The sequence below is a fragment of the Triplophysa dalaica genome, chromosome 8 (genome assembly GCF_015846415.1).
Source record: "Triplophysa dalaica isolate WHDGS20190420 chromosome 8, ASM1584641v1, whole genome shotgun sequence".
Classification (NCBI taxonomy): domain Eukaryota; kingdom Metazoa; phylum Chordata; class Actinopteri; order Cypriniformes; family Nemacheilidae; genus Triplophysa; species Triplophysa dalaica.
The window spans coordinates 1,047,632-1,119,720 of record NC_079549.1 but is presented as its reverse complement, the minus strand read 5'-3'; the positions used below and the strand labels follow the sequence as shown (position 1 = coordinate 1,119,720).

General features: G+C 36.5%; 3 protein-coding genes and 2 long non-coding RNA genes across 6 annotated transcripts in view; 1 reads left to right on the top strand and 4 right to left on the bottom strand.

Annotated features, from left to right (window-relative positions):
• Positions 1 to 744, top strand: part of insig2 (insulin induced gene 2) — a 3,554-nt gene extending 2,810 nt beyond the window's left edge. For both annotated transcript variants that reach the window (XM_056754447.1, XM_056754448.1), the window contains exon 6: positions 1 to 744. This exon is cut by the window's left edge and continues 597 nt beyond it. The gene's annotated coding sequence lies outside the window, so the exon portion shown is untranslated.
• A 15,213-nt stretch (positions 745 to 15,957) lies between these two features.
• On the bottom strand, positions 15,958 to 18,578 carry en1a (engrailed homeobox 1a). The gene is made up of 2 exons (XM_056755464.1): positions 17,991 to 18,578; positions 15,958 to 16,521 (listed from the first exon to the last, which is right to left on the bottom strand). The coding sequence occupies exons 1-2, from the start codon at positions 18,388 to 18,390 to the stop codon at positions 16,199 to 16,201; spliced, it is 723 nt and encodes a 240-aa protein (XP_056611442.1). The 5' UTR covers positions 18,391 to 18,578; the 3' UTR covers positions 15,958 to 16,198.
• Positions 18,579 to 20,251: 1,673 nt separating this feature from the next.
• LOC130427922 (uncharacterized) lies at positions 20,252 to 21,954 on the bottom strand. Its single transcript, XR_008907374.1, has 3 exons — positions 21,811 to 21,954; positions 21,260 to 21,420; positions 20,252 to 21,048 (listed from the first exon to the last, which is right to left on the bottom strand). It is a non-coding gene; the product is annotated as an uncharacterized LOC130427922 (long non-coding RNA).
• A 9,915-nt stretch (positions 21,955 to 31,869) lies between these two features.
• marco (macrophage receptor with collagenous structure) lies at positions 31,870 to 40,031 on the bottom strand. Its single transcript, XM_056755706.1, has 15 exons — positions 39,863 to 40,031; positions 39,645 to 39,746; positions 38,402 to 38,508; positions 37,777 to 37,864; positions 37,617 to 37,661; positions 37,094 to 37,138; positions 36,896 to 36,994; positions 36,761 to 36,805; positions 36,592 to 36,663; positions 35,773 to 35,835; positions 34,782 to 34,877; positions 34,660 to 34,704; positions 33,345 to 33,389; positions 32,325 to 32,489; positions 31,870 to 32,234 (listed from the first exon to the last, which is right to left on the bottom strand). The coding sequence occupies exons 1-15, from the start codon at positions 39,978 to 39,980 to the stop codon at positions 32,104 to 32,106; spliced, it is 1,266 nt and encodes a 421-aa protein (XP_056611684.1). The 5' UTR covers positions 39,981 to 40,031; the 3' UTR covers positions 31,870 to 32,103.
• A 3,791-nt stretch (positions 40,032 to 43,822) lies between these two features.
• On the bottom strand, positions 43,823 to 46,513 carry LOC130427945 (uncharacterized). The gene is made up of 3 exons (XR_008907378.1): positions 46,351 to 46,513; positions 45,488 to 45,534; positions 43,823 to 44,037 (listed from the first exon to the last, which is right to left on the bottom strand). It is a non-coding gene; the product is annotated as an uncharacterized LOC130427945 (long non-coding RNA).
• Positions 46,514 to 72,089: the final 25,576 nt, after the last annotated feature.

The following is a 72,089-nucleotide window of genomic DNA, read 5'->3' as shown; positions in this document are numbered from 1 at the left end:
GGATTGATGCATGCAACAGATACTCAGCCTGCTGCTGTGATCAGAAGAAAAAATGAAACAAGTATTTATTTATGCTTTTATGAATACTTGAATCCTTAATAACAGGATTATAGGGATAGTTCACCCAAAACTCTGTTTCTTCCTTATTCAGAACACAACAGTAGATATTTTGAAGAATGTCAATAATCAAACAACATTGAACCCCATTGACTTCCTTTGTATAAACACAAAATCACTGAGACATTTCTCTAAATATCTTCTGGTGTGTGTTTCACATGCAGAGCAGATTAACAACCACATGACGGAGAATAAATGACAGAATAATTTATATTTTTGTGTGAACTGTCCCTTTAAGATTATTTTTACCTATAGCTATAACATCTTGCTTCTATTAGAATCACCTTTGATAAAAACATTTGCATTTCAGAGTTAAAATTAAATGGATTTGGACTCACATTCCATTGAGTTTTACTGAAGCCTTAATGAAACTGAAAGCTCAGAGAGACACGGTCTGTTCAATGACCTCACATACATTAAGGGAAATTATTTCTGTCTTATCTTGCTTGTTTTATTTCATGTTTTTTTTTTATATTGAGAAAAGTTTTATTAAGTGTTACAATGAGTTATTCTACAGAAACTGAATGTGAATCTCTTCATTGTGGTTTACATTTCAGCACATTTACTGCTTTTGAAGGTTGATGTTACATTTGCATTATTAAAAGATTGATTACATTACTATTATAACCATTAGACTCTTTCTCTGAAAGTATACGGTAGTACTGTATGTCTTGAAGTACTGTTTATAATATCATATAGTTTATATTATAGTTTTAATATAGTGTTATTACTTAGAGTTTATAGTATATTTTATATATTTTCTTTGAATGCATGTAAATTGGTTCACAGGGGTGTGTGTGCGTGTGTGAGATTTACAGGCTGATGTTCTGCCTTCCATCACTTCTGTGTGTGTGTGGTCCTGTGTCAGCATCATCACTCTCTCCCGAAATATATCTCACATTCATGTTAAACACACACTACAGAGGTTAATGTTGATCTGCTCCAGTTAATCCATTATATCCACCAGCAGAGAGTGTGAAGAATGTGTCAAGCGCTGGATTTATTCTCAAACACCTGTGAGACGTCCTCTCTCTCATCCTGATCCTGGATTCACATTTTCACATTCTGTTTTAGTTTGCCAACATGGTAAGTGTATTGGATTGTTTCTTGGAATAAATAAATACAGTTTTGTCATAAAATCAGGCATTAAATGACACACCAGAATAGGATGAATATTCTGTTAAACTGATGGTTTTGTTTAAAAATCACTCTGTATTAATAAAGAGTTTTATTTTTAAACTATTTGGAAAAGCTTTTCATAAAACAACCTTCTACTGTTTTGATGCTGGTTTGACCAGCTGTGGACAAGCACAAACCAGCATCAAAACATACCAAACCAGCATACTCTGTTTTTTTTAACAGGGAGAAGACATTTATTGACATTGAGGTACATATACCATATATTGATTTGATAAGAACATATAGTTTGCATAGCGTGAAAGCTTCTTTCTCAAATACAGTTGTGTTCAAAATTATTCAACCCCCACTGAAATTGATTGTTTTGGTCAGTTTGACATTGATTATGATCATTCAGTCATCCTGCTTACAATTAAATCAAAGAGGCACGTGTAGGTCAGACAAATATAACATAACATTTATAATGAAATAACCACAAATGTCTTTTCTGAGCTCACATCATTATCAGTTTTATTCAACCCCCAAGTGACATTCAATCTTAGTACTTAGTACAACATCCTTTTACAGTTATAACAGCTTTTAAACGTGAAGTATAGCTTGACACAAGTGTCTTGCAGCGATCTACGGGTATCTTCGCCCATTCATCATGGGCAAAAACCTCCAGTTCAGTCACATTCTTAGGCTTGCGCACTGCAACTGCTTTCTTTAAGTCCCACCAGAGGTTCTCAATCGGATTTAAGTCTGGTGACTGCGATGGCCACTTCAAAATGTTCCAGCCTTTAATCTGCAACCATCCTCTAGTGGACTTGGAGGTATGCTTGGGATCATTGTCCTCTTGAAAGGTCAAACGTCTTCCAAGCCTCAGGTTTGTGACGGACTGCATCACATTGTCATCCAATATCTCCTGGTACTGAAGAGAATTCATGGTACCTTGCACACGCTGAAGCTTCCCAGTACCTGCAGAAGCAAAACAGCCCCAAAGCATGATTGACCCCCCGCCATGCTTCACAGTAGGCAAGGTGTTCTTTTCTTCATAGGCCTTGTTCTTCCTCCTCCAAACATAGCGTTGATCCATGGGCCCCAACAGTTCTAATTTTGTTTCATCAGTCCACAGAACACTATCCCAAAACTTCTGTGGTTTGTCCACATGACTTTTGGCATACTGCAGTCGACTCTTCTTATTCTTTGGGGACAGCAAGGGGGTGCGCCTGGGAGTTCTGGCATGGAGGACTTCATTACGCAGGGTGCGCCGTATTGTCTGAGCAGAAACTTCAGTACCCACATCTGACAAATCTTTTCTCAGTTCCTCAGCAGTCACACGGGGACTTTTCTCCACTCTACGCTTCAGGTAGCGCACAGCAGTCGAAGTCAGCATCTTCTTTCTGCCACGACCAGGTAGCGTTTCAACAGTGCCCTTTGCCTTGAATTTGCGAATGATGCTTCCTATGGTGTCTCTTGGTATGTTTAACATCTTTGCAATCTTCTTATAGCCATTGCCCTTCCTGTGAAGAGTAATCACCTGTTCTCTTGTCTTCCTGGACCATTCTCTTGACCTCACCATGTTTGTAACCACACCAGTAAATGTCTAGAAGGAGCTGAGTATCACAGTCATTTTAAAGCTGCCTAATTGGTGCTTATTAGGCTTTATTGCTGCTCCCTGATATCCACAGGTGTTTTCAATACCTGATTGAAAAAAATTCATTGAACCTCTGTTCTTCAGAGTGGTAGTCTTTAAGGGGTTGAATAATTATGTCAATGAAGAATTCACAAAAGAAAAATTTACTACTGTATTACAAAACTAATTGATGTCATTTTAGTTGCATATGGTTCTTTAAGAAGTCCTTGTAGGATTTCATTCTGAATACAATTACAAATGTACACTAAATTCCCTAAAACCATTTACAGCATTGGGGGTTGAATAATTTTGAACACAACTGTACATCTTCTGGATTGAATGGATTTGTGTCGAGCTGCTGTGTGCGTCCTTCACTGTAAATCTGACCCATTAAATCTCCTGCAGCTCTTTGTCCTTCTGCCTACTGACATCACTCAACATTTCTCATTCACCCGTCTCTGTGTCAAGACATGAACACTGATATTGTGTATTTCAAGGGTTACACACGTGTGATGTGGTGTCTCTTCACGGCTCACTTCACATGCGTTAGGCCAGTTTGTTTTCTCATGGATGAGCATATGACGCTTGATTCTCATATGAACACAGAGAGCAGGAGATACTGTAGATTCACAGAGAGTCTTTGTGTGCCTCAAACGCCTCTCGTGACAATGAGCAGCCATAACAACAGACAAATACTGTATATGATAATCATCATTCAGTAGTTAAGTGATGTGGTTCAGCATCAGATACCGAATATATCCTGAAGAATTAGAATAGGTTAAACGGCACAAAATGTTTGATAATAAAAGGGGTGTTTATCTTGACACAATCCAGTTCTGTCATCACATATGAAGATAGTGAAACGTTTTATGGTAACAGCATAAGATATATGAATATGCAAATGATTCAGTAATCATCAAGTATATTACATGAAGAGTTTGGTTCTAAAATGATATAACTCTGTTTTTTTTTCAAAATCATGTTTTTATTGTGCATTCCAATTAATATCAATCAAATAATAATTCACAACCTAACAAACAGAATGAAACACAATAATATCATGATAACATAATAAAAAACATGTTTTTAAAAAAATAATTAAACTAAGTTCTCATTATATTACAACATGTAAGGAGGGACAAAATAATATAGGCGATTGAATCTACTGTATATGTGAAATGACACATTTCCTTTATTCTATAACCCTTTATTTGTTTGTTTATTTGTTATTTAGTCATGTTGTTTAAAGGTCAAACACATGATCTCTTTTGCTTTAGTAATGTTGGTGTCAGTTTGCAGGAAACATTAGATTTCCTAAAATCAGTGCGTGCGACCTCATGGCCAGAGCTGAAGGCTTTCATGTGAGAAACACAAACACTATACAACCTTAAGACACAGCTCAGTAGTATTACAATGAAGGAATATTCTTCTAAATGTAAACCTGTGTTTTTACTGAGGACAAATTTGACTTCAGTACTGAGGTGTCATAATGATTCTTCTTACTAATTCATATAATTATTTTACCTTATTTGTAGGCTACATTAAAAACATCACCTAGACCTATTTCCTACTTGTACTTACTGAATATTTGAGTAAAATACTAGAGTAAATATTAGAAGGTACTAGATATTTATGTACCTAAATATTAAAGAAAAAGAAAAACAACACGCATTTATGAAATGTAGTGCAGTAAGAAGTATGAAATATGCTTTATAATGCATAGAGTCAAATTTTCTCTGATTAAAACAACAAAATAGCACTGTCCACCTTTGGACCAGAGAGAAATTTCATCTATTATAAAGTGTATAAAATACAATAAAAAACAATATGGCACTACCTCACGCTCACTCTTTCCATCAAAATATATCTTTGATATACTTTGTTTTAATAATTTACTAATAGGTTTAACTGTATAATTCTTAAAAAAAAAAAAAATTAATTGCAATTGAATATGTATATTAGTTATGAAAAACATGCTCTAAATAATGGAGAAAATAATGCTTTGATCGTTCTGACTTCTTTAAGGGAGTGATGTATAAATATTTTAAACATGATGCAATATTATGTTATGGAAAGGGATTGGAACATTATTTGCACAGCAAATGTTTTAACACCTTTTATGTTTTTAATCATAAACAAATTGTTTAGAAGCTGATCTAATCTTAATGTAATGTCAGTCTTAAAATACTTCACACAGGCTTCAAACACTGAATCAATAAATCTTTCCAAATGTCTTGCATTTAACAGCCATAGTGTTTTAAGACTGATGTGAAAAACAGGACTTTCTACAATATTCGTTCAAAATAATCCTGATACTTTCTATTTCTAAGAACAATCGTGTTTTTGTGCCACATGAAATAGTCTCTCTTTTTTCTCTAGCTTCATTTCAGTTTTTCTCGATTGCTTACACACAATTCATGAAACAATTCACCTTTTTCACACTACTTCAAACACATTCTCAGAACACTACACCAACGTCTACAAAACCCTCACAAAAACGTCCTCATTTTGCAAAGGTTTAACCATTTTCTCATTCAGAAAACACAAACACACAATATCATGAACTAAAGTGTCTAGATGTAAACTCAAATAGCACACATTTATCCATCAGTAAACATTCAGTGTCAAAACTGATGACACACACATCAGAATCTCAGGATCATTTCAATAAGAGCTCACGTAACTGTGCATCCTAGAATCATCTACTGGGCTTTATACTACTTACACATACAGTATAATTACACTAAACACGTTATATGAGACATCTCATATAAATCGCATAACATGTACAACCTCAAATTTGTGATTGTCAAGTTTACAAATGTGCATTTTGTAGCCTTTTTTACCCGTTCCGTATCTTTGCAAACAATAGAATACTTTTATGAAATTGGGCCAAAGGTGAAGACGATGCAATATTTTTTACATTCCCTCCTATTGACCGTTGGCTTTGCTGTTCTGTTTCCTTTATCTTCTCTGTAAGTGGCTTCGGATAAAAGCATCTGCTAAATACCTGAATGTAAATGTTGTTTGTGCAGTTGTGTACTGTATTGTGTTGCATGACCAGTTCATAATGTTCTTTGGTTATTGAACTTTTCTTGTCTTGTAAGATCATATTCACTTACTTTACAGGATTGAAATGTTTTATTTTTAATCTTTTCAAAAGCTCATTCTTGCATTTTGCTCTATCTGAACTGTTTATGTTGTATATTTTAATAAAAACTATACGATGTCAAATTGTTCTTGAATCCCAATAAGAGTTTTTAGGAACAGTGTTTTGAGTTCATCTCACCAGTGTCTAAGACTGTGTTGTAGTGTGAGTCTTTCTGAAGACTAGTGTGACATGTTTGGGGGAAAAGTTTGCTTTTTCAGCAAGGTTGAATGGTTTTGAGAAGAGAGCTTCATTCTGACCTGACAAGAGGATGTTTGGGGAATTTGTTGAGATGTTATGGATTTGTGCTCACTGCTTTGAGAAAACAAGGCACGACTTCAAGAACTGTGTTTAAACCATCAAAAAAAAAACTTTAAAATGTAAAGCTTTGTGTTCTATGTGCTCATTGTTGGATGCTGAAAGCGTTCAATGTTATTTTGGATAAAAGCATTTGCTAAGTGAATAAATGTAAGTTATAGTTTTTACACTTAAACGCTGTTGTATCAGAAAATGACAAAGAACATACATGGCAAAATCTCTCAGATGGTTTGAATGGTTTCAGTGAGTGTTGTGTGTGCTGTAGGTGTTAGAGTCTGTGGTGAATGTGTCATCACCGTTACGCTGCTGGTTCATCTCTGAAATTGTCTGTGTATAACACACATTCTGCTCATGCTTTGAACTTCATGTAATCTTTGTAAGTAGGCCTTCTTTCTTTACTCGCAGTGATGATTTCACGTCTCTATCAGATGTGAAGTCTATACATCGCAAATGATCTTGAAATTGTGCGCAGCTGAACAGTTTCAGCTCTCTGCCTGGTCGATGACTTATAAATGTCATTGATATATGAAAGAGCACATGTTAAAGTCCAATAGAATGTCTTATAGCACTCGGACAAGCAAAAGTGTCGTTCCACGTAAAAGACCATTTTTATAAATATGTCATTCCCATGGATTTTTGCGTACACACACTCTTTGATCAAATCTGTGCGCATGTATGCTTTATAAATGAGGCCCCTGGTGTCTGTTGGGTGTGAGGGAGGTCAAATAACTGCTTTTAAACTGCACTGGAGCCACCTGTCCTGAGGTCAAAGGTCAGGGGGAGTCGGGCCACCAGTCAGAACTGATCAACCAGAGAATGTGAGAAACACAAGCGACACAGAACCTAAATACAGTCACACGCTCCCGTCAGGATCAACTTGAACTGTGTTTGTTATTTACGTGAGGAATGTGTCCTGTTTCAAATGGGATCTGTGGGTGTTAAAATCATTTGCTATTTGGGTGTTCCTTCACATGTGAAAATGGGTACGCCTGTAGGCGAATTCAAAATCTGCTTCGTAGTCATTCTATAATTATCATTTGAAAATATAATGAATTCTGCTCTTTGAATGGGAATGCGGTTACGTAACACACCTGATTTCTACAGGTTTGACATCATATTTATGTGAAGTAAATCAAACATGTGAATGATACATATCTAAATTCAGCTAAATTCAAAAGTCAGCACATCTGGACATCTTCAGTCATCCTGCACATATGAGAAATACGTACTTACACACATGCAAACACACGCACACACGTGTTCACACAGGAGGTGTTTTCATGTGCTGAGAGCAAATACCTGACTGAATGTGAGTAATGAACACTGTGTCTGTGTGTCGCCTGCAGGTCTGGGATCAGTGCTGGAGGATGATCATTACAATAATGCCTGTAAAGGTCAGCATTTGCTAAAAAATATTTGATATAATTACAATTTTAAGATATAATATTTTCAGGTAGAGCCGTAGACATAAAGACGCCAGTAAATAACAGATCAGTGGTCAACACCCTAATGAAAATAAACTCTGGTTTGATTATAGTCAAACTGTAGGATCATGTTTTTTAGGCAAATCCATTGTTTTTTTCAAATCCAACCACAGTTTTACGACAGATAGCATCATTAAGCTACAGTTAGTGTGGTTGGTTTGTTTTATTTGTAGATAATGTTAAAAATTCAAAGTACCATATGTTCTATGTCCATTATTTCATTTCATAAGAGCAATAAATGAAACTGGAATGGTCTTATAGGGAAAGCATTTGCTTTCCTTTTTTTTTTCTACCTTTCTGATCTTAGCTGCATGAAAGCGACTTACATTGCTTTATCCTATACATTTATACTTAGGTATGTGCAATCCACTAGGATCAAACCCACAACCTTCCGTTGTTAATGCAATGCTAATACCACGGAGCTACAGGAAACTGCAGCATCAACTTGAAAAGCTTTCTTTTTACAAGCAAATCAGCTCAAGCACATGTTGAAATATGTTTTATCGGTAGGGGCTTTCCATTCACTTGGTTTCTTTCTTTTTATTGAACTGAATTTTTTTGTACTAAGCCAAAAAGATTTCTACCCCTTAAACATGCCCTTAAAACATCACGCAAACCATCCATTTCTTAATGAACACAATTTTTCTCAAAACACTTTGCGTTTGGTGAATGTCAGCTTGTCCTCACTGCATAGGGTAAGTCCTTATACTTTATTATTGTTAGAGGGTGACAATGGAACTCTAGACGCAACTATGATTTTCTTCCATAATAAACCTTGCTCTTTTTATTTGATCATCCCTTCTTCTTCTCCCTGCTGTCCATTCCTTTCATCTCTGATAGGAGACATCTATCTGCAGGATAATTAGATCTGTCAGTTTTGACTTATGAACAAAAAACATAATTTTGGATCAATCACATAAAATAATCTATCACACTTTACTATAATTACCCAGTAAAGTACCTCGCTGAGATTAAAATCTCCTTTGTAGGAATGTCCTGGCCAAGATAGTTGGGCCAAGTATACAAAAACATATAACAAACAAAAGCACAACATACAAAATATAACACAAGTTCTAGAATTTGATAACAACATAAATTTAGTTTTCTCATTTTTAAAGTGATAGTTAACCCACAAATTAATATTCTGTTATCTTTTACTCACCCTCTTGTCATTTGTTTTAGGGTTACATTTTTTGTTTATGTGAATTATCGCTTTAAAGCATTAAACCTTGCTTGGATAAAAAACAATTATGAACCACTATTGTCGGGTTTCATAGACAAGGGATAAGGCTAGTCCCAGACTAAAATTAAAGTTTGAGTTATTTTTGCTGAAAATAACGTGCACTGACATACCTTAAAATATTGTTTTAATAATATACATTGCTTTGTATCAGGATGCACACCAGTAATGTTTTTACAGATTTTTTATAAAAGCGATTGAAATATCCTAATTCCACTAAGGAATAGTTCTGTCTTAAGATTAGCCTTGTCTGTGAAACTGGACCAATAAATGCTTGATTTTTAAGAGCAGAAGATAACAGGTTAATCCGTGTAAAAGTGAAATCATGCATTTTCAAGGTTTTCATTCAAATGTAATAAAATGATAATGGCCTCATTACAGATACTTGGGGCACTCCCTTTGAGCAACTCTGTAGAACGTTTGTCCAAGGCTCCCCCAGGTGGCTGATAAGTGCAATTGTTTGTTACCAGTGTTGTAAATAATGTAGCAGTGTTATAAACATGAATTTATTCACAAAGCTGATGGAACCTGTGATGCAGAACATCGTTTGGAAATCATGTGGCACTCTTCTGCAGGCAGGGGATGGGCGGGGCTGTGTGTACCAATTTACAGACTGTGGTTTTAGTTGCTATGAGGATGCTCGGGTGGCAACGGCAGTAGAATTCATCCAGTTAAGAGTTTTTCTACAACTGAAATAATTTTAGAGACCTTATTTTAAGGTTGAAACAAAGTGTTGATTTTACAACATCCAATGAGTCTGATTGTCTCACGTGCATGTGTAAGCTGTGTATCAATAATGATGATATCATTTCAAATGATTAACACCATTAACAAAGTAAATGACTGTCAGAAAATGTGTTTCATATTTCAGAGACATGTTGTAATTTATTTAAACAAGAAAACACAATCCAATTAAACAATTCACAGATGATACATCTGTGTGTGTGCTCTGTTTTTGTTAAGCATGAGTGATCAGAGTTCACAATGTATTTGGCACACATGGCAAGACCTCTGCATGTTTAGGAAGTGAAGAAGCTTCTTCATTTCTTTACGCTCTGCAGGAGGCAGACATAAAGAGAAAGAGAGAGGGATACGGAGCGAAACGTCTAGACTAACAATCTGAACACTGGGGCTCCTTCATTCAGCCCCTGACAATCTATATGTATTGAACCTCTGTTTCCATACATTTGTGTCTGTTAAGTGACAAACCCGACAGATAAAAAAATCTGAAAAAAATGTTTTACCCTAATGATCTATTTATAAATAAATAAAGACAACGCTTTACAATCAAGTTGTATTTGAACAACAATCAACAATCCCACAGCTGTTATTATTTGTAGTCAATTTCAATATTAGCATTTACTCATTTGGACCCTATCCCCTCTCAATGTTTCGGATGGAAGATAACAACAAATCATCGCTGTTATTATATTTCTATCTTTGTGTGTGTGTGTGTGTGTGTGGGTCAGGTGTTTCTCACGAGCAGGTGGGGGGTGGGGAGGACTTATGAAGTCTATTTAAAACACTTACTAACCTCATTCCTGATAAATCATTCACCTTTGACCCTGGATAGGTCATAGAGCTCATAGCAACTGTGCCGTCTTTGCCACCCACAGTCACTTGTGCTAACACACTACATGTGTCCATTTTTCCATTAGACTCGAAAACAAGAAACCGTACCTGATTTCAAATTGGTTCCAGAGAGAAATTCACGGAACACGTAAATCCTTTAATGCAAAGAAAGATTTTACACCCTTTATTCACTTGAATATAGATCATTTATTCACAAAATGGTTCATAGTTTTGTTCATTGTTTCTGTAGTGAATTGTTTTGATATTCAGTAATAGCCTAATGTAAGTATAGATGTTTTTAGCTTTAGGACACAGAAAGAAGATTGTCAGATGTGAAGTGTGTGAAGTGTCTGCATTGGTATCATTTTTGTTGAGTTAGGTGTCATCTGCTGCATGCGGAGAATCATGTGATGAATCACTGAGGAAAAATGTTTTGAGGAAAAATGAAATTGGTTTTGACAGTTTCAAAGAAGTTGTGAGGAAAGATTCAGATCATTTAATTCTTTGCTTGAGAATATAATCAGCTCATTATCATATAAAAGCAGACAGACGTAGTGTGTCTCTTTGTGTTTGCCTGTGTGTGTAGCAGATGGACTCATGTCATGTCTTGTTGACCTTTGACCCTGTGGTTGTAATGAGGGTTAAGAGTCGGGTGATTTGATGTAGAGGTTAATGAATTTATTTCACCTCATCAGGTCATTACCCTCTCAAACCGTACACTGAATCAAATTTCCATTACATGAATCAATTACCCAATGAATCATGAGATGAATCTGAACATGACTGATTCAATACTCCAAAATCTCTTTAATAATAAACTTTTGTAAAATAAACAATAATAACGTGCGTACATTCACAGATAAACAGCTGTGTTTAAAAGTGAGATCCAACTTTGGTCACTTGATGTCTTTCATTCAAATAGTTTTATTCTAGTATTAAAATGTGCCATGTGTGTTGTGTAGTTGTGTTTGGAGTGTAAACAGACACATAAGCAGAGCAAAGTGAGTTCAGGTCAAGGAAAATTGTTTGCAAAAAAATGTCCAAAAACACTGTCAAAGTTTAGTGTTTTTGGACATCACTTTTCACCATAAACACCAGGAAAAACATTCTGTGTGTAAACAATAACAAAACATAGTGTACACAAAAGTGTAAACAAAAGTTTAATTTCTATTATATTGTATAATAGAAAAGCAGTTTAGTTAAAACATGCACATAATAAATAATGGAATCAAGGTTAGTTACATGTGAATATGTACGGCTGTATTTGAAAGCGTTGTTTTAATGAATTGGTAATATCTGAAAAAAAACGTATTTAGTTTTTTTACAGTTTTTTTACATTTTCAAAAGTCGAAATAAACATTATTTTGACAGTATCCATTTAAATGTGTGTGTGTGATGGCCTGAGGCTCATCTCTGTTCAGTATCACTCTTATCTGATTGAATCTCGTTCTCTCTCTCAGTGTTTCCTACATATTTACAGAAAGAATCCATCTCAGACTGTGTGCCAGTAAATGTTATAAAGTGTGTGTGTGTATTATGGATGACACAGGTTGACCACAGTTTGGCTGATAGCATCTAAACCGACACTGCTGAGATTTATTACTGAGGTGGATCTTGTCTCCACTCGGCCATCTCATCCCTGTCTCTCTCACTGGGTGTGTGTGATTTGAGGATGGGCTGTATGTCCTCTCTCTCTCTCTCTCTCTCTCTCTCTCTCTCTCTCTCTCGCTGTCTGGACGGAGAAACAGTAATAACAGGTAGACTACCTGCTGACAACATCAGGACATCCTGCAGACGTGCACACGGTGCAATTTAAAGGCCGTCTGCTCTGCATCAACGCTGGAAGTCAAAGAAAGAATCTGTAGTTTCATGTGTGCAGATGTGATGTATGGAAGAAAGGGGTGGAGATCAGTGATTGGCAGATGGTAAAAATTGCAATTATCTGTTTTCCTGTTCCTTGACAAGATATAAGGTCATTTCTCACGCGGCAGGATGCTTGTGCTAAAACCGCTTCCCTTTTACAAGACTATTCAAATAACATGACTGTACAGAGCATTTTATGACACATGGTATGTTTGTTGAACCCTTTAACATATAGTGCCGTTTACACAAATCTACCGAAATGTTATCTTGCCGTTCAGTAGTGCCATGTTTACAGACAGTGTTTAAAATACATTTGCTTGTTACTAAATTGATTATCTTTTTTTATTATTAAATTATTACAACAAGAGCTGTTCAAAGTTTGGATTAAAATATTAAACTGATCCCCTGACGCACAGACTGTGATAGGAGAAGTGTCCATCATGAACGTTTACAAAATGATATTATTTTGTCTCCCTTTCCGTTCTCATGTGTTTAATCTTGGGGGATTTTCACCTCTGGCTGTTGAACGACATAATTATTCAATTTTCTTTAAATTTTTTCTTGATTTTATATCTATTCCGTGTAAAGTTAAAATAATGTTACACTGTAAAATCAATCAATCAGCAATTTCAGCTTCATTAAATATTTAAGTTATATCAAATTCGCTTTATGAATCAATTGAATTGAATTATATTGAATTGACATAACACAAGATTTTTTAAAGTCAGTTCAATATCTTTTAAGTTTAATTGACTCATAATGCGCTGAAATTGTCCGTAGGGTGTGAGTGCGTGAGTGAATGAGTGAGTTTTTCTACAGTGTATGTATGAGGATAGAAGAGATGCATAATTAAATAAATAATAATCTACATGGTTGGCAAAATAAGATATATTTTGTAGTATAGTTCTACTTTATGCAAGAGGAGGAACCCTGAAAACTAACATCCTGATAATAGATGTAACATTAATTTCAGTCCAATCTTTGATTAATTGCAAATTTACAAAAACAGAGTAATGTAAATCAGAAAAAATGAAAAATGAAAAATAGAAAAGTATAATCACCATAAAGACTTTAAAAGCTGTTTTAAAACAAAAAATGTTTTAAAAGTGCGTTTTTCAATATTTCAAACATTGATATTTTGTCAACAAGACAACAATTTTAATAACTCTAGAATGAATGTGTCATTTATCCTTTTATCCATTATCCTTTAATACTACTATTAATTGTTGACATCCGTTTTGCTAAATAATCTGCTCAAAACAACAACAAAAAATGTCGTGTATCTTTCACACTTATACATATTTCATCCTGCGTTTTATTCACATCATGGAAGTTGTGCTGGTGGACAGATGCTCGGCGGACCACACAGAAAGTTGTGACGGGGTTTTAAACATGTTATCCACGCTCCGGGAGAAACTCCATTCCCAAAATACTGCCCGTGGAAACCCAAGCCCCTGCAGACACACATGAGATGTGTACTGCTCACCAGCGCTGCGCACGGGAATGCCGAAATCATGCGTGTGTGAATGCAGTGTTTACCGTTCAATAATTCTTCTGAAAAAAGTAATTTTCCGCAACAAATGAAATTCATGGAAAAAAACGTGTGAACCCGCAAACAAAAGCATATTCAAAAGCATATGTCAAAATAACATGTATTCAACCAGAAACTGAAATAGGGCTGAATTATGCCAAATTGGGGAAAGCACATACACTTTGAGAATTAAAGCTTCGAACTGTGTGTGTGTGTGTGTGTGTGTGTCTGCTTGTTTATTCAAGGTTCTCTTCAAGTTCAACAGCATTTATTCAAACGGTTTTATGCTCCTACTCAAAGGTCAATATACATGTTATAGCCTACACAACCTACACACACATATGTATACGGAAAACTACGTTTTTGACTTAAAAATCATGTTTTTTATTATTTTGTCATGTTCTTATTGTGTTTTATTGTGTTAGATAACTGAATTTTTTTTGTTATTAAGGCATAAATCAAAACCAACTGCAGTTTGATTGATTTCATTTTTTTTAAAACGGAGTTGGAAGCAATCTCTTCATATATAAGACACACTCGCACACACTCGCACACACACACACACACACACACACACACACAAAGGTACTCAGATAGCATTTAAAAAATGTATATTTTGTTATTTCATGCACAGACAGATTTGTGTCGATATTGCTGTTTCCATAATTTCTACTTGTTTTTGATAAAAAATATTTTTTTCTTTCTAGACTGTTTTTCTCACTACAGTAAACCTTCAGGCCTAATCTTACATAGGCCTGCTTGAAATGTACAAAAATATAGATGTGTATTTAAGAAAGAGTGGCGCACACAAAAGCTTCAAAGAGGTCCCTTCTTTAGATCATAGTAAAACATTCTAGTTCCTTAAATATAACTTTCAGGTCTTTAAAAAGAAAACTCATAAGTTAAATTCCTGTCAGGAATCATGCATTAGTCACAAGGTTATTTTTTTGTGGTTTTCAGATGTTATAGAAGAAGATCGATCTGCAGGCCATATCTATATCAGGTGTAACTGGCTTTTGATGTTGACAGTTAGTAATTCCTGCAGTCTGTCGAGCCTGCCCGGGCGCGTCATGCGCATACGAGACCATCGACAACGATTTCAACCACGGACATGTAGCATGACATGCAAACGGCATATGACGCAGTGAAATGATGCCGCGGGCCCAGAGCTTCTAAAACACAACAAACAATGTTTGCCATCTGGATGAAGTGTTCAAGATTCTCTGTCATCTTTGCTTTGATTAATCGTTTTTAAGAGCCAAGGGCATGCCCACCACACACCACAGAAGCCCGCTATACTGCTCCCACAGCCATGTGCCTGCACACCTATTATAGTGTCACGTTTTATTCAATACACTAAAACTATTGGCGTAACAGAGAGGTTCTGTGGATATTAAATGAACCTTTCAGTAGGCTTTAATTTGAATGTGCAATAATACAAGTATTATACAGTAGCTAATAAAGGTGTTATATAAAATCGCTCTTCTGACTTTGACTTTAATTTAAAGAAAATTTATTGAACAAACAATTAAATCGATACGTACAGAAGAGCTTATTATTATATTTGTACTATTATTACTATTATTTTCACTTTAACAAGGCCTATTTTTTTTTATAATTATTTTCCGTTGACAATACACATTTGTGCTTATACGTTTGCCTGTTTAAACAAAAAAAATCTTCAGTCTTGTTCAAACAGGCATTAAATAAATATGATGTGTGAAGTGTTTCTGCTTAATTTTGTTTAAATAAATTGTTTAGAAATTATGGGTTTTATTTGTATAGATACATACGTGAGAAAATATATTGCCGCTTTTCAGGTATAAAAAGTTTATTTGGATACAACACATTATTAAATATAATGTGGATACAACATATTAAATATAGTAAATAATAAAACATTACATTTGAACATTTCCCCTTTTCCCAACACGAAAAAAGCAAAGGAGATTATCATAAAATGTAACTGTAAACATTGATCGAAAATCTTTGGCACGAAGAAGCTGTTTTATCGGCAAACTAGAATCCAGCCAAATAAAAACCTGAGAGTGGAACTAAAAATCGTCTTCATCTGGATTTATGGACCATCCTTAAAATCCAAATCGAAATGCAGTTTTGTTTTCACTCGCCGGTCTGAACACTCTCGCCCAGGTGTCGAAGTTTGTGTGGATGTCTATTGTTGATCCTCGTTCTCGTGAAGGGTTCTCGTGCTGCTGGAATGGTTATACAGTCCCTGTGCCATCAGCTGGAGCGCCAGGCCGTTCTTATATCCGCTGGATTTCTTGATTTTCGCGCGTTTATTCTGGAACCAAATTTTAATTTGTGACTCGTTCAGTTTGAGCTCGTGCGCGAGGACCTGTCGCCGTTGCTCGGTGATGTATCGGCTGTTCTGAAACTCAGTCTTCAGTCTCTGAAGCTGCTCGGCTGTGAACGCCGTTCTGGGTCGCTTGTCCTCACTCGAGTTTTTCTTCTTTTTCAATTTCCGGGTCCTCGGGCCTTGTGTGAAGACAACAATGAGACGAAACCATGAATAATATCTCATTACAAGATCACTGAACTGTCCAGATGATTTCGATAACAAATAACCATAAAATATTATTTGCAATATAATTAACAATGAAAACGTTTCTGTCAAATCATAAAAACAAACATTTCTGCGTCTACAATGCGCAAATATCGGCATTACTTTTGATTTGTTGTTCTTTTGATTAGACTGGTGTGCATCCTAAAAATATATGGCTACTGATTATGCATATATCAGGCAATAATATATATTATATTATGGATTGTATACTGGCTTTGATGGCCAAATTTTCAAAATTCAGACAAGCGACTTAAGACAAAAACTTCGCTGATCTCAAACGATGGAGGCGATATATCCTGTTGGTAAAAGTAAATAACAATGACACCACAGGTGTGCTTTCTTAACCGTTATTATGTACCCCAGTACATAGTTAAACAATAACTGTAGTACAATTGTATGTTGAACTATAAGCATATCATTTCTTCCTTGCAAGGAGGAACAGCGAACACACAAAACATGCTTCAAATGTTTTTTTACAGCTATGACTAGAAGAACTAGCCTACTTTTGGTTCCCCAAAATAACCGTTAACTCAACGATTATAACAAAAGGCTAACAAATTTATTTTGTGTAATCTAAAGGACTTTTTTCTACTAAGAAACTTTTGTGTAACGAAAGGTTCTTCGGATGTTAAAAGTTATGCAACCATTTAGACAACAAGGCTTTTTTTACTGCTTCGTGAAGCACATTTTTAAGATTTTAGACATGTTATGTTTTTTTTACAAATAAAGATAATTATACTCTTGAAATAACTTTAAATTTAACTGTTGAAATGAATGAACGGCGTTAAATTTAATTGCAAGGCAAGCACTACAATTGTAAAACTACGTAGACGTATAATATACTGCAATAACTGCTTTTTTATTATCCTTTTTAATATTTTATTGGAGTACATATATATTTTTGTACAGTTCCTAGGATTGAATTGATCCCTTCAAATATATCTGCGCCTCAGTTAGTTAGCCTGAATAAAATACATTTTATTTTCTTGAAAACGATATAAAGAGCAACGATTAATCCAAACAACTGAAAAGATTTGAACGATTTTTTTCGATATCTAAAAATTTTAAATATGATGTTATTCGTGCATTATTGTTATTTATCGTGTTGTGTTGCTATATACTGCAATCATTTAAATATTAAAAAAACTGTTTTCGTATGCAACATCTATTGAAAATGATCTTTACCTTACAAAAGTCGTTTTACGTACAGGCCTACCTAAGTGTGTCAAGTATACACTCGTTATTGCTTTGCTTATGAAAAAAACGATTACAATTAAAAATAATGTCAGAATGCTTGCTTTGAGTTTATTATTATTTTTGGAGTGGGATACAAAAGCTGTGAACTGCAACACCATATTCTTTCCTTAAATTACAGTCTTACCAGAAGACGGCCGGTCAGAATATCTCGTGCAATAAACCCAGGCGGGCCACAGAACCTGCCGGGCGGAGGTTTCACCACTATCCGAAGCAACGGATGATTTTGGTGATTGAACTCGATTGGCATCGTTTTCTTCAGAATGTCTCTTACTGGACGTGCACGAAACGGTGGAGGAGGCTGAAGATGAAGCGCTGTCAGTGCTGCAGTTGGAATCGGGGAGAGTCTGTGAAGCGCGCGAGACCGGACCCTGCGCCCTCCTGCAGCCGAAATCTGCACTCAGGATGTCTTCAATGAAAAAGTTGGTGGTCCTGTGCGCGTGGCCTCCAGCCTGTAACGGATGAAGAGCTGGTGAAGGCAGGTTCGATCTGCTCTCATCTTCACTATGATCTCGCTGTTGATCCATTGTACCACCTGAGCTTTGATATTCGCCCCAGTGCTTGGATTCTATCCGAGTCGCCTCCAAATATAACCACAAATAAATGTTATCTATGTATCCATGACAGCGCGCAAATTACCAGCGAGACTGAACACATTTTAGAAGTCAACTTGTCCACATATAGAGAGAGGAGAGAGCGCTTCACTGAACGCGCGTCTGAGTTTTCAGCGGGTTGACAGAAAGCAGCCCCGTTACCCCGTTACTCCAGTTTTGACACCTCTCTTTCTGGAACAACAACCACTCACAGTCGCCCGCTTACCGGAAACACAACACATCAGATGTGTGAGGAGCCTATCCACGACAGAAGATCTCAATGCCACGTGGGTGAGCGTCAAATACCTTTTCTTTCACTTACCACACTGTCCAGAGATTCACTTAAACCCTCTCAGACCATCAAATCATTTCTGAAAACATTTCCCTTTCTATTAGAATGTATTTAGAATAAACAAACACATTTCTTATAAATATATTGGGTAAAGTGTATACAATTAAAAGTGTAAAATAAATATTGAAGCTCAGAACAATTCAACAATCCCTCATTCTTAAAGCAACGCGTTTAAGAGATAAAAGCATAATTCTTAATATGCTTTTTATTACAATGCGTTATGAAAATAAGCCTTACTTATTAAACGACGACGTGATTAAATAACAACAAAAATACACGTCATATGGATTTATACCTATATCAGACATAACAATACAAAACTAGTTTTTAATATCTTAATATAAATGAAATGTATTCATGTAACTTGCTATTGTAATGTGGACAGTATTGTTGGCTCTTAAATTCAGGCGATGATGACAATACAAGTTCCGTTCCAACAAAGGTTTGTCTGCACAAATAACTGCATTTACAGCTAACTGTCATATCATTAACTCTACACTGCTCTTTTTGTGTCACTATGATAAATGCAATGTTGTTGATGATTTTTTGTTAAACAAAATTAACCATTAATCATCTAATAATCCAATCATTCAAATCCAATAACTGTTGCGATAAATGTATTTTAAAGAGGAAAATAATATAGTTAATTTATTAAAATTTTAATGATCCTTATAAGAGATTTAGATTCCTAATTAAACAAATGTGTGAATGTACAAAAGCATATAATTATAAAGAAACATGCAAATCATGAAATTGTTGAAGTGCAGATTTGTTAAGTGGTATCTGCAAAATAATGACTAATTTTTGATCAACGTTGAATGCCGAATGTATCAGTATCAAGGTCTGTGACCTGTTTAACAACACATAGTGCAGTTCAAGCTTCACATCAGATCTTCGGATCAGATATCTGCTGGTCACTAGTGGATCAGTCATGCATTATATTCTGTTGTGTTTAATCCTTCGTCTTACAGAACATCTCACCAGCAAATAATTAGATCAACAAAATGCTGTACATTCATTCAAATCTTACTGACGCGCGATGTAGTTTTTCGCATCAGGAGAATCGTCTTCGGTTAAGTTTGTTTGAAGATATCCTGCGCAGGACAGACAGAAGTCTGAAGAGCGAACAAGTGCGTCCTCTAATGGTCAGTTAAGGTACAGTCACACTATACACATGACATGACCCTACTGACCTGACAAAACATGTTTCTGTGCAGACCAGGCAGAGTAAGAAAGAAAACCCGCTCAAAGCCAAGGACATCTTGAAATAAAGCTACAAATAAGCATCTCTATCACATCACAAAGATCTGTGATGGGTTACATCATTTCAACAATCACATTCATTTCTTTTCTCATTGCTCTGGTTCTTGAGTTCTTATGAGTACAGTTATTACATAATAGCAATTGTGTTGTTTTCCTATGAATTGTAAAGGGGCATTTCAAGTCACCTTTATTGAAAAACATTCAATGTTTTAACTTGTTTCATTTCAGAATATTACTGCAGTAAATACTGACGGATGGCCTTTCTCTAGACATGAATTTTACTTGAAAGTATATTTGCAGTTTGAGGACAGAATTACACACTTGTGGATATTAGCCCACTGTAGTCATAATATACCTTCACAACAATCAGCCTTCAGCATGTCTTGTGGTAAGTTCATATGTAATATTAATGTTTGTTTACAACTTAAATTTCTTAGATTTATTCACAAAAAATTGTACATATCATTTTTATTTCACTTGTATTAATGTATATTGAAACACCGTTTACTGAGGAACCTACCATTGTTAATAAAGCTCGAATGCCACCTACAGGTCTATTATGACTTTATAATTGAACCATTTATTTGACCAAAAACAACAAAACTGTGCAATGTTATTCCATTGTAAAATAATGTTTTCGATTTTAATACGTCTACATCTCATTTATGTCTGTGATGCTAAGCTGAATTTTTAGCATCATTACTGTAGTATTATCATGCATGTATTGTCATTATATTTAAAGTTTGTGGTCAAATGGAAATGTTTTTCAGTTTTGTAAAGAGTTCAGGTGATGTAGGCTACTGGTGTGCTCACAATACAGATGTCAAGCGCTTCCCAACGCAGTGTAAAAAATGAGGTGAACTGTGTAGGTTTTTGCTCCCAGAGTTGTTTTTTCAAACACATTGATATATTGAATATTGAACTTGTGCAGATGTCCAGAAAGGGATCAAAAAGCAGCAGTTATCTGTAAAATGCGGCTGCAAAAAAAACATAAATGTGTACATTTTTCATTTGTTATAGTTGTTTTAATAAACTTTTAATAAAAGTTGTTACTGACATTATGTTTCTATTACAAGACTACAGCTAGATGAACATGATTTGCGATGTTTCAATAATCAAAGATTTTAAAGAGGAGCTGTTGCATGTTTTTTTTTGTGGTCTATTGTGTCATTTTTTAAGATATTTGACCTTTCTTCTTCACCGCGGTCTCTCTTCTCATGAACTCTCAGAGGATTTCCTGTTTCTATCAAATCCCTCCTTCTGATACGCTCCGATTGGTCAAGCTGACCCAGTCTGTTGTAATTGGCTCAGCGCTGTGTCGACTGTCCCGCCCAGGCGTGTGAAAACACCTGAAATGTGAAGCCAAAGCAAATCAATCGCCCTCTTCACGTAAACGAGTGGGAATCACTACAAACGAGCTCCAGTTACACTTTAAATATACTTTTGACCAATTTGTTTTTTTTTGTCATTTTAGCCATTTTGTCCCTTGCACAGCTTTTATAAATAGTTACGGTTAGATGATGTTCGTACCTCTTGCTGACACATTTTCGCTAACGACAAGATTAAAGCTAGTTAGATAAAGGATTCAAATTCTTTGTTGAACAGTACAAGTTTGATTATGAAGGTTAGTGTTTTCGCCTTACGTAGCTGCTAGGATAAGTATTTGAAAAAGTGTTCTGTCAGTTAATAACGTTACCAAATATTATCATGCCTGATTTTAAACACCGTTATAATCTTACCGATGTCTTAACCACTCATATTTTCAGTCACTGTTGTTAAATTCTAGTGCCACGGCAAAACGGAAGTTCTTCTTCTGATTCTTTTAGTTGTTTGTTGCCAAACACAGTTATGATACTGTCGCTACCCGATCCGTCCCGGAAACACGATTTGTTCCGCGCATGCGCGAAAGTGCGTCTACTTCCGGCCGAAATAATTTACGGCAAACACGATTTGTTCCGCGCATGCGTGAGACTCCGTCTACTTCTGTTCGAAACAATTTACGGCAGTTTTAATAAAAAAGTTGTTTGTCCATACCGGAAATATTTTTTTATATAAACTCTGTATAAAAAAAGAGCAATTAACATCAAAAGACATCAAAAATATTACAAATGATAATGGTTTGGTGAAACGTACGGAGGGATACACAAGGAATCCTGTAAAGAGTGAAAAGTAGTTTTTCTCTAATAATCTTTATGTTTCTTTTTATTATATTTTTTGATTCCAAGAAAATACAATATGAAAAAATATTATATGTCAGGAGTGAGAAACTGATTTTTATATAGAAAAACTATAAAACTTAAAATGAATATGTTTATTAGTGATTCTCTTAAAACCATTTTTTGGCAAAATATGTCAAGGTTAATATGTGGCACAAATTGATAACCTAATTAGATTATTGAAATCCTTACATGGTTGCCCTTGACAAGCAGGATTTTCAGAATTCATCCAATTTATTTTTACATTTGTTCCTTATTTTCTTTAGTCATTCACTAAATCTCAACCTCCCACCCAGCCTCTGTCAGTCACACAATCAAACATCTATTCATTTACTTAAATTGCTGATTAAGGAACAGGGCATTGACCTTACTTTTCTAATATTTTAACAAATGTCTGCATTTGAAAAAGTTATTTATGTATTTATTACATTTATTTACACATTTGGTTATTCCAAACAACCACCCAAACCCCACCCACCCACTCAGTCAACCTAACGACGCTCTGAAGGACAGTCAGGAATCTCTCCTTTTAAGAGAAATTTCTGAAGTCGTTCATAAAACACAAACGAATCCATAGCGCTGTCAACCATTTTTGTACTCTCCAACATCGCCACTAACAGACTGTCGTAAAACATCTAAGATAACAGGAAGTGGCGCCAATTAGAACGCATCGAGTCGACTGTCGTGAAAATGGGAATTACCGGAAGTAGACGCACTTTCGCGCATGCGCGGAACAAATCGTGTTTCCGGGACGGATCGGGTAGCGACAGATACAATGCTTTGCGAAAAGGCTGAAGTTGAATGACGTCATTGTGAAAAGGGCCTATTGTGTCTTAAATTTCGCGACCCATTCAACAAATTGTTTCGACACAATTCTGGTCTGTGTTTGTTTATCGGTCTTGCTAGTGGCTGACAATATAATAAATTATATTTTTTTATTTTTTATGGAATGGATCGTTTGTAGCATTTAAAGGGATAGCTCACCGAAAAAAATGTAAATTCTGTCAGGATTACTAAATTGTTCCTAACATGTTTAAACTTCTTTGTTTAGTGGAACACGGAGAAAAATATTTGGAAAAATGCTTGTAACCAAACAGTTATTGGACCCCATTAACACCCAGAGTAGGAAAAAACGACAACGGTAGTCAAAAGTGCCCCAGAATAGTTTCAAAATATCTTCATAATTCATAATTATTATAAAAATAACTGTCCTACTTTGGTTGTCAATGGAGTCCAAGAACTGTCTGGTTATAATCATTCTTCCAAATATCTTTCTGTGTAGATTTACAACAACTCGAATGTGAGCAAATGATGGAAGAACATTTTTGGGTGAACTGTCCCTTTAAAGTTTATCCAAGTACTGATTATACTGCTGGTAACCCAATATAATAATGGCTATATAGGCCTATAAACTTAACTTGCTAGCTAATGCCATTTGTTATTTATTTTGTAAATTATCATAAATAATCTACAGGGACTCTTTTTTTATTCATAAAGTTTAGGGTAAGGATTCTATTCACTAATATCCATTGAAAACATTAATAAAGTTACTGTTTTTTGCAGTGCCGGCCCGAGCCTCTTGGGGGCCCTAAGCAGAATTTGATTTGGGGGCCCTTTCCCAGCACGCGGAGTCACCTGTGCTTGAAGATTATTGACACAAATGTCACGCTATAATTTTACATTATAAATGAATAAAAATACTAAATACAATACTTAATTAAAAGACTTTACTCTTCAACTTCTAAATACAAACTGTCACAAAACAAGAAATAAATAATTTTAAATTAAATGTGCAATCTTTTAAATACATTTACATTTAGGCATTAGGCAGACGCTTTTATCCACAGCAACTTATATTGCTTTATCCTATACATTTTACATAGTTGCAATCCCCTGGGATCGAACCCACGACCTTTCGTTATTAACGCAATGCTCTTACCACTGAGCTACAGGAAAGCTGGGGCATCTATTTAACTTAGAAGATTAAGTTCCCCTTCGGCTGTTTTCTCCAACTTAAACTGATGTCTATTATAATTACGTGAAATAAACCTAGATAAATGTATATTAATAATGCGTGACATTTCACTGTTGATGGCGGGGATTTAACGTTAGCTCTGGTGAGGGCTTATGTAAGATCACGAGTCGTGGCTAGCAGCTACCTCAAGTGACGTGAGCACAATTTTCACTAATCATGCAAACATACCTTTATCTTGCTCTTTTTTCTCCTCCTCTGTCCTTTTCTTCTTTCTCTTTTCGGCACCAGAGGATACATCCTTTTTTGTGACATGGCTTGTCATTTATTAATTACAGTGACACGCACTTGCGCGCCGGCGTGAATTGTCAATGCACGCGAAATGTGTCTAAGCGCAATTGCGCATGACTCAACCGCTGGCAGTCACAGCAGCAGTTGTCGGCAAATCAGAATTTTCTTATCTTGAATTATTCATTTCATTTATTCATTCATATTCATTAATTTATTTATTCATTGATTCATTTATATAACTTGTTTTAAGTTATTTAATTGTAAAAAAAACGATTGGGGGGCCCCCAGGCCAAGCAGCCGCTTAGTTCGCTTATGCCTCGGGCCGGCCCTGTTTTTTTGTTTTAATAGCGTTACTGTTACAATGACAACGCAAGTGTCTTGTGACATCACGGCGTTAGTGACGGTTAGTGTCACGAGCGGTCTTGTCCAAATATGGAACGCGAACGGGGACAAATTCTTTTAACACGAAACTCGTGAAATTTGGACGCGTCAACACGATCAATTTGTACGCGTAAATACGAATGTTGACTGAGTCCGGGTGTTCGCGTCAGACCGTACACCAGCCAATAGCGTTCCTCTGTTTAAGATTATATTTGCATTTGTGATGCGATGGCACGTTATATACGTATATGAACATCAGACGACAATTTTTTGCATGAGAGATGATCCGATGTTAGCTAATCAAATACCTATGCAAACGTCACACGTAACATTTGTTCGCGTATGAGATCGTAATTGTACGTTGGCATGTACTTAAGCAAACGTAGAAGTTCTGAGTGATACGTTGTGATGTCAGTCCTATGTCATGGGTTGTCATCTCATCTTTCGTCCCAGAATCCCCGTTTTAACTTTTAAACTGTCAAAGAACCTTTACGGACTGCATTGGATTGGCTTCCTCGTATCACACAGGGTGATTTTAATATTATCAAGCCTTACGTTTACTTTTGTATGTAAACTTTCGACCACTGTGTATGATATCATAAAAGAAATGATGACAATGAAAACCACACAATCTTTTATTTATTCCTATTTTTTAATATCAGAATCAGAAAGAGCTTTATTGCCGAGTATGTATGTTTGCACATACAAGGAATTTGTTTTGGTGACAGGAGCATCCAGCACACAGAAACAGCAACAACAGTACACAGAGACCATAACACAATAGAATACAGTACACAGATGATTTATATAAGGTCCTATGGGTATATAAAATAAGAAATACAATATAATAAACAAAAGATATAGACATAGAGAGTAAAGCTATGTGTGTATGTAAATGTGTACAAGTAAAAACTAAGAATCGACTATTGTTATACAAGGTATGTGCTATGTACAGCAGAATTCAATATAATTTACATAAAAAGTTGTATTAAAATAGAAAGTGTATTATCTGCATGATATAATTAATATTGCACTTAAGTATTATTGCACAGAGTTATTAATTGCACGGGGGTATAAAACATTAAACTGTTCAAGAGGTAGATGGCGTGAGGGAAGAAGCAGTTTTAGTGTCTGGTTGTTTTGGTGCTCAGTGCTCTGTAGTGCCGACCAGATGGCAGCATTGTGAAGAGATGATGGCTGGGATGTGAGAGGTCCAGGGTGATTTTCTGAGCCCTTTCCTCACTCAGGATGTATACAGTTCTTGGAGGGTGGGCAGGGGAGCACCAATGATCTTCTCACCAGTCAGAACCGTCCTCTGTAGTCTTCTGATGTCTGACTTTGTGGCTGAGCCAAACCAGACAGTGATGGATGTGCAGAGAACAGACTCTATGACTGCTGAGTAAAACTGTTTTAACAGAGTTTGTGGTAGGTTGAACTTCTTCAGCTGATGTAAGAAGTACATCCCCTGCTGGGCTTTTTTAGCAATGGAGCCAATGTGATTGTCCCACTTCAGGACCTGAGAGATGATGGTGCCCAGGAACCTGAATGACTCCACTGCTGCCACAGTGCTGTTCATGATTGAAGAAGCTGGACGTTTTTAAGATAATGCCTGGAAAGGTTGTCCTTTTAGGGCTGTTTATCTCTGCTTGAGTCAGTACAAAGGTCTCTTTAATGTCCTTTGGTATTCTAACCATGCCTTTAATTGCTCCCTTATCAAAATATGTGCATTTTGGACATAATGGTTACATTGAAGCATGAAAAACATAGTTTAAACCCTTTTCAATAAATACATTTTATTTGATAAATATCTTCTTTAAAATTCTGTTTTAAAATGTATATAAGACATAAGTGATGTTATAGGCTGTAATATGTGTGTGCAGTGACCTTTAAGTTGTATATAAAAACGTAAACATATGTAAGTTATACACCATACAACACAGGATAGAATATAAATGTATGGCACAAAAGAAGCAATTAAATAACAGCGATATATAATTAGTGATTTGAATTTATTTATTGACCTCAAATTGTCAGCAGTTCAACTAAAACAGAAAGATTAGTATGTCACGTTTCTAAATAAGAGTCATAATATTACACGCTAAAAATGACCTGTTGACACGACAAAAACGTTCATTTAAACAAAACACGGCACAAAAAGATCGCGTTATGGCGATACAGACGATCGTGTCTTCAAATAACACGCCCAAAAACTTCGTGTTAAGACGAAAGAAACGTTCACGTTCACACGGAACAAAAAGTCACGTTCAAAATTGTCACATTGATGCGTCCAAATTTCAACCTTCTGGTCATGAGTCCGACTCTCCATATAAAATTATGCCACGACTGCCCTGTGCGCCTGGTAAGAGAGGAAAATAAGTTTGTTTTATTCGAATACAATGTTAATAAAACGTTTAATGAAGTAGTTGTTCAATTCAAATTTATAAGTTCTTGTATTTATATATTTTATTTACAACCAAAATGAACTATTGTTTACTATAGTATTAGCTTTATGTTTTTTTTGCGGAGAATATTTGAATTAAACTTACCACAAATCTTACAGTGGCTGAACGTTATATAGTGAGGCTGTAAGCAGCAGGCTGATGTAATAATGAACGCTGGATGGCGCTGTTCACCTCTCAGTAACTCATTCAGAAAAACTGCAGACTTTCACATTTGCTTTTGCTGATTTTAGGGGTTACAGTTTTTCTCAAATGCTAAAACACAAAAGGCAATCCTCTAAACCAAATGACCAGTTGTCTAAACACATTTACTAAATCTAGCCATCATTTACCAATATCATAAACACATTTCACATGAAGACACAATTCACAAAACACAATCCTCAGTTCTCATAAATCTTAACACATTTTCCCTTGCTAAAACACAAGTTGCAAAAGAACTCTAGTCATATTCTCAAATGAAGGCTCATGTGATGCTAAATGCTTGCCACAGTCAGCAATATTTGAACACAATGAACACACCTGGCGTCATTCATTACACACAACGCCTCAAAATTGAAGACACTTGTTGCTAATGCTGTGACCACATGTATAAAAGCAAGTTCAGAGTGCACAGTTTGCTGAAGATTCCAAACAAAAACAATGGATGGAGTCAGGGCAAGAGGAATTCGAGTTAGAGGTGGGAGAAGAGCTGGCCATGGAAGAAGAGGAGCAGGCCAACATGGGAGAGGAGGAGGTCCAGGAGGGAGAGCAATACAACCTCGCACCATCATTACGGACGAGATGCGAGCAACAGTCATTGACCATGTCATTGTCCATGGCATGACAATGGCTGAAGGAGGACTAAGAGTCCGTCCAAACCTGAGTAGGTTCACCGTGGCCACCATTATCACGGCATAAAACACAACAGGTATTGTAGTCTATTGCTTTCTTTGTCACAACACAATTTTACAAGCCTGTGAAAGTAGTCTATTGGTTTCAAATCAGTTGTTACTGTATTGTAAAACATGTCAATTGACAGCACATGTTTATTTCTTTAGAGTTGAAAGAATGCCATATAGAGGTGGGAGGGTTGCCATATTTACAGCGGAACAAGAAACCCTCATTGTGGATATGGTTCGTGAGAACAACCTCATCAGACTCCTGGAGATCAGAGACAGTCATTGCCGAAAATGTCAACTTTGAGAGCATTGATGATGTCAGCTTGGCCAAAATAGACAGAGTTCTCCGTCACCAAAAGATGCGGATAAAACAGGTCTACAGGATTCCCTTTGAGCGCAACTCTACTCAACACAAAGACCTACGTTACGAGTATGTGCAAGTAAGTTTACATCCATGTTCACAGTACAGTTAGTGGACATACTGTGTTGCTCAGTGGCCTACATTACTTCTGGACAATACTGTGATACGTGATTGACTGTTGAGTACCTCTTCCTGGATGAGGCTGGCTTCAACCTGCAGAAACGAAGGCAAAGAGGCCATAACATCATTGGCCAAAGAGCCATCACTGAGGTTCCTGGCCAACGGGGGGGGGGGGCGGTAATATAACTCTTTGTGCAGCCATGGGTTTGGAGGTGCTTGGGGCAACAGTGATAGTGGTGTGTGTGTGTGGTGTGAATAAAGTAAATAAAAAAACTTCACACCCTGATCATGTTTTCAAGAGTACTGTTGTGCGCAATAGATTCTGTTTTTGCATTGAGTTGTGTTACAGTAGTGTACATGCAGAATTTACTATAGATTTATACTCTTCATATGAAACTCACAAATCTAAATGCCTAATCCTCTGCAGAGATCTTAGAAGATCCATTACTGTAAAGTTTCAAAAAATATGCATTGGCAGTTATGAAACAAAGAACCTTCTCACAAATTGAGCATTGTGTTTTCAATTGTTTTGCTGTAGTGTGTAATGATGTGTATAATGTTTACATTTTTGAAAGCTTCGAGCTGCTCTTTTGGTGTGAAAGTTTGAGTTTTGAAGTGATGTGGTTGTGTTTATGTAGCTTTAGAAAATGGTGTTATGTTTAGACATTGGGGAACATGGAGGAAACGTTTTTGAAATGTGTTTTAGCATTTGAGAAAAACTGTAAATCTGATTCCAACATGTTCGAGATGTCAGTGCTTACAAATTATTTTACACTTAATAATAAAAAGTAAAAAAGTCAGTATATTTAAAACCACAAACAGCTAAAGGGTCATTCTTCATGTGGCATGAACTCTACTATGTCATTATTCATGGTGTAGCACTGGTTTAATTCAGGATCAACTTACTGTTGAACACTGATGTACCAAAGTGATTTAGATTTAGACTTTAATACATTTAGTAAATCATTTCTTGGGTCTATATGTGTGATGTCATTCCTAACAAAAGCTTGTGTACTCTTACACACAGTGGAATCTTTCTTGAGAAAACTTTCCCTACATGAATAATGAGAATAACGCATAGATGCCTGCAGAAGTATTTATGCGTGTATAATTAATATATATATAGATTTATTGCTGCAACTTCTACAAAAGCATGTTGAGGCTAAAGTTGTTTGAACCCATCTCAGCACAAATCTGTCATGTTGAAGACATTTATTTAAAGAAAACCTTAATACTTTATTTAACCCAATATGTTCTTATTCCACTCGTGTTTATGTAGAAACATACTTTGAGTGAAACCAATGCTGCAACATTTGTCCTGTAAAGGATCTATAGATAGAAGGATACAGGAAATACACTGACTCTAGCTTTCTGAATTTGGAAATTCTGGACTGACGTACGGATCAGCACATTTTACCCCAAAATGCATCATCATATAAACCACTTTCAAAGACATCCGAAACTATTGTTGAAACCTCAGCACTTGTACTTCCTTCTTCTCTGATCTCTAGAAAATATTGCAAAACTAATAAAATGACTTCTGATTCCAGTTACAAAAGTTTTAAGGGTAAATAAAAATGTGTTTTCTTTGTTTGTGTTTTATTTGCAGAATTGACTGTATATACATTCAGTTGAAATGTTTCAGTGTGACCAAAATGTAGTATTAGCACGTATCCTTTGTTCCGATGTTTGTACATTAAAACTCTATATCAACATAGGATCTAAAATACAAACCCTCTCATGTATCTGTTAGAGCATTTATTTAACCCTGACAAAGGTTTTGATATCTCCAGGTGATTCATGGTTATAATAATACTGAATGTAAACTACATATTTGTTAAGTTAAATAGTTTACTTGTGTCAGTTTGTTAATGATGCATTAGTATACAGCAGCGGCACAAACATGAATATAAACTCATACAAACTAAATAAACATTATCTACTACAGATTCATTGCTCTTACATTCTAAACTTGTCCTGCTCATTTCAGCTCATTTAACATCATGTGCAGCTTGATTTATTCAAACAAATTGATGACCGAAATAAATGCATGATGGACTTTTATGGGCAGTGGTGAAATACAAATGCTCGTCATGTGAGTAGGATACGATACAATACAATACATCTTTATTATCAACCCAGCTTGAAATTTGTCTCTCACCAGACCAGTAACACATTTGCATACACAACATATCGACATTACACAAATATATAAAAAAAACAACATTATGTATTTTAAAGCTCTCTCTGTCGGCCACACATTGATGATGTTTCCTGCAGATGGATGACAGGCGTCTCTTTTATGTGTCATGTCATGTGCTGGTAATGATGCTTCAATGACATTAAATCAAGGAAGACATTCAGGCCCGGTTTCACAGACAAGGCTCAGGTTAAGACAGGACTATGGCTTAGTTAAATTAGGATAATAAAAGATGTCCGATTTCCAAATTACATTTGTTTAGACAAAATCGGCGAGTACCAAAACAACCTTGTAGCCAATCAGCAGTAAGGTGCACAGTGCACAGGGTGGACATTAGTCGAGCCGAGCGATGAGGAAAGCGAAAGATGGGGGTAGGGCTGTGTCTGTTTTGGTGCTTTAACATCAACAACGGCTATGAGAAATTTTACATCCCTCCTCTAAATCACTTTTCAAAAATGTTTTAAAATAAATCATTACTGGTGTGCATCTTGAGACAAAACAATGGCACTGACATATTAAATGATATTTCAGGGCAAGTTATATTCAGTTATGACAGCTCAAATATTCATTTTAGTCTGAGACTAGCCTTAACGTTGTCTGTAAAGAAGTTAATATTGAGGAGATGTAATGAGAGAATCTTTAGGAATGCTGCTCTCTCATTATTATGTCTGTCACCAACTGCATCATTTATTTATTAATGTGACCTACCGCCTGATCCACCTTTCCTTTACTTATGGGGTCTCCAGCTAATGAGGGGCCAGACAGACAGCAAGACAGACAGAGACAGAGAGAGAGAGACGGGGTCCCTGGAGATGAGAACGGGAGAAGTGTAGCCCTCTGAATGACAATTATCCATTACATTCTGAAGAAAGAAGAATCACGAGCGACACAGACATATGTGATGGAGACATTTGCAATCAGATCGAAAAGTCTTTATTATAAATGTATTGTTTATGTGAACAGTACAGAATAGAAAGTTGGATCTACAGTGAACATTCTATACACCTTAACCAAACGAATGCCATCAGATGAATAATATTTCTTAAAAAAAATGCAAAAGATATTGATCTGTTAGTCAGAACACATATTGGTTGCCAGATGTCTAACACCCAATGTCTTTTTTTCAGTCACAGAAGCGTTATTTTCTTGACTCAAGCACAACTTATACCCACATCCTCGTTGTGATTACAGTTATTGACTCCTATTCCGGTGTGTGGACAGTCAAAGATGCTCTTCTCCTGACCGATACATTTCAACTCATCCAGCCAGATCCTTCCACTTCCTGCAGCAGACACACAGCAGATACGTCTAAGAGATATTGAAGGTTTGGTGAAGTGTGATGTAATGTATTGTGTGTGGACAGATACAGCACCTCCGCTGGCTGTGAACACCTGATTTGACCTCTGGAAGCCCAGCATCTTACACGCCACCGTCGCATCCACGCTGTCAAAGTGATCATCACACACCGTTCCCCAGACACCCTGATGCGACACCTCCAGTCTTCCACGAGTGGGTGATCCAATTAAACGCACCACAGCTATATAACACACGCACAAACACGTGATGACAATTCACACACATGCAGTTTAAGCAACTTATATATACGGAAAATAATTACTTATAGAATTTACTAAATAAAATCTGCATAGCAATTTGCACGAAATTTTTAGGTCCAATTAGCTGCTATATTTCATGTACAACTTACCAACCAGAATGAGGTAAATTTTACATATTAAACAGATTCATTTTTTTCATAAAATCTTAAAGTCAATGTTACTTTAGTAAACAAAAAAATTACGCCAAACCAAAACATCCGTCAAACTCAAAATTCACAGATCACTTACTTTCATATTAAAATATATATATTTTTTACAACATAGATGGTCAAGTGAGAAGAGACTGGTGGTCTCTGTACTGGCTGGCATTAGCACAGTTACTGCTCAATAAGTGAAATAACACACTTCATGACTCCCTCAGCCGAGGCCCAAGCACCGGTCTTCTGAACAACGCTAACAACTTAAAAAGATTTTAACAAGTTAAAAAAAACACCAAACTCACCTAAATCTCAAAGATAAATCACCACAAAACATGAACAAGTCTTTCTTTTATTGAGCAACACTTCGAGACATTGACAGCTAATCTTGATAATTAATCTCCTAAACAAAGCACGCTGGGAACTACAGATCAACTGGCGAGGTCTCAACACAAATAAATAAGTTACTTTAATTTGTTCAATTAACAAAGTAATTAAAATCTTAACAACCAAAACTTGTGGATTTTTCTCTTAAGATTTTTTTTGTTTTCTGTTAAAAACAGGAACTTGATAATGTTAATTATATATATATATATATATATTATGCATAAGAGGATGGAAGAGGTTTTATTGATTTACCTGCTCTGTTGTCAGCAACTGCATCACCCTTCTGACCCTTCTGACCTGTCCAAAACACAACAGTCAACAACTTACTAAACGAAAACATAAACTCTTTAGACACGGATCTACGGATCCATGTGTGCATCAATTTATTTTTCAAATAAATAAAAGGAAAAAAAGAAGTTTTAATAGTTTTTAATGATGCCAAAAAAATGTATGATTATTTAAAAACAATAATGACGCCCAACCCCCAAACTGAACTGTCACCTGGGATGAAATCAGAAAGCCTTGTGAACAGGGATGGGGAGGAATGAAATACATGTATCTTGGTCATGTATTGAAAATACAATATTTTAGTAACTGTATTTCCTTACAATGGGTGGTAATCACATGACAGTTACATTCTAAAAGTATTTTAGATGACCAAAGTGATTACTTTGAATGTTATTGTCATTTATTTCATTTAAACATTAATATAATCCGTAACAAGCAATTATTGTAACCAACAATCTGTGATTCTCTAACTCTAGCGATCTGCAAAAGCATCCTAAACTACGGTTCTGCCCATACGATTCACATCCCTAGCTGAAAATGCTAAATTTGAATAATTTTAACAAAATATGAGGGATCTGGGTGAATTCATAGAAAATGCATGGTAATTTAATTTAGTATACTGTCCTGAATAAGTGTGATAGTTGTTTTTGAGTTTCTTAAGTCATGTTTAGTTTATTGACTTTTTCTCACGATTGTGAGTTTATAACTCATAATTTTTACTTCTTTTCTTAAAATTGTGGTATATGTCTAATGAGGGAAAACTTTAAAATGGATGTTGTTTAAAATAACAAACAGGAAAGTTCAGTCTGCTGTATGATGATCCCTTTGTGTTATGTACCTTACAGGCATTCGATTAAATTTCAAAATTTGTGTAATCTAACAAAAAATTTGATTACAGATTACTTTTAAAACCTGTATTTTGTAAACTGTAGTGAAAAACATTTGAAAAGGAACCTTCGCAGCCCTGCTTATGAATGATATTGAAATAGTGAGATTTTTGTGAGATTGTGTTACTCTGCATTAGCACCTGTGTCAACTAAAGAAAAATGTCCCGTAATGGCAAACATAAAGCACATCAGTTATTATCAGATGTCAAATTTTTGTATTCAGTAACACATTCAGACACTTTTAATGTGTAAAATTCGGAACTCTCCCGGATCTCCTTTGTTGCCATTGAGTCCAGGAACAGCAGCAACCCCCTCAACAAACTCACATGTGTGGACTGAACCAAATCAACTGTGCATTATTTGCATTTGCTTATTTGCATATGTTTATTTACCTGGAAAGCCTGCATCTCCCTTCGGGCCCGGAAGTCCTTGAATACCTGAAAAAAGCAGCAAGGTAATCATGTAGAATATGGCATTTATCACATCAATTTCCATGTGTCTTTAGCACTCTCACCCGGTCTGCCAGTGCCGGTGTCTCCCTTTGGTCCAGGAGAACCTTTTTGTCCTGGTAGTCCTTGAAATCCTTTTGCTCCCATTTCCCCCGGAGGCCCTAAAAGACCCACAAACCCAAACGCTAAGAAAATGACCTGAAAACAATGGCTCAAGAAAACAAGATGCAAATCCACTCAGCCTTAATTCAGATATCGACTGAAAATTAAACAATTCATAACTTTCAAATAGGGGTGCGTTTCCCAAAAGAATCGTTAGCCATCTATGGACGCAAGTTCAGTCATTCCAGAATAATTCAACGATTTAATGGTTCCCAAAACCATCGTTCCAACGATCAATTGTAAGCAGCATCGCTAAGTTGCGTGGTTGGAACTACAGGTCTAGAGCTGCAGTTAGAAGCACATTTCCTTGATATTAGGACATGTACACTTACAGACATCAAGCTTTTCAGCAAAGTAAGCAACTCTATATTCATCATTATTAAGATAAACACATTTCATTTTACATATTTTAGTTTGTCTGGAAAATAGAAGGGCTATTATCTTAAAAGTGCGCATGGATTTGACCTGCGTGCTCTAGAAAAGTAGTCGTGCAATGTATGTTATTCACAGCAAGAATTTGACATTTATGTGTTCTGAAGGTATTTATTAGTAAACGTCATGACTCCACCAGCTGTGTGGCGTCATCAACTAGACTGCTGAACCAACTTGGTTCAAACAATTGATCTCCTACAGAGGTACAACGGATTCGGGAAACAGTCATGACTATGTTGTTCATTTCCCCAATGATGCATCATACTATGGTAGTTAACCAGTTCTGTTCAGTAATTTGCATATTCTGTGACAAATTATTCAACATTTTTATTTAAGTGGCATACGTTATAGGCCTTTGTTTTTAAGAACAAACTGTTATTATTTACCAGGTCAAATGGAATTGAACAACTTGGAATGATAAGGTTCTGAGATATTGAGCTTCAAAGGCACCAGCATTTTTACCTCTAGCTCCAGGAGGTCCCTTTTCCCCAAGCTCACCCCGAGACCCGACATCTCCTTTAGGACCTGAAAGAAATGGAGATTGAAAGTGGAAAAATGTTATTGATTCTCAAAATAAATGTAAAGGTCTTTCTGGATTCTTATTGGTCGGTGATTTCCACTTAACAGCCCTTAAAACTGTTAAGGCCTGATTCCCATTTGGTGTCGTAAACCGTGCGGAAAACATGAACAGCACCTCTTTCTCTCTTCAAATGACCCGATGTACGCGTGATGCGGCAACGCTGCGTCTAGAAATATGTACACGCTGCACATCATGCGTGTCGCCCCCAATTTGCACGCGCCTACATTTAAAATAACATATATGCTGGTGAAAAAGACGGAAAATGGGCCTAACGCAGTCACCTTGACCTTAAAAATTATTTACCTACAAATAAATCTGCTTTACAGTTTACAATACGTGAGGTCATATTAATAAACAAAATGTGCTGTTTTGGGGTTTTGTTTTCTGCACTCTCAAAAAGCATGTGTTAAAAATGATTTGTAATTATTACAGTATTTGTGTTATTTTTTCATATTTTGTGTTGATTTTGTGTGAAATTAACTAAAGTCAAGTTAAGTAAAGTTGAGTAAAAAGTAACCCAAAATGTGTCGACCAGTACCATAAAGATCAATATTTTCAATGTATGTTAATAATTCAGACAGTGTATGTCAAGTTTTCAGTTTATATATTGTACAAAAGTCCACAATTGTTCACACTATGTTATCATAATCTCAGGACAAATCTGTTCTAACGCTTCAGTTTATTGTTCAATCTGAATATACCAGGGTGTCCAGGAATCCCTTGAAGTCCCGGGAACCCGTTCCTTCCATCAGAACCCGGACGACCGTCAGCACCTTGAATACATGGAGACAGAAGCAAACAAAAATCCATCAGAGCAGAAATAAACATAAACACACGCTTCTTCGTTTTTCAACGTGATGAATGATGTACCTGGTGCTCCTGGCTCTCCTTGACTTCCGTTGTAACCTGGAGGACCTGTCGGGAGAAAGTGTCACATGTGTAGTGATGTACTGTAACACTCTGGTGCATTCATGAGTTACGGACGTATAGTCAAGGGCCATTTACCAGGAATACCCGGGATGCCAACTGCCACACTTTGACCCACCGCACCCGCCTCGCCTTGCTCTCCTTTCTCACCTGGAGTTCCAGGCTCACCTGTGTGCCCTGAGAGACACAGAGAGACACACACATGTGTAGAGATTTCTGATGCATCCTGAGCAGGATTCTCATTTCACCAGCTGAAACATCAACACACACACTGACCTGGTGAGCCAATGTCTCCCTTTGGTCCTGGTATCCCTTGCAAACCTGATAAACAACAGAAACAGCGGATAAATGCTGACTGCTCAAACAAAAATACATATTTACTCTCAGTTCATGTGAGATAAAAGTGTGACTCGTCTGAACCCTGAGTAAAACCCATAAAAATAAAGCAGTTTGTAGCTATTCGAGGACATTGTTCAGTGATGTTCATTCACTCATGATGCAGCAGCAGCACCTTCTAATCTTCATCACACGGCCCACAACATTGTGTGATTCACACCACCTTTCAAACAAGTGTTTTGATACATTCACTTCTCTCTCTTGGATTTCAGGTGTTAACATTTTTAATTATGTTTACAAATGAGCATTGCATTATTGATGTGTTCCATGTTTTGTGTCATCACCAGGATCAAACATTTGACACTGTAAACAAGTTTGATTGCACTTAATGTTAAAAGAATGAAAGAAACACGAGCAGGTGAGTTCATGTAAAAGAAAGAATTTGAAAGTGCAGTAACCTCACCGGGTTGTCCAGGAATACCACGTACACCAGGAGGACAAATTATGGCTGTGAAATACAGAGAAATACACACAACACAATTATAAATCCGTTCTAATCCTTTAGCCACAATACACATCACATTAATTCAGAATGTGTTATTGTTGTGTTTGTGTGTGTTTACGTCTTTGTGCAGTGAGATTGAAGTGATCGAGTTGATTCTGTAATTTGTGTAGAGTCCCGTCCTCTCCACACAGATCAGACAGACACTGCTGTAAAACACACACAATAATGATATGGTTAAACTCTCGCAAAGTAACAAAGAGAGAAGAACAGGCACACAACACTCCTTACAGTAAACACAACGAGGACACCGAATGCAGGAGGGGAATACTGAGCTTAGATTATAGTGTGAGATATCCTAAATAACACACATTAACAACTTATTCCATATGAGTTTGTAGGAGTCATCTTTTCTGACACCAAATAATGGGATTTGTGCTCGTCAGTTAACTGGTATTTGTGACATTATTTACAGTAATGCCCAAAAAAGCATGTGCCAAACTTTGTGCTGATTTGTACTTTATGGAAAAATGTGTGTCAGGGTCCTCTCCTTCCTGTCGTTCGTTTAGCTCCACCCCCTTGTTTCTCCATCAGCGTCCCATTTCTGTTTCATCTCCCACAACTGTACATTCTTTTTTACATGCATTCTGTAAATGCATTTCAAACTTGCATTGGCAAACATGCACGTTTGTGCTTGTATACCAGTGTGTGTGTGTGTGTGTGTGTGTGTGTGTGTGTGTGTGTACCTTATCAGAATTGGACGTGCTCAGTCCTTCATCAAAGATTCTTCTCTCAGTGTTCATGTGATCAGCTGATGTACAGTGAGTATGAACCCAAGACTCCAGAGTGAAAACTACACGCATCACAACAAAATATCAAGAATAAAATAAATGGCATTAAACTCAATGACTGTAAAATCTTTGGATAATCTCAAAATTACAAAAGATCTTTTAAATCATGTACGGATAATCTAAATCAATCCAAAGTGATTTTAGTAGACATCTGATTGTAGTTTCTTTCAGGTTCACTGAAAAAAAAAGAAAGGCCTGTGACATTTACTTCAAATAGATAAAATCATTGTTTTTGTTTTTGAAATGGCTTGTTCAGGTTTGACTAAAGACAATTAACTCTCCCCTTGACAAGAAAAGACATAATGTAGTTCAAGCTGTTTTGATCGTTCACAGAGTTACCACATAACATAACATTTAGTTGCTAAAGTGAGTGACAGCAACTCATCATTAGACAAAAATGAAAATAAAGATATAATATAACAGTTTTTATATATCATAGGTCTATAAACGTACATTATATATGAAGAGTTTAGTTTCAAAACGAGATTGTTTTGAAATAGTTTCAAAAATCATGTAAAAATCAAGCTTTTATCATGTTTTTATTGTGCTAGTTAGTTGTATTTTTTGAGTTATTATGGCTTATTTTAAAACAAACCAACTTCAGATTGACTGATATTAATTGGAATGCACAATTCATGATTTTACAAAAGTTATCTTGTTTTGGACCCAAACTCCTCATATTATTGATGCTAAATTGTCTAAATTTAGTAACAATGTGTGTCAGTTAACTCTACACTGTAAGGTCTGAGTCAAAGCTTGTAATAAAAAACATATAAAATTAGCCCTTACACATTATTAGTATTTTTTTGCACAAAAATATCATTTTTATTCAGTATTCCCCAGAACGTGTTTTTTTGTTCAGTTTGATCAGTCTGTCTATTGTTATTTCGAACCAAAAATTTGTGCTTGTGTTTCCTTTAAAATATATTAATTTAAGCTGTAACCAGCAGAACATGGCACTATTAATGCCAAGAGCAAGGGTTTAAATGTCATAACGTGTAAGAAAACTGTATGAAAAAATGCACAGGGACTTAAGTAAAAAATCATGAATGTAACATAAATGCCAGATGCTTTGCTATGTTGTTCTTCTGATGCATGTTGAAGTGACAGTGTGTGCAGTATTTGTGTTGTGTCTCACCTTTATAAGCCAGCACACAGTTGAATGCTAAGAGGAGCAGTAAGACGAGAATGACCACAGGAACACATCGCTGTCGACCGGCTGATTTGTCACATCTCACCTCTATAACACACACTCACATCACTAAACTCTCAAGAATTCAGTCATTTCTGCAGTCATGTACGTCAATGAAGAATATACAGTAGAATGATGTGACATTGTATTGTTTGAATCCTCACCACTGTGCTGGAAGTGGTAACGGTCAGGCTGATAAAGCTTCATGTTGCTATCATACACTGGGTTTTCCTGACTGAACACAGTGTCCTTTCCTTCAAGTTCATCCACTTTTGTCTCCATCTGTTCCTCAGCTCATACTGATCCGCACACACACAGCCGGACACTTAAAGACTAAAGAGAAGAAGGATAAACATGTGCTGACGCATCAGAACATCACAGTCATCTGATTCAATGAACGAGTATCGGTTAGTAAGAAAAAGGAAGCTGGCATTAAACTGTAAACAACACAAGCACCCTAAAAACTAAACTAAAAAATCCACCAATATTACAATATCAGAAGAAATCATTGACAATTTAATTATCTGCACTTTCACTTATAATGTATATGTATCCTTCTGGAACTGAAAGATGATTGGATGATTGATTGATGGATTAATCAAACACAGCAAAGCTGACCAAAGTGCTGCAATGATTAAGCACAAGTTAAATAAAAACTGAACAAAAGCAAAGAAACAAGGGAATAAAATAAACATAAAGTTAACATCAAATGCCGGAACGTACAAGGCAGGTGTCCAGTGACAGTTGAAGTGACCCTTGGTTTTAAAGCAGGAATGAGACAGAGATGCTCTTCTGGATGAAAGAGGAGGATGGCTCAGGATCATTAAGGGCTTTTAAAACAATCAAGAACATGTCGAACTGGATGATAAAATGGGGAAATGTGACCGGTCATATGTCTTTGACCTGGTGGTCCTGCAGCTGTGTGAGTGTAAGAGATGATTGAGGAAATACAAGAGTTTGCAACAATTCAAAAGGGAAGTGATTGAAGCACAAATAACCTTCTCGCAATCTCCAAAAGACAAACATGTTTAGAAATTATCTGTAATTGATTGATCTTAACAACACAAATACAGTTGTGTTCAAAATTATTCAACCCCCAATGCTGTAAATGGTTTTAGGGAATTTAGTGTACATTTGTAATTGTATTCAGAATGAAATCCTACAAGGACTTCTTAAAGAACCATATGCAACTAAAATGACATCAATTAGTTTTGTAATACAGTAGTAAATGTTTCTTTTGTGAATTCTTCATTGACATAATTATTCAACCCCTTAAAGACTACCACTCTGAAGAACAGAGGTTCAATGAAGTGTTTTCAATCAGGTATTGAAAACACCTGTGGATATCAGGGAGGAGCAATAAAGCCTAATAAGCACCAATTAGGCAGCTTTAAATCGACTGTGATACTCAGCTCCTTCTAGACATTTACTGGTGTGGTTACAAACATGGTGAGGTCAAGAGAATGGTCCAGGAAGACAAGAGAACAGGTGATTACTCTTCACAGGAAGGGCAATGGCTATAAGAAGATTGCAAAGATGTTAAACATACCAAGAGACACCATAGGAAGCATCATTCGCAAATTCAAGGCAAGGGGCACTGTTGAAACGCTACCTGGTCGTGGCAGAAAGAAGATGCTGACTTCGACTGCTGTGCGCTACCTGAAGCGTAGAGTGGAGAAAAGTCCCCGTGTGACTGCTGAGGAACTGAGAAAAGATTTGTCAGATGTGGGTACTGAAGTTTCTGCTCAGACAATACGGCGCACCCTGCGTAATGAAGGCCTCCATGCCAGAACTCCCAGGCGCACCCCCTTGCTGTCCCCAAAGAATAAGAAGAGTCGACTGCAGTATGCCAAAAGTCATGTGGACAAACCACAGAAGTTTTGGGATAGTGTTCTGTGGACTGATGAAACACAATTAGAACTGTTTGGGCCCATGGATCAACGCTATGTTTGGAGGAGGAAGAACAAGGCCTATGAAGAAAAGAACACCTTGCCTACTGTGAAGCATGGCGGGGGGTCAATCATGCTTTGGGGCTGTTTTGCTTCTGCAGGTACTGGGAAGCTTCAGCGTGTGAAAGGTACCATGAATTCTCTTCAGTACCAGGAGATATTGGATGACAATGTGATGCAGTCTTTCACAAACCTGAGGCTTGGAAGACGTTGGACCTTTCAACAGGACAATGATCCCAAGCATACCTCCAAGTCCACTCGAGGATGGTTGCAGATTAAAGGCTGGAACATTTTGAAGTGGCCATCGCAGTCACCAGACTTAAATCCGATTGAGATACTCTGGTGGGACTTAAAGAAAGCAGTTGCAGTGCGCAAGCCTAAGAATGTGACTGAACTGGAGGTTTTTGCCCATGATGAATGGGCGAAGATACCCGTAGATCGCTGCAAGACACTTGTGTCAAGCTACCCAGCTGACAATTTTACGTTATAAAAACGTTCCTGTAACGTTTCAATTAAGTTTTAAAAACGTTTATGTTCTAACGTTCTTAGAACGTTCAAAACGTCCAGTTTTTTAGACGTTGTATTAACGTTATTGTTTGGTTATAAGAACGTTATTCAAAACGTTTTTAGAACGGTTCCATTTGTTGTTATATTAATGTTCGAAGAACGTTTTTAAAAACGTTATAAAAACATTCCATTTGCCATTATAACAATGTTCTAAGAACGTTTTTAAAACGTTCCATTTGCCATTATATGAATGTTCTAAGAACGTTTTCCTAACGTTCACATTAAGTTTTAAAAACGTTTATGTTTTAACGTTCTAAGAACGTTCAAAACGTCCAGTTTTTTAGACGTTGTATTAACGTTATTGTTTGGTTATAAGAACGTTATTCAAAACGTTTTTAGAACGGTTCCATTTGTTGTTATATTAATGTTCTAAGAACGTTATTCAAAACGTTTTTAGAACGGTTCCATTTGTTGTTATATTAATGTTCTAAGAACGTTATTCAAAACGTTTTTAGAACGGTTCCATTTGCCATTATAACAATGTTCTAAGAACGTTTTTAAAACGTTCCATTTGCCATTCTATGAATGTTCTAAGAACGTTTTCCTAACGTTCACATTAAGTTTTAAAAACGTTTATGTTTTAACGTTCTAAGAACGTTCAAAACGTCCAGTTTTTTAGACGTTGTATTAACGTTATTGTTTGGTTATAAGAACGTTATTTAAAACGTTTTTAGAACGGTTCCATTTGTTGTTTTATTAATGTTCTAAGAACGTTTTTAAAAACGTTATAAAAACATTCCATTTGCCATTATAACAATGTTCTAAGAATGTTTTTAAAACGTTCCATTTGCCATTATATGAATGTTCTAAGAACGTTTTCCTAACGTTCACATTAAGTTTTAAAAACGTTTATGTTTTAACGTTCTAAGAACGTTCAAAACGTCCAGTTTTTTAGACGTTGTATTAACGTTATTGTTTGGTTATAAGAACGTTATTCTAAACGTTTTTAGAACGGTTCCATTTGTTGTTATATTAATGTTCTAAGAACGTTTTTAAACACGTTATAAAAACATTCCATTTGCCATTATAAAAATGTTCTAAGAACGTTTTTAAAACGTTCCATTTTCCATTATAGTAATGTTCCAAGAACGTTTTTTAAAATGTTATTAAAACGTTCCATTTGCCATTATATTAATATTCTAAGAACGTTTTCCATAAAGTTTTAAAAACGTTTATGTTTGAACATTCAAAACTACCAGTTTTAAAACATTGTATTAACGTTATTGTTTGGTTATAAGAAAGTTATTAAAATCTTTTAAGAACGTTCCAGTCTCTTGTTATAAAAATGTTCTAAGAACGTTATATAAAACATTAGGAAACTAAAAATACTATTCCGGTTCTTTGTAGCAACAGCAAACAATACATTGTATGGGTCAAATGTATAGATAGTATGGATACAAAATCAATGACATGTACAAAGAATCAATTAAATGTATACTTTATATTTTAGTTATATTCAGTTTATAATATAATTAACTTGCAGATCAAACAGTATTTCCAGTTCACATCAATATAAAACATGAAAAACAATCGAAACAAAACAAAATTAAGAACTTTAAGATTTTTAAATGGATTGAAATTATTCAAAATATTTAGAACATTCATAAAAAAAGGTAGACATGGCAAAAACAGCTTAAACACTTAAATCTAAAACATAGACAAAAATTAAAAAAACAAATATTTAAAGATGCAGAGAAATATTTTAAGATGCAGGGATGTATTATACATGACAACAGTTTTTAAGGATGTCACTGTGACTCCATGTCAGCTTCAATCAACGGGACATCTTAGTGGACCTAAGCTTCAGAGCATGTCGGGAGATACTGGAACGACAAAAAGACAACAGTATTGTAAGTGGAAGTTCAACCACAAATCAATTTTGTGTGATTTTTTTTACTCACCCAGATGACGTTAAACAGGTTTAGAGAACTTCCGGCTTCTTTGGAGCACAAATGAAGATATTTAGGTGACATCAGAGAGACTTCCAGGCCTCCTCATAGACATCATGGTGTCAGTTTTGGCCAAAGTCCAGCAAAGTACTAAATACATTGTTAAATTGGTCCACCCGTGCATAGTGGCTCAGTTGAATTTTTTTGAAGCGACAGGAATGCTTTATGTTTGAAAAACAAACCAAACTGTGTCAGTGTCTGACGAATGTCAGTGTATGCCATGCGTTCACAAGAGCACTTCTTCTGCATGAAGAAACACAGAGTTGCGTTTCCGTGTTATGAGTAAGAATGCACAATAGGGGCAATCCCCATGCGTTGTTCGGCACACAAACCTAATACGCATGCGTCAATGTGCTCTCATCCAAGAAGAAGAAGATGAAGAAGTGCTCTTGTGAATACACTGAAAAGACAGAGGAGAATGTATCGATTAAATCTGTATTTTGGTGTGTTGTTCGCACATAAAGAATTCTCGTCGCTTCAAAAAATTTCAACTGAGCCACAATGCACGGGTGGATCAATTTGACGATGTCTGTAGTACTTTTCTGGACCTTAGCAAAACTGACACCATGATGTCTATGAGGAGGCCTGGAAATTTCTCGGATGTCACCTAAATATCTTTATTTGTAGTCCAAAGATGCCGGAAGTTGTATAAACATGTTTAATGTCATGTGGGTGAGTAAAAAAAAAAAATCACACAAAGTATAATTTTGGGTGAACTTCCCCTTTAAGTGAGGCGAGATTTAGTATAAAATAACTGGAACACTGTAGTTGCTCATGCAGAAGATCTTATAAAAAAAAGGAGCGAATATTTTTTTTATTGTTTAAGTATTATGAACTAATGATTAGTCAGAGTTATGGACAGGTGTTCCTTTAAGTTAGTATTTGAAGAGTATGTTCCAAAATGAGATAACAATAATTCCAAAATAAAGTTATGTTTAAAAAATTTTATTGTTTATTCCAATTGAGTGATATCAATCAAACTGCAGTTTGTTTGTTTTGATTTAAGACATACTAACTCAAAAAATACAGCTAATTAACACAATGAAACATAATAAAAAAACATGATTTTTGAAAATTTAAAACCAAACTCTTCATTTGTATTTACAACTAATATTCAAACACTGAGCATTACTGCATCAAAATAGTCTTGCTATTGTATCGTTAAAAATATTATTTATTTACAAGAGTTTCAATTTCCTTCCTTGCGCAAAATACTATTTTAAAGACATTTTTAACATGGCAAATATTGAAAATAATTGAATTTAAATATAAAAAAAAATTTAAATAAAAAAAAAACTAAAAGAGGGGAACAAAATGGTCATACCCAGTCCCGGTCAGACTCCATGAAGGATATATTTTGTGAAATTACCACTGTCAAAGAAATGAGAAAAAACAGACAAATTAATTAATCTGAAAATAAAACCAGCCTGATGCGTTATAGTGAATAATATTCTGATAATTTGACAGTTGGTTTGATAACTTTATCTGGAACGGTGGCAGAGTTAAATTAATTTAAGTACATCATATTAAACATAAAAACATGGATTCAGTACCGTATATGAAAACATCATACGCGCAAAGACCTAAATGTCTAATGAATATCAAACGTCGAACTAACTTTAACTCTTTGGGTAAAATTGCGCGGCTTGTTCATCCGGGAATCTAATCTTAGCCCACTGAAGGCAACGTCGCTACTGAGGGCCGCGCTAGCTGAGTTTAACTCGATCCAACCCTTATCAAACACAAGTCTTGCTATCTGGGTTAATAACGTTAATCCCGAATACACAGATGAGCTTTTTAGGGTGTGTTTTATTAAGGTTGGAGCTATAAACTCTGATGCGGCCCTCCAGGACCGACGTTGCTCTTAGCCAATTTGGTTTGAATATCGAGAAAGTGTTCCAACGAAAAACATTTCGATAAATCAAAAGAGTGAACTAAATGTTCGGGAAAACATCGCCTTAGCAAAAACATTTATCAAAGACATTCAACTGTATTCCTTAGTTGTAAATAACGTTAGCCTATAGCTAACAGCTCTGTGAATAACGGCCGCAGTTTTCGAGATAATTCAATCCTACGGTTAACCCAATCATAACCTCATTAAAACAATAGTAACTGCTGCAAAACTAAGATTATCAACATTGTTATTAATGTATTTTTCATTGAATCAGCAAATGTCTCTTTGCTTACCTGAATGTCGAAGTAGCTCTGAGTCTGAAGTCGTCCGTCCGTTAGTCCCGCTGTTTGAAAACGCACGTGGTGTGCTCTCTTAAACCACGCCCATACTATCACGGTAATCAGCATCGTTAATCCTTGAAAGTTTTTCATATGTATTTATATTTTTTAAATTAATGTAAATTTATAAGATTATATTTGGTATTATACTGCCTTTGTATCAAATTACAAGAAAAAAAACTAGTTAATGCTAATGTGGGGGTGTTTCTTATGCAGCTTCTGTAAACTTGATTTCATTCTCTCTGCTGACTTTATTCAGTTCTATATTTTTTCCTATTTTGTGGCTATTTTTGGCTATTTGAGCAAATGGGAATGGAAAAAATATTTGTGGTACTCTCCCATTCACTACAACTTCCGCTGCTGAGAAATGTTGTGGAGTTTGAATAAGTAGTTTTGAGGATTGTATTTCGGATCAGAAATATGAGCAAATATGAGCGAAAAAAATCTCCTGATAGATTCGCTTAATAGGACTAGTTGTTATAATCGCAATACAGCACAGTTGAATTGCCCAGTAAGACATTTCCCATGCCTTATACAGAGGGAAGCAGTCAAGAATATGAATAGAGGAAAGGATGTCTGAGATTGCACTGGTTCGTCGGGTAGGCATCCTCTGTCTCTGGGCATAAATGATTATAATACATAGCATACTTACCTTTCCTTGTCATTATCAGAGAGACATCTCATGAGTTGTGTGTCCCAATTTCATCACAATACCATGCCTTTTGGTGAGGTGCTGCTGATAGTGCCCTTTGAATGGTTCCCATCAAAGTGACACATTGTCAGTTGTGCACCTCAGCCTCATTGGGTGTTTCAGCCCTTTATCACAAGACACCCTCAGCCAAGGTAGGCCCACCGCAGATTAATCAGACCTGGGTGTGTTGTGCATTGTTACAAGGTCATCTGGCAGAAGCACTGTGCAGCTATCACAGCAGCTCAAAGGCACCACAGTCGTTTCCTGGCGGCCCTGAGAAATCGAACCGGCAATCTTCTAGTCACGATTCCGACTCTCTAACCATTAGGCCAAGACTACCCAAACCGTTAATGCGCGCTCAGTCCCCCACAGTCCTGTATGGCATACCATTACAACACATTACCAAAATGAACGCAACCAAATACACCAAACCATTGGCTAAGGCTGTTATAGACCCACTGGCTCCGTTAATGTTAGCTCAGAGCCCCTGGTCCCATATGGCATCATAAAACAACTCTATTTTTTTATGTGGTCACTTGGCAGCCCATATTCCGTCATTCTGTTTCAACCAGAGCCAGTGGCCTAACTCGCAACGAGAGTGGCAAGTTCTTTGACTAGTGTTCGTTTGGTCTTTCCTCTGATCCCCACTTTCTTAAGCAGCCTTATAGTGGAATTGGAAACACAGCCCCTGTAGCCCACTTCCACTGGGGAACACTTTCGATGTCCAGCTCCGATCTTCAGCCTTCGCTGACAAGTTGGCATTAGATTCTTTCTTTTAAATGCTTTGTTAATGACCTCATCCCAAGGTACAGTCAACTCAACTATGAGGACTTTCCTGGCGCTGCACCACAGAACCAAGTCCGGCTGATTGATGGCACTCATTGCTAATGTTTTTTGAATGTCCCCCTAACAATGCAATAATAGCTTTTGTAATGCTTATCCCAACCGGCAAAAAGTTGTCAAAAAGACGTCTGGTGGTGGGTGTGAAGTTTTTAGAACATTACATTAAAAACGCAAAGGTAACGTTTTTAATCCTAATGTTTTTAGAACGTTTCGCTAACAATGCAACTATAACGTTTTAATGCTAACGTTTTAAGAACATTACATTAACAAGGCAAAGGTAACGTTTTCAAAGCAAATGTTTTTGGAACGATTTGCTAACAAGGCAACTATAACGTTTTTAATGCTAACGTTTTAAGAACATTACATTAACAACGCAAAGGTAACGTTTTCAATGCTAATGTTTTAAGAACGTTTAGCTAACAAGGCAACTATAACGTTTTTAATGCTAACGTTTTAAGAATGTTACATTAACAACGCAAAGGTAACGTTTTCAATGCTAATGTTTTTAGAACGTTTTGCTAACAATGCAACTATAACGTTTTTAATGCTAACGTTTTAAGAATGTTACATTAACAACGCAAAGGTAACGTTTTCAATGCTAATGTTTTTAGAACGTTTTGCTAACAATGCAACTATAACGTTTTCAATGCTAATGTTTTAAGAACATGGCATTAACAACGCAAAGGTAACGTTTTCAATGCTAATGTTTTTAGAACGTTTCGCCAACAATGCAACTATAACGTTTTTAATGCTAACGTTTTAAGAACATTACATTAACAACGCAAAGGTAACGTTTCCAATGCTAATGTTTTAAGAACGTTTAGCTAACAATGCAACTATAACGTTTTTAATGCTAACGTTTTAAGAACATTACATTAACAACGCAAAGGTAACGTTTTCAATGCTAATGTTTTTAGAACGTTATGCTAACAATGCAACTATAACGTTTTCAATGCTAATGTTTTAAGAACATGGCATTAACAACGCAAAGGTAACGTTTTCAATGCTAATGTTTTTAGAACGTTATGCTAACAATGCAACTATAACGTTTTCAATGCTAATGTTTTAAGAACATGGCATTAACAACGCAAAGGTAACGTTTTCAATGCTAATGTTTTTAGAACGTTTAGCCAACAATGCAACTATAACGTTTTTAATGCTAACGTTTTAAGAACGTTACATTAACAACGTAAAGGTAACATTTCAATGCTAATATTTTTAGAACGTTTTGCTAACAATGCAACTATAACGTTTTTAATGCTAACGTTTTAAGAACATTACATTAACAACGCAAAGGTAACGTTTTCAATGCTAATGTTTTAAGAACGTTTAGCTAACAATGCAACTATAACGTTTTAATGCTAACGTTTTAAGAACATTACATTAACAACGCAAAGGTAACGTTTTCAATGCTAATGTTTTAAGAACGTTTTGCTAACAATGCAACTATAACGTTTTTAATGCTAACGTTTTAAGAATGTTACATTAACAAACGCAATGGTAACGTTTTCAAAGCTAATGTTTTTAGAACGTTTTGCTAAGAATGCAACTATAACGTTTTTAATGCTAACGTTTTAAGGCCGTTACATTAACAAGGCAAAGGTAACGTTTTCAAAGCAGATGTTTTTTGAACGTTTTGCTAACAATGCAACTATAACGTTTCTGATGCTAACGTTTTAAGAACATTACATTAACAACGCAAAGGTAACGTTTTCAATGCTAATGTTTTTAGAACGTTTTGCTAACAATGCAACTATAACGTTTTTAATCTTAACGTTTTAAGAACGTTGCATTAACAACGCAAAGGTAACGTTTTCAATGCTAATGTTTTTAGAACGTTTTGCTAACAATGTAACTATAACGTTTTTAATGCTAACGTTTTAAGAACGTTACATTAACAACGCAATAGCAACGTTTTCAAAGCAAATGTTTTAAGAACGTTTTTGCTAACAATGCAACTATAACGTTTTTAATGCTAACGTTTTAAGAACGTTTATAAATTGCAGATAACGTTATAACTTTGAGAGAACCTTCAGAGAACGTTAGCCAAAGTTACGGGAACGTTCCCTGTTAGTATGCTTCACGTTTAAAAGCTGTTATAACTGTAAAAGGATGTTGTACTAAGTACTAAGATTGAATGTCACTTGGGGGTTGAATACAACTGATAATGATGTGAGCTCAGAAAAGACATTTGTGGTTATTTCATTATAAATGTTATGTTATATTTGTCTGACCTACACGTCCCTCTTTGATTTAATTGTAAGCAGGATGACTGAATGATCATAATCAATGTCAAACCGACCGAAACAATCAATTTCAGTGGGGGTTGAATAATTTTGAACACAACTGTACATTTGCTCGGTAAAGCATAATTGTGTTTCAGTGATGTCATCAAGATTTCTGATGTGGGAGGAATTGGAGGAGCTCATAAATGAGAACACTTCATTTGTGTCCAGAGTTTAAGTGACTTTTATTTTTCATGAAGAATGACAAGTCGTTTGTTCTCCTGCTCTCAGGGTGAGTGTGTAAACTGGCCATCTGTTTAGATCCACCTGACCTGAGATCAGCTCACACTTAACCTGTGCTGACAGAATGACCTTGTTTACTGTGTCTGTGATGTGTTTATTTGTTTTTTCATGAGTGCATTACTCATCTGCTGATGTGTGTGTTTTATTTGTGTCCCTTGGCGACCCAGTCAGTGTGAGTGTCAGACATTGGCATCTCTTTCTCTCTTTGTCTCTTTCTCTCTCTCTCTCTCTCTCTCTCTATCTCTCTCTCTCTCTCTCTGTCTCTCTTTCTTTCTCTCTCTATCTCTCTCTCTCTCTCTCTGTCTCTCTTTCTTTCTCTCTCTATATCTCTCTCTCTCTCTCTTTCTCTTTCTTTCTATCTCTCTCGTTGTCTCTCTCTCTCGTTGTCTCTCTCTCTCTCGTTCTCTCTCTCTCTCTCTCTCTCTCTGTCTTTCTCTCTCAAGAGATTCAAAATTCAAAGGAGCTTTATTGGCATGATAAAATAAAATTTACATTGCCAACGCACAAGATTAAATATAAACATGCAGAAATACAGATTAAGATAAAAAATAAAATAGAATAAAATGAAAAGTCTATAAGTAAAAATCTCTCTATATACATCTCAATATAAACAGAAAAAGAGTTTTAATTAAAGTTCTCAATGAGGGTGATAGTGTCAGTTTGTGTGTGTTGTCATGTCAGTGTTGTGTTGTGCTGGTTGTTCTTTGGTCGTGGCAGGACTTGACATATCTTGCAGCAGGTTTGAGCTTCTTGACTTTTCTCCCAGTTTTCTCTCTATCTCTCTCTCTCTCTCTCTCTCTCTCTCTCTCTCTCTCTCTCGCTCGCTCTCTCATCCTCCCTCTCTCTCTCTCTCTCTCTCTCTCGCTCTCTCATCCTCCCTCTCTCTCTCTCTCTCTCTCTCTCTCTCGCTCTCTCATCCTCCCTCGCTCTCTCTCTCTCTCTCTCTCTCTCTCTCTCTCTCTCTCTCTCTCTCTCTCTCTCTCTCTTTCTCTATATCTCTCTCTCTCTCTCCCTCTCTAAATACCTGAATGTAAATGTTGTTTGTGCAGTTGTGTACTGTATTGTGTTGCATGACCAGTTCATAATGTTCTTTGGTTATTGAACTTTTCTTGTCTTGTAAGATCATATTCACTTACTTTACAGGATTGAAATGTTTTATTTTTCATTCTTGCATTTTGCTCTATCTGAACTGTTTATGTTGTATATTCTAATTAAATCTATACGATGTCAAATTGTTCTTGAATCCCAATAAGAGTTTTTAGTAACAGTGTTTTGAGTTCATCTCACCAGTGTCTAAGACTGTGTTGTAGTGTGAGTGTTTCTGAAGACTAGTGTGTCATGTTTGGGGGAAAAGTTAGCTTTTTCAGGAAACTTGAATGGTTTAGAGTGGAGAACTTCATTTTGACCCAAAAATAGAATGTTGAGGGCATTGGGTGAGAAGTCATGGATTTATGTTTAGAGTTTCGAGAAAAGGAGCCATAATTTCAAGAAATGTGTTGTCGGAGCCCTTTTTGAGCCTACACATGAAAACGCATGGCGGTACTAATATGGCGGTAACTCATGATTTTTTTGGGAATATAGTCTTACGGTTGGTCTTGTAGCTGATTATTGCACCCACAAAAAAATCACACACACACACACCATTTTTTTATTTGTTTATGTTGTTAGGTTTGTTGTAAAAAATAAATAAAAAAAGTTTATGTTTTTCTATGATAAAAAATAGATTAAAAAAAACACAAGTCGAAAAGGATAACAAAAAATCTAAGACCACTCTTTATAAAAAATAATCAATTACTCTCCATACATAAATTATTTTAAAAAACACCAAAAAATCTGTATTCTAAAGTCTTAGACCTTTCCAATGAAACATAGTTTGTCATGATTCGATTAGAAATTACTTGCACAATATTGACGCAAACTTTGGTGTCCCGTAAACGGAACGGGTGACAGTTAACAGGCTAAGCAATCTAGAAAAACTGTCTTCAGCATCCAGTAATCTCACACGTGTCTTGTTTTATCTTCTTTTTATTCTCTTAACAAGTTCCTTAGTTCATGTTATTAATCTTCTCATCTGTTACATTTCCTAGTGTTCATGAGCATTAATCTGTCATGTGACTTAAATTGACAGTTCACACAGAACCTTTAATTCCGTCCTCTTTTCTCATCCTCACATCCTGTCAAACCTGTATGAGTTTCTTTCTTCTTCACAACACATAAGAAGATATTTTGAAGAATGTTAACAATCAAACAATGCTGACTTCATTGACATTCATTGTATGAACACATGGACACATTTCTCAAAACATCATTTTTGTTTTCCACTAAAGGAAGACATACAAACACACTACAACACTTGATGGGAAAGAAATGATGAAAGTTTTCTGCACTTACATTTTTTTTCAACTGCTTACACACAAAATGGTTACTTGTCACACAATATTCACTCAAAAAATGATTTGTTGGATTTACATAAAAAAATGGTGTCAAGTGGGTTGCACACAAGTATGTTAAGTTATTTTTCTACACTTAACAATTTAGTTGTATGAACAAATGAAATTTAAGTAAAGTTGACCAAACCTTTTTGAGTTGAACCAAACCATTCTGATTGTACCAGTCATTTTATGTTAATTTAACTCAATATTTATCCTTCTCAATGGTACTTTTTGTTGTCATACATACATTATAAACAGACTTATTGCATGTAAGTCTAAACACAATGAGCAAACCAGATGAGAGGCATCTCAGTACTGTCACAGTTAAAGCTCGTAGACATTTAGATGTTTTAACCTCTCACAGCCTTACCACTTTTCAAAACAATGGCAACCCTAAAACTAACAAATACAACAAACTCTTTAAGACCTCATAGATAAATTAACATTAAGCAGAAACAAGTCTTTTTTCTTTACTGAAAAACTTAAAATAACATTACATGTCGAAATTTACTGCCTAAATGCAGTCTTACGCAAAGCATCCTGGGAAGTGAAAATCCCCCTCAACCAGTCATAATTTAGTCATTTGGCAGACGCTTTTATCCAAAGCGACTTACAGTGCACTTATTACAGGGACAATCCCCCTGGAGCAACATGGAGTAAAGTGTCTTGCTCAAGGACACACTGGTGGTGGCTGCTGGGATCGAACCAGCAACCTTTGATTTACCAGTTCAGTGGTTTAACCCACTAGACAACCATCTCACACAGTCATGTTGAATTAACTTTTTTTATTAAGTAAACTCAACAATATTGCGTTCTACTCAACAATGTTAAGTTGACCAGTCAAACACTTAGTAAAGTTGACAGATCCACATTTTAGTATGAATATCATATTTAACTTATGTTAATTCAGTTACTTTTGTTATTTATGTAGGCCTACTGTGAACAAGGATGGGTTAAGTAAAACTAACAGCAGCGACAAATCGTTTTTTTGAGTGCACAAAATCGTCAAAACCACACACTAATTCTCGACCTTTGACTCAGGTTTTCATAAAACACCTTTTGCAAAACACAACACACAATTCTCTATGCAACACACACAAATCTTACAGGAAGTATATTGATTTCCTTTTTTAATCAAAACCAATCAAAATTCCACAGTCATTCATCAGTGCCTCACACTAAATAATCAACTTTTGCAAACATAAGTTGCTTTACTTAGCACCAATCAATCATGACTTCAGAAGAGACCTATAGACAGGTCAAGGGTCAAGTTCTAGGTTTTGAACAATGGATGCAAACAATGCAGACAGAGTAAGAGGAGTTGTTGGGAGAGCCAGAGGATGAGGAAAAGTTGGAATTAGAGGAGGACGAGTTGTAAGGGGAGGAAGAAGAGGAGGACGAGGATCAAGAAGAGTTGTCTCGAATGTCTCCACAGAAATTGATCATGTGATAAACCACAGTTTACAGTAACAACGAGTGAGGCTGTACAGAGAGTCCAGGCTAATTTGAGTCGATTTACAGAGACGGGTATAATTCAAACCTTTAGACATGAGAACATGTATGTAACAATCTACTGTTATGTACACATGTTCTAATGTACACATACTGTAATAGCTATTTCAGGATAACAAACAGTAGGCTCTAAAACATATATTTTACAGTAGTAGCCTACCCTTGCGTTCATTTACTACGTTACAATACACACTGCATTGGTCACAGTCTGGTGAGGTATCAAACTATAGAACAGAAGACATTCTGACCATATATTGTATAAAGTATTATACTATTTTACAGTTTATAGCACACATTCACACTGTACCTGAATCTTCTACCGAGTGAAATGGCGAAGGTTTCATGGTGAGTGATGTCACATGTTCACTGTAGAGAAAGAGACAGCTATGGTGAATTTGATTTTGGCCAATAATGCTTTTAGAACTTGTCAAATACGCATCAATATCCTCAATGATGCCACAATTTTTTACCTCCAGAAAAGATATACATAAATTTCGTACTGTGTACAGTATTTACTTTATTTACAACCACAAAACAAAAACAGTGAATAAAACATTTAAAACTTGCTTTAGTTTTTATAGTGAATTTTCAACATCTCTCTGCCAATTTTTTTAATCTTGTACAGAAATGTAAGGAGCTCATGGAAGAAGAGCTTTAGGTTTTAAAAAACTTTGTGTTAATGATATATCCAAAAATATAACATTATGGTAAAGGTGTTTGCAACAGAAGACAAATGTTTGCTTTTGAAATGTGTTTGTGATATTTTCAATATAGGGCTTCATTTTGCAAGAGATGTGAGGCACTTTGCATTTTGTGTGTTCAATTCTTGGAGTTGTGTTCGGCAACCTTTTGAAAATGTGTGTGAGCAGTTGAAAAAACTGTGATGTTTTTATGACACTTACAGTTGATTTTTTTATCAATTTCATCTCACAATGTCATTTAATCATGTTCCAGTTTAACTGCTTTAATGGCTCTGACACAGGTGTGTCATTTTCCTTTTGTACAATCACGACGACATGATCACGAAACAAATACTGAGGCTGAAGGACACAAATCACGGCCAACTTAATCAACAGTGCATTAAGGCTCATTTGTTTATATAGCTCATCTGATCTGTCTGTAAATCATTTAATGCGTATTAATATAATCATTAATATAAATAATCACACACACACCTGGAGAAAATAAAGTTTGCTGAGAAGATTACAAAGATTAATCATTTCTGCAGACAAACACATACTGAGAGCATCAACAGTGTCCTCTGTGTAAAAGCAGTTTTAATTTTCCTTTGTTTCTGCATGTTGTTTGAGTGAACACACACACACACACACAGGAAGTTTTGTGTTGTGTGTTGACAAAATGTAATTTCTGTTCCTCTATGGTTGATTGGGAGGTCACACCGAGAGTGTAATGACCTCTAGTACCTCCAACACTTCTGCTCCATCACTTGAAACACATGCACACGTGCACACACACACACACACACACACACATTTTTAGCGGAAAAGGTTAAGAAGTTCCCTAATGCCAAGGTTTATATCAGTGTACACTTGTTCTCTACACACGAGCGAGAGAGGGATTACAAAGAAGCCTCCTCTGTTTGTCAAGATGATGAGAATGACCTCCTGCAAAACAAATCAAACACGATCAGTTGAGAGCGGGGATGAAAATCTGAAAGTCAAAAGCCCAACAGAAGGGTGCACTTCTTTTATTTTCTCTGTGTCTGGAAAAGTATTTTAGTTTGTCTCTTCAGATCAAGTTGTTCAGGTGTCAGGCAGGTGGTTAGACTGGTGCGAGGACGGATACAGGTGACGTTGTTTTATTGTCTGTGACAGGGGACAGCAGGCAGACTTCAATCACACCTCACGCCACCTCTCTCTTTCTCTCTCTATCTTAAGAAAATCTCATGAGATTTAACAGTAGTGACAGCAGGCTGTAGGATGAGGAGAGCTGTCCACCGGCTCACATCAGTCGTGTGTGTCTGTGTCTGTGTGGCAACTCTTTCCGTTACATGTAGTTGGCACACTTTGTCATATATGAAGCTATTCTGCTGATCATCTTCAGTACAATGAGATGATATATTGTGATTTATAATGAAAGAACAAAAGGAGAGAGATCCCACAGGAGCACCGGCCTCAGTCATGAGGATGCTCATACCTAATGGTACATATATTTGCATATTGATGAATCCAGGTACACTGAAGCAGATAATGATGTTGCGTTACATTCAATTCATCTTAAGGCAAGAAGACATTTTTATGAGAATAAAGAGCAAACGTTCACATATGCTTTTTAAACTCAAAGATGAGTTGAAAGTGATAAAATTATTCTATGCAGTGGGCCAAAAACACATTTTGTCAAGTTTAGCTACTGCTCATGAACACATGTTGGTGAATGCTTCAGAAGACTCTCTGTGTAGAGCCCCGCCTCAGAGTCTTTATCAATTGATGATTGGCTGTAATTGCTGGAAGGCGGGACTTGTACTCAACTCAGCTCAACTCAACTCAACTTTATTTATATAGCGCTTTTTACAATTTTCATTGTTACAAAGCAGCTGTACATGAGACATATTGAATACAAGAAAAAAAACTAAAGGTATATATCTGTAAAAACAAGAAAAAGGTGAAAACAACAAAAGACAGTCATACAAATGCTCCACACACACAATATGCATACATACTTACACACATTGCACACAGGCAAACACAATCGCACACACGCACAGTGAAAGCACACATAGGAGAGAGAACCCCAGGTCAAATATTAAACAGACTATAAATTCTTATATGCAATATTAATTATGTCTAACTTCTAAATTCTAAAGCAGCCCCCCCTGCCAGGCAAATAGTGCAAAACAATATGCAAACGGTGGCGAGGAACCCAAAACTCCAATCGAGAAAAAAAACCTCAGGAGAACCCAGGCCCAACCAGGGGATTCCAGTTCCCCTCTGGCAAAAGCTGCTGCCTCTGCACAAGCTCAACAGTGCTTGCACAACAAGGCTAAAATAAAAAATAAATAAATTTACGAATAAACTAAATTATAGATTTAAGATTATCATTAACAATCTAATAGCATTTGAAGTGTTGTAGAAAAATCGTGTCAAGTCGCTTCCCATTCTCAGCTCTGCCATCAGGTCTGGGCATGAACTGCATCCTGCAGTAACCTTGGAACAAATAGACAAGACTGGCTGAGAGAAGAGTACTGTTCTGCACTCTTTGATGCAACAAGTACATCATTTTGTTGTTGGATGTGTTCCTGGTTCCGGTTGATCTAAATAATGCAGCCTAAATCCTCTGAGGATTAATATTATGGAAGTGTAGTGTATACAAGATTAAAAAGATGAGTCTTTAGTCTAGATTTAAACTGACAGAGTGTGTCTGCCTCCCGGACCGTGCAGGGAAGAATATTCCAAAGTTTAGGCGCTAGATAAGAAAAGGATCTACCACCTGCACTTGATTTTGAAATTCTAGGTATTACCAACTGACAGACGCCTGAGAGCGTAATGCACGTGGAGGATTGTAATACAATAGAAGTTCATTTAAATACTGCGGCGCTAGACCATGTAGGGCTTTATAGGTAATAAGCAAGATCTTAAAGTTAATGCGATGCTTTATAGGTAACCAGTGCAAGGTTAACAGAACAGGGGTTATATTCTCATACTTTTTTGTACGTGTAAGAACTCGAGCTGCCGCGTTTTAAACCAGTTGCAGTTTTTGTAATAGGCCTGCAGGGCAACCACCTAAAAGTGCATAACAGTAATCTAGTCTTGATGTCATGAATGCATGAATTAATTTCTCTGCATCTGACAGTGACAGCATATGACGTAGTTTAGATATATTCTTAAAATGAAAAAATGCAATTTTACAGGTGTTGACATGGCTCTCAAATGACAGATTACTATCGAATACAACGCCAAGATTCGTAGCTGACGACGAGGATTTTATGGAGCATCCGTCAATTGTTAAGCAGTATTCTTGGTTGTTACGTATGGCGGTTTTTGGTCCAGTTAGTAACACTTCTGTTTTGTCCGAGTTTAGTAGTAAAAAATTGTTACTCATCCAGTTTTTTAAATCGACTATGCATTCCTTTATTCGATGGAACTGCTGGGTTTCATGAGGCATCGAGGAAATATAAAGTTGAGTATCATCAGCATAACAGTGAAAGCTAATTCCGTGACGCTTTATTATATCTCCTAGAGGTAGCATATATAATGCGAAAAGCAGAGGCCCTAAGATTGAGCCCTGTGGTACATTGTACTGGACTTGCAATTTGCGGGACACATCTTTGTTTATTGCTACAAATTGAAAACGGTCTGATAAATAAGACTTAAACCATTTCAATGCTATTCCGTTAATGCCGACGTAATTTTCGAGTCTATGTAGAAGTATGCTGTGGTCAATGGTGTCAAATGCAGCACTGAGGTCTAACAGCACCAATAACGAAATACAACCACGGTCAGACGCTAAAAGCAGATCATTTGTAACTCTGATCAAAGCAGTCTCTCGACTGTGACATCCTCGAAATCCAGACTGGAATTATTCATTAATGTCATTCCTTTAGAGGAAGGAGCATAATTGAGTTGAAACTACTTTTTCAAGAATTTTAGATATAAAAGGTAAATTCGATATAGGCCTGTAATTCCCTTGTTCTCTTGGGTCGAGTTTGGGGTTTTTTGACAAGGGCCTTATAACAGCCACCTTAAATGCTTTAGGCACATGTCCTAATGTCAGAGATGAGTTAATAATACTGAGAGGAGGATCTATAATTTCTGGGAGCATTTCTTTCAGTAGTTTTGTAGGTATAGGGTCTAGCACGCATGTTGTTGATTTGGATGATCTAATGATTTTAGAGAGTTCATCGTGATCTTCTGTTGAAAATAATTGCAATTTCTCCTTAGGGGTGCTGTAGTTAGTTTGTTTAGCGGGTTTCACTTCTGGTTGCATTGTTATAATTTTTCTCTAATGTCTTGGATTTTACTAGTGAAGTAGTTCATAAATTCATCACTGTTATGCTGATAATCAGAATCTGAAGTCGATGACGACTTATTTTTTGTTAATTTAGCCACGGTATTAAATAAAAAACCTAGGTTTGTCTTGGTTTTCTTCTATTTGTGATGAAAAGTTGGCGGATCTAGACGTTTTTATGGCATTCCTGTATTTTCGAGTACTATCCTTCCATGCTATACGAAATACCTCTAAATCAGTTTTCTTAAAGTTGCGCTCCATTTTACGGGATGCTTTCTTTATAGCCTGAGTGTGTTCATTATACCACGGTGTTGGGCTGCCATTTTTAATCTTTTTTAAACACAGATGATCAACTGTGTCTAATGTTTCCGATAAGGTAGAGTTAAAATTTTCAATGGTAATGTCAAGATCGTCAACGTTTTTACTCATGCTAGATATTTGAGACAATTCAGGCAGATTGTCGAGAAACGCATTTTGGTAGTTGAAGTAATCGTTCTACCATATTTGTAACAAGGAGTTTGATTTGCAGCCGTAGGCCAGTGAAGCGAACATAATATCAGATAATGATCCGAAATGTCTTCACTCTGCTGAACGATTTTAACATCATCCACATTTATACCATAAAAGATTAGATTAGATTAGATTCAACTTTATTGTCATTACACATATACAAGTACAGTGTAACGAAATGTAGTTTAGGTCTAACCAGAAGTGCAATTAGCAAGTGCAGATATACAGTGTGAATAAATACAGAATACAATATTAGGAAAATACTATACAATGGCCATGTACTATGAAAATATGACAGTCGGTATGTACTATGAACAATATATACAGAAGGCTATATACTGTGAACATTAATGTACAGGTGGTTATGAACAGATAACAATATAGACTATGCAATAGTGCAAGTGATTTGAGTGTGCATTAGTTACAGACATTAGCTTTAAAATAGTATTAAATCTAAAGTATGATTACGAAGGTGAGTGGGTCCTGACACATGTTGACTAATGCCCATGGAGTTAAGAGTGTCTTTGAAAGCCAGTCCCAAGGCATCTGTATCATTATCTACATGGATGTTAAAGTCACCAATGACAAGGACTCTATCTGCGGCCAGTACTCGTTCTGATAAGAACCCACCAAAATCTTTAATAAAATCTGTGTGCTAGAATACATTTTTAAAATGTTTTGTCCTTAGTATTAGGTGTCGATACGTGAAGTACCATGACTTCAAAATAATTGTTTTTAAAATTAGACTTCTGAGAGGTTATAAAATAATTATTGTGAAGTGCAGCGACACCTCCCCCTCTACCTTTTAGACGAGGCTCGTGTTTATAGTAACAATCTTGGGGAACAGATTAATTTAAAGTGATTTATAAAAAAAAAGATATCTATTATCTTTGACTACTGTAGATCTTCTATAACTCAAAATAAATTCATTCCCAGCTCTAACACACTGTACATGTTTTTCATAATTCATCCTCACAGCAGATTAGAAAGTTAACAGTATGTGCAGATCAGAGCGTCACAAAGCTGATGAGGGACAACAAAACGACATGGCCTTTCTAACCATCTAGCCATACCCTAGCAACCAGCTGGAGCTTAGCAACTGATCCCATACACTTAAATGAAAAGCAATAAGATACATTATTGACCAATCAAGCACTTCTGCTTAGTGTTGGATTGGCTGCTGCAACACACACACACACACACACACACACACACACACACACACAGAGCTGGTGAGTATAAATTCCATAATGGAACTCTTATTGAGCTTAAGAGAGGTCAGCTGTTAGTGGCCTTTAGCTAATGAGAGAGACAGAGGAGACATCAGGAGATCAGCTAGACTTACACAAACATATACAAAAGTGTGTGTGTGTTGGAGAGGGGTCTGTTAGGTTCAGCTCTTAGTACATGTTTTATTCATATGGCTCGTACTTTATCTTGATTGACAGCATGCCCCCCAAAACCTCTCTTACACACACGCGCACTAACACACACACCTAGACACACAAGCGCGCACACTCACACACACACACACACTTCTCTTTTCTTCTCTCACGTGTTTGCAGATCTCTTTTACACGTTGAGCTGTATCTTATAGAAAAGTAATATTCATTCATTCATTTTTGGTTATTATTGTTATTTTCCTCATTCATTTTTTTAAAACTTTACTTTTCCTGTAGCTCAGTGGTAAGATCATTGCGTTAACAACACAAGGTTGTAGGTTGGTTACCATACCTAAGTATAAATGTATAGGATAAAGCAATGTAAGAGGCTTTGGATAAAAGAGTCTGCCAAATGCATAAATGTAAATGTTATTATCCTAAATAATCTAAAGAACTTAATATCTTTAAAACTATATAGCGGATTTGGCTGTGTTATACAAGTGCACGACATAAAGTAGAATCCATGATGAGTACCTTAATAATAGAAAGGAAACACAGGAGACATGACAACCAAACACAACATAATCAAAAGCAGACAAAGAAGTCAGGAACACGCAGGGCTTAAATACACACTTAACATAATCAGGGAGAACAGAAACAGGTGAAGGACAATTAACAATCAAGGAAACTAATAAGGGAACACAGGCAAAAACGGGAACACAGAACTTAACCTAAACAGACTGTGTTTTGGTTAACTGTGACAGACTAAGGCCAAGATTAAAATCATTACACCATCAAATTTTATGCTGCCTTAATTTCAATCAATTAGGCTGTACAAGTTTTTTCATTTCTTCAACACATCAAAATTAAATAAAAAAGTTATCAAATTAATTTCCAGTTATATCAACAGTCTAGTTTCAAGAGTGGTCATTCCACCGAGACTGCACTGCTCTCAGTCATTGAAGCCCTGAAACTGGAAAGAGCTGCCGCAAAATCATCTGTACTCATCCTACTGGATCTATCTGCCGCATTTGACTCCGTTAACCAACACATCCTCCTGTCGACCCTCAAGGGTATGGGTGTCTCTGGAAAGGTCCTATGATGGTTCAGGTCTTACCCCTCAGGTAGGTCATTTAGAGTATCCTGTAGAGGTGAGGTCTTTGAGTCCCAACATCTCAATACAGGGGTGCCTCAGGGCTCAGTGCTTGGACCGCTTTTAATTTCCATATAAATGACATCCCTAGGTTCTATCATTCGGAAACATGGCTTTTCCCATGACTGCTATGCGTATGATACACCACTCCACTTGGCATTTCAGCCTGATGATCCGACTGTTTCTGCACGCATGTTAGCTTGCTTGAGTGACATTTCACTGGATAAAGGATCAGCCTGCAGCTGAACCTTGCAGAAACAGAACTGCTTGTAATCTCGGCAGACCCAAAGACTCATCACAACTTTTCCATTCAACTGGGCTCAGCAACCATTACATCTTCCTGAACGGCAAGAAACCCGGGAGTGGTGAACGATGATCAGCTAAACTTTACGGATAATGTTACCAGCACCGCACGGTCCTGTTGATTCATCCTCTACAACATTTGGAAAATTAGACATTTCCTTTCCGAGCATGCTACGCAAGTCCTAGTGCAGGCTCTTGTTCTGTCCAGACTTGCCTACTTCAAGTCGCTACTTGCTGGACTTCCAGCTTGCACAACAAAACCTCTACAAAAGATCCAGAATGCAGCGGCAGGAGTGGTCTTCAATGAAGCGAAGAGATTATACGTCACTCCTCTCTTTATTAAGTTACATTGGCTCCATATAGTGGCACCACCATATCTTCAATCATGCAGACTTTTGTACCCGCCAGATCCCTGCGCTCTGCAAATGAACAACGTCTTGTAGCACCACACCAAAAAGAGAAAAAAAAACACTCTCATGCACCTTCTCTGGATCGGTTCCACATTTGTGGAATGATTACCCCAAAGCAACAAGATCTGCAGATTCTGTGGCCATCTTTAAGAATCGTCTGTAAACACATCTCTTCCGTCAGCACTTGACCCACTAGTTTTGACTTCTATTTCTTTTCTACTTTTTCTATCCATAAATATATATTTTTAGATAATCCTTAGCTTTGTATACCTTGCTGGTCTATATGAGACCAGTTTCTATTACACTTATTCTTTCTGTTGTCCTTATGTTGTTCGAATTACTTCTATTGTTTTCCTAATTTGTAATCAAAGTTGTAATTTGGATAAAAGCATCTGCAAAATGACAAAATGTAAATCTACTGATTTTGAATGTTTAGAACCGAATTAAGTTTATTATTTTATCTGCAGTACATGTGACTGAAGAGAGTTTTTTTGTGTCCATAGTTGGTAAGTTACACTTGGAGGACAGTGCACACACACACACGTGCACATATGTGAAAATATGTGTGTCATGGACAGCATGCGCTCAGGGAAATGCAGCTGCTACCAGAGTCTGTAAGTCTGCAGGCAGCATTTATTTATACACACACACACACACACACACACACACACAACAACAACAACACTGCCTCTATTCAGAAATGACTTTGGAAGGGAGTTTAATTTGAATTAAACCTGGACTTTTTATATTCAGCAAACAGGCTTAAAATTGCTCATGATATTGAACTCCGATCACTCTAAATGTGTCGATCTGATCGTTGACTTCTGATTAATTTCGAGCTGTTTCTTTTTTGCTTGAACCTCCATCAATTCACCTTCAACTGAGTGGCGCTGCAAAAAAGTTCTATCCAGTACTCGAGTGTAAAAAAAATCAGGGGGATGATATATTACGCATCAGATACTCCTGTCATTGATCTTGACCAAGGCACCTCAGAATTGGAGTTGGTCCCCAGGCAGGCATGGCTACCACTGAACATACAGTAGTTAGGTTAAATACAGAGGACAAGTTTTACCACTGGGTGCAAGTGCAACTTCATACTCATGATTCCTTTAAATCTATTAGGAATGAATCTATTAAATGTTGAAACAAAACCTCACAAAACATTGTAAATGAACATGAATCCCCTCAAGTAAAGTCCTTTTAACTTTTTTAGTCCAAGTGCAAGAGAAAATGGATTAAACAAATGCACCATTTGCAAAATCTGAAAATAATACATATAATACAAAGACATAGGACTACCTGGTATTTCTTAAACTTGAGGTGATCAAACAAAAGACAAAATAGGGGGGGAGGAAAATGAATAACTGATCAGTTCAATGCTAGACTTGGTTAGTATTTAATTAAATGCAAGGAAAAGTTATGGCTATAATGGATTTCCTTGCAGTAGGCATTTATATGTTGTAGAATATTTGGCAAATGATGATAGCGTGATGACATTCCATCACATGCCCCTGTAGGGACAGGACAGAGTAACACGGCAGATAACGCTCCTAATTTTTTTTTTCTACTTAGGCTAGTTAAGGAGGCAGGCGTTAGCTAACAAGAATTTAATCTCCAAATTAAGTATCGTTAACTGTGTTGTTATTGCCTCTGTCCAGAGATTCCGCCTTTGGTGACATATCAAAAGAATTCCTGGCTCTTGACTTGCCTTCAGTGCTACTTCTAGCCCTCTTAAAGCTGAAGTCCCTCAGGTCAAGCTGTCCATGTCGCTTGGCCATGATGCTGAAATCTGACGTGTCGCTGACTGACGTGAAGTCAGTTTAAAACAAATAGTTGTGTCATTATACAGTTGAAAGAAAAAGTATGTGAACCCTTTGGGCTTACTTGGATTTCTTCATAAATTGGTCATAAAATGTGTTCTGATCTTCATCTAAGTCACAACAATAGAGAGACACAGTCTGCTTAAACTAATACCACACAAACATTATACGTTTTCATGTTTTTAGTGAACACAACATGTAAACATTCATAGTGCAGGGTGGAAAAAGTATGTGAACCTTTGGGTTTAATAACTGGTTGACCCTCCTTTGGCAGCAATAACCTCAACCAAACGTTTCCTATAGTTGCAGATCAGACCTGCAAAACGGTCAGGAGAAATTTTGTACCATTCCTCTTTACAAAAGTGTTTCAGTTCAGCAATATTCTTGGGATGTCTGGTGTGAATCGCTCTCTTGAGGTCATGCCACAGCATCTCAATCGGGTTGATGTCAGGACTCTGACTGGGCCACTCCAGAAGGCGTATTTTCTTCTGTTGAAGCCATTCTGTTGTTGATTTACTTCTATGCTTTGGGTCGTTGTCCTGTTGCATCGTCCATCCTCTGTTAAGCTTCAGTTGGCGGACAGATGGTCTGAAGTTTTCCTGCAAAATGTCTTGATAAACTTTGGAATTCATTTTTCCATCGATGACAGTAATCCCGTCCAGGGCCTGAGGCAGCAAAGCAGCCCCAAACCATGATGCCCTCTCCACCATATTTCACAGTTGGGATGAGGTTTTGATGTTGGTGTGCTGTGGCTTTTGTTCTCCACACATAGCGTTGTGTGTTCTTTCGCAAACTTCAAACGTGCTGCAATGTTTTTTTTGGACAGCAGTGGCTTCCACCGTGGTGTCCTCCCATGAAGTCCATTCTTGTTTAATGTTTTCCTTATTGTAGATTTGTCAACAAAAATGTTAGCATGTGCCAGAGATTTCTGTAAGTGTTTAGCTGACACTCTAGGATTCTTCTTCACCTCATTGAGCATTCTGCGCTGTGCTCTTGCAGTCATCTTTACAGGACGACCACGCCTAGGGAGTGTAGCAACAGTGCTGAACTTTCTCCATTTGTAGACAATCTGTCTTACCGTGGACACATGGACATCAAGGCTTTTAGATATACTTTTGTAGTCCTTTCCAGCTTTACGAAGTCAACAATTCTTGATCGTAGGTCTTCTGAGAGCTCTTTTGTGCGAGGCATGGTTCACATCACACAACACTTCTTCAGAACAGCAAACTCAAAACTGGTGTGTGTTTTTTATTGGACAGGCCAGCTTTAATCAACACATCCAATCTCATCACATTGATTGGACCCCAGGTTGGCTGACTCCTGGCTCCAATTAGCTCTTGGAGAAGTCATTAGCCTAGGGTTTCACATACTTTTTCCACCCTGCACTATGAATGTTTACATGTTGTGTTCATGAAAAACATGAAAACGTATAATGTTTGTGCAGTATTAGTTTAAGCAGACTGTGTTTCTCTATTGTTGTGACGATCAGAAGATCAGAACACATTTTATGACCAATTTATGAAGAAATCCAAGTAATCCCAAAGGGTTCACATACTTTTTCTTTCAACTGTATGTGCAAATTCCCCTCAACCACAGTATTTTAGAATTTTCAATATTTCAATATTATAAAAAAAAGTTGAAATAGTGCTAATATTTACACATTCATTGATAAAATAACACGTTTTAGAATGGGGATGATTTTGACCATCTTTATTTCAAAGGGGGATGCCATCCCTCCTCAACTCCTCAACTACTGGTTCTACCCGACCTGAGGCCGACGGGTCCCGGAAAACTTGCGGGTTTCGCCATGGGTTCAGGTTAATGTTTAATGAATAGCCTTGGGTTCGGGTTTGTAACTTTGTGTAAGAAAACAAAAAAGAAAACACAGACAAAACTGTTGTGCGTATGAACTGTTCTGCGCATGTGCTACCGCTTTTTCTCCTTGTTGTCACAACACAGCAGGTGATGGTAAGATGAGTGCGACATTTTTTTTTATAATGGAATACTTAGTACAGTTCCAAATGATGCAGGGAAAGCTGCGTTCTGGAAGAATTTTGATCTTGTCGTTTCATCTAACAAAGAGCCCAGTGGTTATGTAAAGTGCAGTGCTTGCAAGGCTTATGACAGCAAAAACGACAGGTACGTCTTCTCTACAGCAACACTGATCTTGTGTAGTGATTGGTGGAATACTGCAAGCGTGTGAGGGAAATGTAACGCCTCTTATCATATTTGGAACATCAGGTGCCTCTTCAATTGTTCTGACAGGTACTCCACCTTACTTGTGTATACATGTAGGCGGTATTAGTCAAATCATACCACCAACTGAACGTAGATTTGTGAGGGTGTGGTTACATGAGGCATTTCAGGCAGGTCAGGTTGAGCATTAGCTTTTAGATAGAATTCATCTTTTGTTCCCACACTTTCATTTGTGCAATTTAACATGTCTTATACATGCATGGGTAACACACCAAAGACACAGAAAAACACGTATAAGTACCATATGACCCCTTAAATTATCACCGCAAGCAATCGTAAAATGCAGCATTTTTCAACAAAGCTTTCTGTTAAAATGATAGTTCACAGAAAAATAAAAGTGTTGTCAACATTTACTCACCCTCCAAATCTGTAAACATTTCATTTATTCTGATAAACACAAAGAAAGATATTTGGATAAATGTTAGCAACTGATATTTCTAGGACATCATTGACTACCATAGTATTATACATACAATATTTTTTTGGTCTGTTGAACACACAATATTTTGAAAGAATTTGGAAAACAAACCGTCTGGGGCACCTTTGATTACCTTTTTTTTCTTGCTATGGTATTCGATGTCCCACAAATGTGAGTGTAACAAGGTTCAATAAAAGGAAGGAAGGAGGCGCGAACCGGCAAACATTTAAACAAACTTTAATCAAAATAAACAAACAATAACACAGAAGTAGAAGACCGGCAGCCACCTCAAGGTCGACTGCCGGCCACAAGAACATAAACACAAACTAAACACATGTCCGGGCCCGGTCCTCTCTCATCAGCAGTCCCGTCGCTCGTCCTCTTATGCTCCCAATTTCCTCTGTGAGATATACGGAACCGGTGTGCACACTCACGCCACCGGCCCTGCCTCCCTGCTCCCGTCCCCCCTTCCTCACCACAGTGAGTTGCTATTATTTTTCCAAATATCTTTCTTTGTGTTCAACAGGAAAAAATATATCGTATGTATATAACTATATAATTATACAGGTTTAGAATGTGAACCCTTTAAACGCAGTTCGGCTCAGGCTTAGAATGTAACTGTAACGGGCGGGCCGGGTATCCCTTCTGTCTGCAGTGAAAAGTAAAAAAAGAAGGAGTTGAAAAGAGAAGGAATAAGAGCTGCTGAAGAAGGCTTGGGCTAGGGCAAAAACTTGAGGTTACACACACACTTACTCACCGTGATGTGAAGTGTGAAGCTGTGAGTCCAGTGAAAAGCCCCTGCGGGTTTCCGTGACGGATCGACCTCAACTCTCTAACAGCTCATTATGTTCAAGCCTTATGAATAGAGATGTGACGGGCAGGCCAAGAGAGGCTAGAGGATGAGCGCTTTAGCACCTCAGATTTATTTCAGCATTATCAGCCATAATTCAGTGACTGTGATGGGCCGCCTCAGGCTGAAGCGCCTCACGCTGAACAGCGGCACACAAATCACACGATCCACGCTTCCGACGTCACAAATCAAACCTCGTGTAGAAGTAAATGTGACAGCCATGGAAGATGACACGATTATTTGACCAGAGAGGACATCAGATCCAAACACATTTAGCCTTTCAATTTCTGAAATATTACAAGGTTTAAAACAGCAAAAGTTTGTATTAGCTATTATCAGCTATAATGGAGAATAAGAGGAATAACGAGAACTAATAACAGAAAACATGTGGATTTAAGATATTAGGTCATTTTGAAACTCGATGAGATATTTATTTGTGACATTTTTTGCAGCACATTAACAGATTTGTGAATACATGCTCTCTGTATACATTTACAGAATTTCTAGTCATTTGTTAAATTATTTCTGATCTCTTTCAAATACAATTTGTAAAATACATTTAGTGATTCCGATTCTTTGTATAGATTTAGATTCTAATTGATTCCCACTTTTGATTCCACCTTAAAAAGTAAATTATTGCCATATTAACCTGTATGTTCATTTAGCCTGCTTATTGACTGGTTTGAATAAATATTTATTAATATATATGTTTACCATGTGTATATATGCACAAAACAGTACTCAAATGATTGCTGTTTATATACACATAGCAAGCATGTTTTGTCTGATTTATTGCAATTGTCATTACCATAGTTTAACTACATCACAGTCGAACAGTAGTATAATAAGGTATGTCAAATGCGTGGTTTCCTATGCTTTACTGCTTATACTATAATTGAACTATGCTTACTACAGTAAAAATATGGGCTTTAATTCAGATGTCAGCTGATCACAACTTAGCACATGCGCACTTTTGAAAATATGAACATGGGAATTAATAAAAGGTATTGAAATTTTTATTGCAAGAATCCGATTTCTATTCCTTTTCAATCTGATTCTTAACCTTTGGATTGCAATTCCCAACTAGAATAAATTTTCGATTCCCAACCCTACTCTGGTTTGATTTAATTATCAAAACTAACCAAACAATAAACTTTTAAGGTATTTATTGTGCTAGATTATTTGGCTAAAAAGCAAACTACAACATATTAGTGAATATGTTTTTATAAGAAAAATCTTTAAAAATTGCTCTCAGTGAATAAAGCAAACATTTATTAGAATTTTATCAGTATTTGTTGCTCCTCTTTTTTGTCATTCTCCCTTGCCATGTCTTTAAAAACTATTCATTTGTTGTTATTTTTTGTAAAGCCTCCTTAAATTCTTCTCAAAGTCCAGCTTCAGTTTATACTCCACACACATCAGTATAACATAAAAAACTACTATTTCAATAAATCTTCAATAAAACATTGGGAAGAAAAGAAAAAAGGTCCTCTCACTGTCTGGAAATACAGAGTAAGGCAACCAGTAAGTACAAACAACACGGTAACCAGTGAGCAGCATGAAGTCAACAGTTTATGGGTTGTAGATTTGATTGTGCAGGTGAGAGAAACACACACACACACACACTAACACACACAAGCACGGGAGATGCAGATGTAAGTATGTTACAGGTAGCAGTCATAGTCACACAAAGTACGAGACCTCACGACCTTTTTAGAGCATGAGAAATTTGAAACATAAAATATTAGAAACACACAAATGCACACATGCACACAGCGCTGTCAAGAACTTAAACACACAAATCAACAACTGCTCATAAAACTTACATGAGAGGTTTAAAGAAGGTAAATGTCAGGCGGAAGTAAAGCAAGTCTCTCTCTCTCTGATACACACACACACACACACACACACGCGTACACACACTCACAGGAAGAGTTTTCAGATAAGGTGAAATGGCAGGATGTCTCTCACGGGCCGCAGGCTTTTGTACGTGTTTTTCTTGTTGACAGTTGTGCAGATGAGGCCGGAGATGTTGGTCATGTTGATTGACTGCTGTCATCTCACAGCAGATAAAAGCACAGTTCATTCATCACACATTACAGAGCTCATTTACTCTCCTGATGGCGTCTGATCCACTGTTGAATGGGTGAGAGGGCTCTGTGTGTGTGTGTGTGTGTGTGTGTGGGCAAGACTTACTTAAAGACTGAAACATACTGTCGAAATGGTAATATTAGGAGGTGTTTTAGACATTAGATTGACAAAGAATTTCGCTCTGAGGCTCTTGTCAATGACAAAAACCCAGCACAGTGCACAGTGTTTAGAGAAGCAAGATCATTCTAGTCAATAAAATCGTGGTGAGCAAGCCAGCCAACTCAGCCCTGTGAAGACGAATACAAACTCCAATGATAAATAAATGGAGAAAAAAAACCTGGGAGACACCAGTCTCAGCTTGAGATCTCCTCTGACGTGTCCCGGCTGCACTCACTGACTTTGAGTAAAAGTTACTGACTAAATGCTTATGAAATCAAAGGTTCATTCCCTCAGGAGCGTGATTTTCTCCTCCACACACACAGATGATTTTTTGAGATGTATAGATATAAAATAGTCAAAGCATTTGAATGACGTGTACAGTATACACATGCAGTATAGACTCATTAGTGCATTCTGGTTAAAGGCACAAAATAGAAGATAGGATTCATGCACTAAAATTTCAAGCTACTCCTGTGTTCTTGTTCAATTGAATTGGTTTTGAAAGGCACTTAAAACATTTTAAACTTAAAATATTGTAGACTTAAAAAATTATAGATGCCTTTTCTATAAGGTTTAGGTTAAGGTTTATTTCTAATATAGCACATTTCTACTGCCACTACAGCCCAAAGTGCTGTACAATACACTCAATAACCATAAAACAAAAAAAAATTATTTTAACTGATTAATAAAATGAAGTTGAATTGGTTAAATTGTTTTGATGAATTGCATCTTTATTTAGTTGTAATTTATTAACAGTTTTCCATTTATAAACTGTGTGACAAAAACTTGTAATGTAAATATTACAAAAAACATTGTGTCAAGCAGTTATTTACTTTAAAAAATATCTACATGACACATAAAATGAAGTAAATCTTACAAGTTGTCTTTACAGCGTAAGAGTATTGAAGTTAAAGAGTTTGAGTTTATTTTTACTGTCCATGGGTGGACACAGATTTAGTGTAATTACTGTTTAAACCATGTGATGTATTAAATCATAATGTTACTAGTAAAGCATTATTTTGTAGATTTTTCTTTGTTAAGGTCTTTTAAGTAATTCATCCATTGGTTCATAGATAACAAACAAATGAAAAGTCCTTCCTCCGATTACTGTGGATGAGACAAGAATGAAAGAGTAGTGAGGAATCTGGAGGTGTCTCTTTAGCATGCTTTAGACGCAAGCTCTTGACCTTTAACCTCTGATTGACTCAAGAGCATGCGCTGAATTGCAGACCAGCACATAATGAGTGATGGACAGCGGACGTGTTCTTGTGTTCCTCTAAAAAACACCAATGCAAGTATATCAATGATGTGAATATAATAGTAATGAAGTCCTTTCAGCAGATATATTCTGACAGTTATGATAACAATCAA

Bases quoted from the DNA above. Each gene is read 5' to 3' on its own strand.
- en1a (XM_056755464.1), bottom strand. From the start codon at position 18,390: ATGGATCAACAGCGAGATCATAGTGAAGATGAGAGCAGATCGAACCTG. The intron at 16,522-17,990 runs GTAAGACTGTAA...TCTTCACACAAG, and splicing joins TTCTGACCGGCCGTCTTCTG to GCCCGAGGACCCGGAAATTG.
- marco (XM_056755706.1), bottom strand. From the start codon at position 39,980: ATGGAGACAAAAGTGGATGAACTTGAAGGAAAGGACACTGTGTTCAGT. The intron at 35,836-36,591 runs GTATATTCAGAT...CATTTCTTTCAG, and splicing joins AGGGATTCCTGGACACCCTG to GTCCTAAAGGAGATGTCGGG. The intron at 32,235-32,324 runs GTGCTGTATCTG...TGTCTGCTGCAG, and splicing joins GGTGTTCACAGCCAGCGGAG to GAAGTGGAAGGATCTGGCTG.